This window comes from Ornithodoros turicata, chromosome 1, assembly GCF_037126465.1.
Source record: "Ornithodoros turicata isolate Travis chromosome 1, ASM3712646v1, whole genome shotgun sequence".
NCBI classification, from domain to species: Eukaryota; Metazoa; Arthropoda; class Arachnida; order Ixodida; family Argasidae; genus Ornithodoros; species Ornithodoros turicata.
Window position 1 is genome coordinate 78,544,465 of NC_088201.1, and position 60,948 is coordinate 78,605,412.

Consider the following 60,948-nt stretch of genomic DNA (forward strand, 5'->3'; position numbering starts at 1 on the left):
GGCAGTAGATCGTAGGTTGAGCAACTTTATCTGTTTTCTTGTGATAAATAGCTTTTTGATGTTAACATGTACAGGGTGATTCATTAGCTACATCAAAACATGTCAAGTGTGACGCGTCTTCATATGTTCATACTTTCATACATCCCCAGACTCCTATCAAATGGTGCAGCAGTTAAGAAAAATAACCCGCAGGCTTGAATCATCAAAGCAAGGCGCAACTCCAGAGGCCAAAAAGGTTATTTTTATTATTTTTTTTCTGACTTCTGTTGGTATTGTTTTTGTTTGCTCAGCTCCAGTACAGTTTTTGCTGTTACCAACAGTTCCGGATGCAAACTTGCTGGACTGCTCACTAGAGAGTTGTGGTACATATCACGCTTCTGGAGAAAACACACATAGTGTTATGACATATGATTGAGAGAATGTCATCAACCTGCATTTGCTCCTGTGGCTTTGTCTCACAGGAGAATTATTCACATTGGCATGCCGTGTAAGCGTTAGGGATACAAAGCGGAAGTGAAGCTGCGTGCGACATCTAACACCATTGTTTTCTGTTTGTGTTTTACGATACTGTGAACCTGCAACCTCAGGACATTGGAAGGTATGGTGATTGCTGCATGCAAAATGGTAAATGAAAATAAAGCATTCACTAGTCCGTAGTGTTTGTTCACGGGCTTGACAGTGTCATTTCAGCATGATTAAAACTTGGGCGCACTGGTGCATGCTACTAAAAATTATGGAAAACCTCTGTGTGAGGGTACTAAAAAAAGACTAAGGGACAACGCAGCAACAGCACTGTGGTCGTTTTAGTGGTTTTTATAATGTTTAGCGTCATTTCATTTCTCTCTTCACTGGTCACTGCATGCAAAAACTGCTAATTGTAGTCGTAAAACTGGTAGTTGATAATAGAGTGGAGATAAAGTATTCAAGAGCATAAGGCCTTACATAAAAATCAATAAAAACAACAAAACTTTGAACGATCAGGACCAACACCGGGCACCAACTATGCAGAGCACAGGTGGATCATCAGATAGTGCTTTTATGGCCTTTTAGTGTCCGTTGAAGGGGGGTTTCACAGACTGCACAATGGTGCAACAGCCCACCAGATTATTACCTGGTGGACAACAGGACAGTGTCTATATTCCCATGATAACTGATGGGATGTGCTTTAATTGGGAAGTTTTTTGAGGCTATGTCAATGCTTTCATCGACAACTTTCCCTCCCTACTCCCTTATCTGTGCTTTTCAAATCCAATATGTTTGTGAGCCATTGTTATTGTTGTTTTTTATTGCCTCTGCAGGTGAACATAAGCAGTAGTGTCATGGTAGAGAAAGTGGTCCTGGACCGGCTGCGCTCCCATTGCCGGGGAGCACCCACCAAGTTTGCGAGAAGTCTGCTGAAGAATGTGTTTTCAGAAGATGAGCTCCGAGGGAAGTCCCTGTTCGGAAAGGGCTCTATGCAAATACGGACGGGCCTACTAAGGAGGCACTTGACCCAGTGCGGGTCAGTGCAATCATTGGTATATGTACACACTTGATAGTTAAAATTCATTGTACACCACTTCCTGCATAGAAGCCACCTGAAATGAGTTTCCTTATTGAAAGTTGCTACTATCAGAACAATATAACTGGTTTTGCGATGAGCCAGGTGGAAAGCACAATATATGTTCTACAGTGGGGTGCCCTAATATTTGCTTTCGAAGGAGTGCAAGATAAACAAGAGAATACATAAAAATGAAAAATTTCATTATTGACCGCTTTCACGTCAGATTAGACAAATCAGTCACATGACCCTCCCCTATTTTTGTTCTTAATATTTGGAGATGTGGTACTGTGATACTGTTGCAAACGATGGTGGCAGAGTTGATATTCTAGAGCAAATATTCTCCGCGTAAAAGCATTGGAGAAAATCAGACTGTTAAGTCGATTTCACGCCTGCCATTTTTTATTTATAAAATTACAAAAACTCTCTCGAGGTATTGTCATGGGCACTCGTTTTCCTGACCATTCCATGTGCATGGAAATAAGACTACTGTCTGTAAAATTGTACATGTGTAATTTCTGTACCTCTTCTAAGCAATCATACTCTCAATACCTGACATTGCACTGTGTAACCTCGACATCAACCATTTAGTGACCTGCATTTATGCAATGATTAGTGACGTATCTTTTATTTTGCAGGTTATGTCTCCGGGAAGTTCGACACAACTGTGATACAGATAAAAAATAGCCTCTCATCTATGGTGTCGAGAGAAATAAAATAGTGTTCCAAACATCATTCTTGATCCCCGAGTATTACTGTGGGCCGGTATAAGCATTGATTTATTCAGTCCTTTTGGTGATACTCATTTTTGGTTTACATGCACATACCGAGGTCTATCTGGGCCAATAATGGAAATATTGACTACACCCAACAAGCTTATGGGTTTGAATCAGGAACACCCAAGAAACACATCAGAAACTCTAAGAACACACACCAGGAACCAATCAGACTCTCCATGGTAATTCCAAGGAAACACATTAGAAACTCGCAAGAAAAGTACTCATCAGGAACCCATCAGAAACGCGGTGGCCAATTTTGATCAGAAACACATCAGAAACTCGTTACAAAATTCAATAGAAGTTCTGATGAGTCTGATGTCAAAATACAGTGACTTCTCATTTTTGTAAGGGAAGGGAAGTGAAGGGAAGCCAAGGAGATCCACCTTAGGAGATGCAAGCTGAACTTTGCCGGGATTAATAGTCAACCCCGCGTCCCTCATCCGATTTAGCACATTACCCAAGTGAACTAGATGCTCATCGAACGACTTAGAAAATACCACTACGTCGTCCATGTAAGCCATGGCATAATTGAACTTCGCGCCACGCAGTACGACCTCCATTAGCCTCTGGAAACTAGTGGGCGAGTTGGACAATCCAAAAGGGAGTCTGGTAAATTCAAACAAGCCCCTATGACACGTGATTGCCGTCTTTTGGATATCCTCCTCCCCTAGAGGAATCGGCAGAAGGCCCCCGCTACAGTCCAAAATCGTGAACACGCTGGCATTCCCCAACGCGTACATGATCGACTCGATGGACGGAAAAGGATAAGCATCTCTGACCGTTACGGCGTTCAACTGGCGATAATCCACGCACAGCCTTGCCGTTCCATCTTTTTTAGGTGCCAGCACTACCGAGAAAGCCCAGGGGCTCTGGGACCGCTTTACCGCACTTGTCGCAATCATCTCATACAGCGCCGCGTCAAGGAGATCCCTCTTACGCGTTCTAAAGGGCCTGGGGTTACACCCCCAGGGCCTCGCCGTACCAGTATCAATCCGATGTTCTAGGACATCGGTCTTTCCTGGCTGCTCCGTAAACATTTCGGAAAAGGGTAGTAAAGCGTCCAAAAGCCTGGCGCGCTCAACTCCTCTGCCCCCGAAAGACGCTACCACCCGCTAGATATCCTGTGGAATTCGCCCCACAGTTTGTACAAGCTTAGTTTCTGCCGAGTGGGTGTCCACACGGCTGGTTAAATGGCCAGTCGGTGAAGGGGAGGCGAAACGAATCAGTGGGCTTAGTGGTCCCCCGCACCGATATCCGTTTGCCTTTAAATCGAGACTCAGTCCCTCTCAGACAATGAAATCTCGTCCCAAAATAACTGGGACTGACAGCCCCTGACAGGTAAATGAACCTTTGTCTGCACCGTCCCCCGCTAAAGCGTATTGTAAGTCTCACTGCGCCTGTAGCACTAGTTTACTAGTTTCACAGAGTTTCTAGTTTTAATAGTTTCAGTTAAACAGAGCTTCATCACATAGCACGCTCCTAGCCAACCATCATCCCGAATGACAACGTCCTCAAAAAACAGATGGTGGTGATCACGGGCTTCCCGACACCAGGTAAGTACTTAAGTACCAGGCACTTAAAAATGAAGGGGGAGGGATAATGGCAGGATCGGCTCGCCGTTGTTGGTCACATACAACTGGGCGTCGTCACGACTATACCCAAAAAAGAAAAGAAGAAAAGACGGACGGAGGATGGCGATGCGTAGAGGGTGCGCGAGTTGGTTGGGGAGAGGAAAGTGTTAGAGAGGTCGTTGAGCAAGACCCGCCTCCTGCAGAAAGGGAACAAGGTTTCTTGCTTTAGCGGAATGTTCGGCATAGGAACCACCAGGGTAGAGGATGTCCGCTAGCGTGCCAGAGAACGAACTGAAAAATGATCTTCACCATGTAGCACGCTCTTAGTCAATCACAGTCCCGAATGACATCGTTCTGCACCCTGCCTGATTGGTTAAAAATGGGAGGCGTACACTTATGGAGTTAGGTTAAACGTGTTAAAAAGGCATAAGCCCCGCGTCCTCCACAGATCAGGAATGGTAAAGGTATCATCCTGTGCAATAGCTGTCCTTCAATATATTACGTATGTGGCGCAGTCAAGCTGCCGCGGTAACCAACAGATGGCGTCATGAATATCAAAGTATTATGGTGCCTGAATACTAGCTCCCTCTGGGAGGGAGCAAGTATTGAGGCACCTTACAAACTGTGCCGGGCCATATTAGGTTGGCTTCGAATAGGGTGCGTGAGAATAGAGGACCCAAAAATAATGCCCCTCCTCCTTCTAGAATGCATGCATATAATGATACTCCGAAGATTTATTTGCACCACGAATAGACCTCTACCCGAGAAACATCATCATGACGTTGGTAGACAGGCTGAAACCGAAACAAATCAGAAGGGGAGGTCTGGGTTCCACGAATGGGCACTTGTTCGCTGCCTCCTACTGAAAGAAAAGTAGGATCGAAGGTCGCGCCCCATTCAGGGACCGTCGTAATCCCCTCAAAGTCGTGACTTTCGGGCACAACCTTGTTCGCCCATATCTTCGAGCGTAGGTCAAGTCTACCAAATTGGTGGCGCTGTCGAACACTATGACGTCATTTGTTTACATACAGGGAGAGGTCTATTACTCAAAACAATTAAAAATACATTTTTCAGAGTGACGTCATTAATAGGAGGGGGACTTCGCAGAAGCCTGCACATGCGTGGTGTGAAGTGAACAAAAAAGAGAACGAAAGAAAAATTTGAGGGCGATTAATGTAACTAACGCGCGTTGCCTCTTATTACTATTACTATTCACCTTCTAATTAACGTTCTAATTAACTAATTGCTACTACTAATTTACTACTACTATCACTATTATCATTTACATAATACTATTACATATTACTACCCATTGCATATACATTCACACTATCTATCTACTATCTATATCCTACCTCATATCCTCTTACACTGCTGTACACGGACACCACGCTCACCCCGCTACGACGCCGGCTTTTCATCAAAATGGGGCTTCTAATGCTAACGCATTAATAAACATTCATTGTATCATTATGAAAAATAGAACGTCATTATGGACCCGCATTCCTGCATGATTGTGTAAACAAAATCGCACCACCCTCCAAGGGCGCATTTGAGTTCCGTCTGTCGGTCGACTCTGGGTCAAGCGCACGACGAGGGAGGTACGTCTCACTATATTGTCTTCAAGATGAGGAGGTAACAGTTGTTCTCATTTTCAGTTCATTCAGTGTGCGTAGAAACTGAGAAGTCATGTCATCTGTTTTCGAAAAGCTGGATAAACCCGGTGATGGGGACATTCAGAACATCAGCATTGTTCCGGAGAATGAAGAGCTGGACGTGTTGGACTTACGCACGCCGTGTATGCGGAACTCCTGATGGAAAACTATAAACGCGTAAAGGTACCCAGTCGTTTTAACCGATTCACAGATGAAGAGTTGCAAGAAATGCGTGAATTACTGGATCTGAGAACTGGAGAAGAGACTCATGGATGGATCGCCCGAAATCATCTTTACTCATGCGAAGGGACACGTCCCAACGAGACCAGCGAAAGTCTGCGTGTCCCATATGTAATCATCAGTTAAATAAATATATTTCCTGTTTTAAGAGAAAAAAATGCAGTGCGGTGTGCTGGATAAGGAAGCTATATAGATAAGACTCTAGCATGTATTTATTTGTTCAGAATACTTCTGACATTAAAAATGTCATAGAAGGAGTGGCATACAAGGTAAGAAGTAATACAGTGAACAACTGAACAGTGAGATTACATAGTTCTGGCTGAATATGAATAGGAAGGTTATAAAAAGACTAAGATATTGCTCATTCATCGACTAAGCGAGTATAGTTTGTGGAGAGGATACCACGCTTTCGTAAAGCAATTTTATATCATATCCGAAACGTTCTGCACAATCAAACAAGTCAGAGCATTATGGAAAGTAGAAACCGCTTCCCAAATGACAGCGCGTGCAATACCATATAGCTTGTTTCGGCTTGCTCAAACAAGTTCTAGCATTTGTGCGTTGTGGTGAAGTGTGGGACACGTATAATGGTGCAGATTTGTAAGAAACACTGAAGAGATTCAATGGGGGGATGATAAGAGATCCCAGAAAAGCCATGAGCACCGACTTGACAACTGCAAAAGTGCGAAACCCAGCAAATAAATACGCGTATTTTCCAACTGTGTGCCGTGTGAGATTGATCAGTGCGTATGCAAACTCATGCTGGCAGATTTACAATGCCTAAACAACTTTTTAAATGGACACGGAGAAGAGAGTGATTTTAGTGACATTTTGAGAGCTATTCCCGTGCGGAGTACTCATAAAATAAGACAGTTTGTGAGATACAAGTTGAAACTGTTGGAACGACATAGAAACGGAGAACCCATCACCGAGACAATCATAAATGCCGGGTTTACCATCCCCGTGGTGCGTGACTACTGGAAAAAGAACCACACGAGCTTGGACATTACCGTCGTCGAGGGAAAGGAACGTGTTTTCTCCACATTAGAAGACGTCCTCGCTAAAGTGTTGTGAATAAAGGACACCGTGTTTACCACAAACATTTTTTTCATCATCTTTATTGATTTTAGCAGCGAGAAGGGAAGCATATGTTTGTGACACAAAAGTTCGCCCCGGCGTCGGGAAATTGGCGCCCCCATCGCCCGGCAGCAGCCGCAGTAGCCCCCTCCTGCACTGACGGTTGGGTCGCCGCAGGAGGGAGACCCCCACGTATGGCTGTGCGTGGCTGTCCCGTGTCTGGGGAAAGGGGGATCCTGGCGGTTGAGTGGACTCGGAGGTTGTTTTGGACCCTTCGGGGCCCCTCCGGGAAAGCAACACACCGCTTTGGCCCCTGCTTCCCATAGTCGGGTGGTCCTGGAAGGCCCGGCCAGGATTATGCAGCTAGTCGCCATCTCCCTTTTCATCACTTTCTCTTCTTGGTCTCCTTCTTTCTCTCCTTTTCCTCTTTTCACCTTCTTTGGCGGCAAGGGTCAACCTTGGGCAGTCTTTCCCTCTCCAGAAGCTGCACTAGGGTATAGTGCAGGGGAAGTGTTAACGTGCAGAGCACGTTCCCGTTGTTGGGGTCGGTGGTGGCCGACACGCCACCTGCACTGAAGCACCCACTTTCTTTTATGGACTCAACACAACCCAAAAAACATGATCGGGGCCCCAAGAGGCACCGCACCGAGGCACATCAACAGCACTCACTTCAATTTTTCTCCTCTGAACCGTGGTATGCAAAGTTCCTTGTTCTGCATGCAGAGGATGGAACAAAGCCACTGTCTAAGATATCTCCTTTCCTAATAGCAAAGGAACTAGAAAAGATCATTGGGAAAACATACAATGTTAAAAAGTTGCCAACAGGAGACTTACAAATCGAAGTCAGCAATAGACAGCAAAGCTTGGCACTCCTTTCTCTCAGCAGAATTGGAGACGTGGGAGTCAGTGTTACGAAACACCGGACCCTGAATGTTTTGAAAGGGGTAATATCTGAGGAACAACTCCTTGACTGTTCGGACACTGAGATCCAAGAAGGGCTTAAAGATGAGGGTGTAACAGCAGCCAGGCGAATTGTCATGCGTCGTGATGGTAGGGAAATCCCAACCAAGCATGTAGTCCTTTCCTTTCAGCTACACAGACTTCCTTCCACCGTAAAGGCAGGATATATCAACTGCCACGTCCAACCGTTTGTTCCAAACCCACGACGCTGCTTCAAATGCCAGCGTTTTGGGCACGGATCACAGGCTTGCCGTGGGAAGACCACTTGCCCAAAGTGCGCCGGTACCGAGCAAGACCATGTTGTTGAAGCCTGTCAAAAGGAGCTCTACTGTGCAAACTGCAAGGGCAACCACCCCGCCTACTCTCGATCCTGCCCTCGATGGAAGGAAGAAAAGGACATACTTAGAATAAAAGTAACACAAGACATTTCGTACAAAGACGCGAAGACACAGTATGAATTTGCAAACAAGGGCGGTTATGCCGCAGTGGCGCGCAGGGGAGTGGTGCCACTGACAAAATCCGTAGAGACTCAGACTTCTGAGCCTCTACCCCACACTCCCCAAACAAAAGAGAAGCCAGTGGAGAGTTCTTCTCCAGTGGCTCCGGCTGCTTCTGTAGCCAGTCACCAACAGGCCGCGACGGCCTCGAAGGAGGTTGTCGGTGCCCCCTCAGTTTGGGACGGTGTCCCAAGGGAATCATCTCAAACTACGAATCTGAGTATGGAGGTTGACGACGATGACTGCTCGTCGCAGAAGTCAACGTCGAGCCTCCCCAACAGTTCTTCTGAAATGAAAGAACAAAGACAACGTAGAACTGGCAGAGGAAGGGGATGTAACTCGAAGGAAAAGGCAAAGCAACCACCCCCAAGAGTACAGCCCCCCTGAACATACACACAGACAATGCAGATACACTCTCTTCTTCTGTTGCTCAGCATCTTAAATATGGGACAAGTTATCCTTCAGTGGAACTGCCGGGGCCTTTTCCCAAACATTGATGACGTGCACGATCTTTTAGAGAAATACAGGGCAGTGTGTATTTGTTTACAGGAAACATACCTGCATGAACACAACCTAAATCCTTTTCGCAGACACACCATTGTCAGGAAGGATCGTGCAGACAGTACACGTGCATCTGGAGGTGTGGCTGTGGTTTTACCACATTCAATACCCACAAAGCATGTTCCACTTGTTACGGACCTCGAGGCAGTAGCAGTTCAAGTATGCCTCGACAGGGTCCTCACAATATGTTCGCTCTACCTGTCACCATCAGTTGTACTAGAACAGAGAGCTTTGGAGAACTTAATTGATCAACTTCCTCAGCCATTTATGATCCTTGGTGACCTGAATGCACACAACCCCTTGTGGGGTAGTGCAAGAGTGGATAGGCGAGGAAAAATGTTGGAGAGGGTGCTCTTTTCAAGGCCTATTTGTCTACTGAACACAGGCTTACCCACATATGTACATTCTTCGACTCAAAGTTTTTCTTGCTTAGATATTTCACTGTGCAGTCCCTCTCTCTTTCACTCTCTTGACTGGACAGTTGAACAAAACCCGCATGGAAGTGATCACTTCCCCGTGGTTTTAAAATTCCGTGGTCACACAAACTCGCTGATGACACGACCACCACGATGGAAACATTCCGAGGCAGACTGGAACTTGTTCCAAACTGAGGCCAGTCTTACGCCTTCGTCCTTTGAACGCATGTCTGTTGAAGAGGCAAATAACACTATTACCAACATAATCGTACACGCTGCTGAGCAGTCCATTCCTCAGACATCTGGCCGTCTTCCCAGGCGTCCCAAACCCTGGTGGACAGATGAATGCGCAAAGGCACGCAAAGCACAGAACAGAGCGTGGGGTATCTTTAGAAGGTACCCCACTGGGACAAACCTCCTTCTTTTCAAAAGAGCTCGTGCTAGGGCACGTTGGACACGGCGACAAGCCAAAAAACAGTCTTGGAGCACTTTTGTGTCATCTTTAAACACAAACACCCCATCTAAAGTAGTATGGGACAGGCTTAAGAAAATTAAAGGTGACTATACTAGTTTTTCTATCCCTTTGCTTCAAGTGAATGGGGCAGTCTGTCAGAGTGCGGACGAGCAAGCTAATGTCCTTGGCGAGCATTTTTGCAACGTGTCGAGCTCGTCCCACTACAGTAGTGACTTCTTAAAGCTTAAAGAACGTGCTGAGAAGCAGCACATCCCTTGTAGATCAGGCGACAAGTGTGCTTATAACAAGCCATTTACAATGACAGAACTGTTGAGGGCCTTGTCTGCTCGAAAAAACACAGCACCAGGACCAGACAGAATCACCTATTCAATGCTAGTGCACTTGCCACGCGACTCTCTATCCAGTCTTCTTGACTTCTTTAATCTAGTCTGGCGAGAAGGTCAGCTTCCTTCCCAGTGGAAAATGGCAACCATCATCCCTCTCCTAAAGCCAGGAAAAGATGAATCGGATCCATCGAGTTACAGGCCAATCGCACTGACCAGTTGCCTGGGTAAAACATTTGAGCGGATGATAAATGGTCGTCTTATGTACTTCCTCGAAGAAAATCAGTGCTTAGACAGGTATCAGTGTGGCTTTAGGGCTGCACGATCAACATCAGATCACCTGTTGAGGCTGGAAACCACAATAAGAGAAGCCTTTATCAGGAGACAACACTGTGTGTCATTGTTTTTCGATCTAGAAAAGGCTTACGACACAGCGTGGCGGTATGGCATACTTAGAGACTTGCATGTTCTAGGAATTCGTGGTCGTCTGTTTCGCTGTATCGCCAATTTTCTTGAAGGACGGACATTCAGGGTTCAGTTAGGCACTACAATCTCTCAAGCATTCACACAAGAGAATGGTGTTTCCCAAGGAGCTGTTCTCAGTGTCACCCTATTCATAATCAAAGTGAACTCTCTTGTCCGTGTCCTACCTCCATCCATTTCATATTCACTTTATGTAGATGACTTGCAGATATCTTGCTCTTCTTCCAGTCTTTCTGTCTGTGAGCGTCAGCTACAACTTGCCGTTAACAAGCTGTGCAAATGGGCATGCGAAAATGGATTTACATTTTCACCCAGCAAGACTGTTTGTGTACCTTTTTCACGACGCAGGGGCCTCTTTGCTGAGCCAGAACTTAAAATGAATGGTCAGGATATCACTGTTCAGGACGAGCATAAATTTCTTGGCGTTAACTTTGATAAAAAGCTAACCTTCTCTTCCCACGTGAAGAACTTGAAAGCAAAATGCTTAAAGTCTCTGAACATACTTAAAATTGTATCCCACAGATCATGGGGTGCAGACCGTCAAACCCTTCACCGTATATATAGCAGCACTGTTCGTGCCAAGTTAGATTACGGGTGTTTCGTTTACGGATCGGCACGCCCATCCGTCTTGAAGGCTCTAGACGCTGTGCACCACCTCGGGTTAAGGCTAGTGCTTGGGGCTTTCAGAACCACTCCAGTCCAGTCTCTTTACGTACAGTCAAACGAGTGGTCTCTGGAAACACGCCGTTTTTATCTTGGAGCTTCATATAGCGTGAGAATTAGGGGGCACTCTCAACATCCTGCTTTGGCCTGCATAAAAGGAACTCGCTTTAAGCAGCTTTTTGAGAACAAGCCCCATGCGGTAGCCCCATTCAGCATGCGACTCCAACATGATGTTGAGAACTATGCTTTCACCTGTTTTACCTTACCTTCAGTAGACTGTAGCAAGATGGTTCCCCCTTGGCAACAACCCGTTGCGTGTGATGTAACTCTTCTACAGTACAACAAACAGGAAACCCCTGCAGCAGAAATCATGCATGAATTTGAAGACCTGAAAGAAAGCTTTGGTGATCATGTTGAGATTTACACGGATGCATCGAAATCCAGCGTTGGGGTGTCATGCGCCATGATATCTGGCACATGCACAAAGTCACACAATTTAAGTACTGTTTTATCGATCTTTAGTGGTGAGATGTACGCTATTATTGTAGCACTCAATCACATTCTTCAGGAACACGTTGTGACGTCAGTGATATACTCAGACTCCCTCAGCTCTCTGCGTGCAATCAGTAGTCTTGCAACACACAAGAACCTACTGGTCAGGCGGGCACGGTACCTAATGAGTCTCATACAAGGAAAAGGGTACAGCTTGAGGCTATGCTGGGTGCCAAGCCACGTCGGCATTCGCGGAAATGAGAAAGCTGATCGTGCAGCTGCAGCTGCCCAAGGAAATGATATCACACCTTTTGAAATTCTGTCTAGTGACCTGATGCTGCAACTCAAGAAAGACATCAACAAGAAATGGCAGGGTTTCTGGGCAACACAAACACACAACAAACTTCATACAGTCAAACCTCATGTTGGCGCATGTGTTCAACGTTTTCCAAAGCGACATCATGAGGTCCTATGGAGTCGACTGAGGCTAGGGCACACCTTTCTCACTCATGCACATCTTTTACGGGGAGAGGAAGCACCCGTGTGCACAAGGTGCGGAGCTGACCTTTCCGTTTTACACCTGCTCATCACTTGCCCTTTGTTTGAGAAACATCGTAAGCAGTGTTTCCCTTTCTTTTATGACCACTATTTGCCTCTTCACCCATCACTTTTGCTGGGTGATGACGCTCTCGTTCCCTTTGAAAATGTTTTAAATTTTTTTAGAGAGGTGAATGTAATCAACCAGTTGTGAAGTTTTAGTTTACCAGTTTTACCTTCCAATTTACACAGAAGTGTAGTTACACAACTGTCCTTTTAATTAAATCACTATGCTCTTAACATAACCCATTCATGTATCATCATCGTATTTGGCGCACTATGATCTCAGTTGTCGCTGCGCCATTAAACTTACAATCAAATCAAATCAAATCAAACAAAAGTTCGCACGAAATAAACGTGGAAATGGAGCAACCACTACTTTTATTATATAAAACAAATCCCCCTCGCGAACGCGAACTACGTGCGGTAAGCATATTGCCCCCATTGAGTAGATTGAAGGTATCTAATGACAGCGCGCAGTTTATATTTCTAAGGATTGAGTGAAACAGTACAGCGCTCTCGGCAAATAAACGTTTATTTGCATCAAAAGTCTATGGATGATCTCAATGTGCGTAAACAATGAAGATTTCGCGCTGTCACTAGATACCTTCTATCTACTCAATGGGGCCCACAGTGGGGAAGCCCCCAATGGGGGAAGCCACAAAACGATCCTAAGCTTGTTCCCAGGGGTGGGCTTCACCTAACGCACGCGTGCAACCGGGTAAAGCCAAGTTTACTCGTGTAGAGTGTGTTTTGAGATGTGTACATCGTACCCTGAACACGTTTTTTTTTTGGCAACTGTGTCATGTGAACAGCGGGAGGCAGCGGCATGTAAGCTGTTCAGCCTTCGAACGCTGGCTCTCTAGAAGTATGAACCAGTTGGATAGAAATGAGTCACCAATGCAATAGACTTCTTCTTCACACTCACGACGCAGCTGTCCATCTTTGCAAAGAGGGTAATCACAAGCGGCGCCGTCTCTTGTATGTGTAGGGAACCTTCTTCGGCGCCGTCAGAGCATGCGAAAAAGTTTCATTGTGAACCAGTGAGCAGCCGGATGAAGGGATGGGCCGATAGCAGTTGGAGCCTACCAGCCCCAGGCTAAATCTATCTTATGGTAAAAGTTTCAATATCCCACAGTTACTTATATTATCTCATCTAGAGATTAGAGGGAGTGACCAATAGCAGTTGAGTCTAGCGATGAGTGGAAGTGACCAATTGCAGTTGGAGCCTGTTAGGGAGCTCTAGACATAAGTGACCAATGAGAGTCTTGTAGTGAGATGGGCCAATGAGCAGACCACTTGCAGTTAGATGAACCGATAGCAGTTGGTGTCTATCGAGGGAGCTGAGTGACCAATGAGCGCAAGAGACGACCAGGACTAATGATCTCTCTGATGCAGCTGAACCAAATAAAGGTTGAAATCAACAATAGTCGTGTGTCTTGTCTGAAGCCGCTGCATTGTGGTTTAGGAGCGGCAGGCTAGCCAATCACTGTTCAGTAGGCTTAGCGTGGACCAATCAGGGCCAGACATCGGTAGGTTTCGGTGTGAAGGGACAATAAGTAGGCTTAGCCTGGTTCGGCTTAGAAGTCAGTAGGCTTAGAATGGACCAATCAGCATGAACTAGGCAGAGCTGGTGAAGAGTTGCGCCATCTGGTGTCAGTGAGCTTAAAACGGCCAGCGAGGGCCAATCGGTAGCGGCCAATTAGAGCGTTTAGAAAGTCTGGTAGAGTGGTCAGTAGGCTTAGCGTGGACCCGGCTTAGAAGTCAGTTGGCTTAGAATGGACCGATCAACGCGATGTGGGTGGAGCCAGTAAAGAGTTGCGCCACGAGGTAAGTAGCATGGACCAATCAGGGCCAGCCACAGCAGAACCAAGCCGTGTCCTATGACGCAGCTGGACCAATAGCATAATTTCTATTAAATGTGTAGGGAACCTTCTTCGGCGCCGTCAAAGCATGCGCAGAAACGTTGTGAACCAATGAGCAGCAGGGTGGAGGCATGCGGTTAGCACGGGCCAACAGCAGTTGGAGCCTACCAGCGTATGACCCCCGCTAAACTTATCTTATGGTAAAAGTTACAATCTCCCACAGTTAAATTTATCTCATCTAGAGATGAGTGTGAGTGACCAATGAGTGGCTTGCAGTTCAATGGACCAATAGCAGTGGGTGAGTGGCCACTTGTTGTTAGATGGACCAATCGGAGTTGGAGCCTATGAGGGAGCTGGGTGAGCGGCCACTTGCAGTCAGATGGATTAACGAGCAGACCACTTGCAGTTATATGAGCCAATAACAGTTGGAATCTACCGAGGGAGCTGAGTGAGCAATGAGCGCGAGAGATGACCGCATAGAATTATGGACCAATGATCTCTCTGATGCAGCTGAACCAACCCACAGCTGGACTAGGAGGCTGTTATACCAAATAAAGGTTGCAATCAACAATTGTCGTGTGTCTTGTCTGAAGCTGCTGCCTGGCTTAGGAGCGACAAATTCAGGTTAGCCAATCACCGTTCAGTAGGCTTAGCGTGGACCAATCAGGGCCAGCCATTGGTAGGCTTAGAATGGACCAATCGTTGTGAAGGGCCAATCAGCGTGAAGTGGGTGGAGCCAGTAAAGAGTTGTGCCATCTGGTGTCAGTGGGCTTAGAACGGGCCAGCGAGGGCTAATCGGTAGGCTTACATTGGGGACGGCCAATCAGGTCTGGAAAGTCTGGGAGGGTGATCAGTAGGCTTCGGCTTAGATCTCTGAATCCGTAAGCTTAGAATGGACCAATCAGCATGAAGTGGGCGGAAAGTTCCACGCCACAAGGTAAGTTTGAACATCTGAGATAAAGCCGCAGCGGGGCCGCTGCCATCTTGCGGGCGCGAATAAAGGCTATGTTCAGCGAGCCAATCGGTGGGCTTAGAATGGGCCAATCGGTGGCGGCGGCCAATCAGAGAGCTTAGAAAGTCTGGGAGAGTGATCAGTAGGCTTAGAATGGACCAATCAGCGGAGCTCAGCGATCGGCGTGCACCAATCAGCGTGAAGTGGGCGGAGCCAAGTAATTAGCATAAAGGGGCGGAGCTACGGTCAGCCAATCAGCAATCAGTGGGCTTAGCATGGGCCAATGAGCGTGAAGTGGGCGGAGCGAAGCCAACTAATTAGCATGAAGGAGCGGAGCTACGGTCAACCAATCAACGATCAGTTGGCCTGGCATGAGCCAATCAACGTGAAGTGAGCGGAGCTAATGGCGGCGAGGGAGGAGGAGTGTCGTTGGGAGGAACCCGAGAGGTCTGCCTACCTGATTAGGCGGCATGTTTCTCGGGAAGGGAAAGGTGGTGGAGAGGAGGAGAGGAAAGGGTGAAGTGGAAGACCGAGCGGAATCCGCTCGGGGGGAGGATAGCTGCGTCCATGGGCCGACTTCAGGGGAACAGTGCCGGCATACGCCTATTACACATCTGAGGGAAACCCAGGAAAAACCCCAGACGGCACAGCCGGCCCGCGGATTCGAACCGCGTACCTCCCAGTCTCCAAGCGCACGCGTTACCGCTGCGCCACCGGAGCTGGTAGCTAATGGCGGCCAATCAGATGGCTTTGGAATTGGTTTGTGTTGGCTTAGAACTGAATTTTGGCTTAGAATTGGATTCGAATTGGATTGGAATTGGATTAGAGAAAACTCTCGGCTATAGGACATATATTTATACTACTGACACTTGTTATTAGCACATTTTAACACCTTCCTTCTTATTGTTCTCCAACCTACAAACCAATGCTGTTGAAGTTCTTGTGCTGATACCAAAATCATTGATTGCAGACTACATGGTGTGTCAGCTGTATCAAATACGCATCACTCACTCACCACTGTTGTAGGCTAGCCCTCTATTACCAAGCGATTTGTGTGCATCATTCATGATGTTGAAATCACAGGCTACATACGGTATCACAAATAGCTGAAGCTTGTACTCCAAGCATAATATGAGTGTATACAATGGAAAAATAGCTTCCCCCGCACGTTGGTATACCCGATACATAATTTTGATTCCATAGTGCACTGTGATATGCAATAGTTCTGTTGTGAAAGAGGCTAAGCCAAAAACTATGTGACATATGTGTTGCTAAATTAGTCACAGATGGGTAACACTCTTTGTGGCGCATCTAACATAACCTTGTCATCTCTCTACGTGGTGCAGCGTAGTTACCATTACAGTAGTACATACAGGAAGCATTGAGAAAGGTTGCATGAATGGAAATGGCTGAAACCATCTAGTATACTGCTTTGCAAGAAGCTTATATTATTTTCCTGCAGCCAGTGAATTTCCAGTATTTTCAATTCTGTCATGCACATACACACAGCTTTGCATTATCATTCTGACAGAAACACACGATTAATATCATTGTAGTAATTCACAGGATAGCCACAGTTGCTTCGCAGCGCTAACATGGAATTAAAAAAATCACAGGACCATGTCAGTTACTGTTGCCTAGTTACTGTCGCCGGGCTTACATGCTGCCTAGCATTGGAAAGGAGAACTAGCAAGTATTGGCTGACCTCTTTCAACACTTAAAAAGAAGAAGAACTAGCACAAAACGTGCTCCTATGACAGGTGTGTACCATCGGCACAAGACACCTGATTAAGAGGGCGTTTCTATTCACTTATGTTAATTTTAGACTTCTGGTGGGCACTCAAGCTTGTAGGTGAAGCCAAGGAAAGAAGATTGAGCAGTTCGATGACATATGGTGTAGCATGTCGGAACCTAAGAATTCGTAAATATTTAAATTGAGATTCACTCTGAACGTCATTGTAGTGGTGATTATGGCGTTCTTAAGTAATATGGCGTAACAGCAGAGGATCACTGACGGCACATCCAGAGATGGTATAGAGAGCGGAGTCCCCAATGCGGAAAAGCTGAGCTTGGCCGAACGAGAAGATGGACAACACATATACAGCTTCCCATCATGGGATCTATCCACCAGCTTTCGTGTTTTACCTATTATGCAGTGGAGTTGTTTCGCTGCACTTGGAGCATAGGGTGTTATGGAGTGCGTCAATCCAGCAGGATTGACGCGTCCATCCAATCCAATCCTGCGTCAATCCAGCGGAATTTCTTCCGATGCCTCATCCCGAAGAATTCAGTCGTATTGAAACCTCTACCCTTGTGTTGCAAATGCCAATGCCTGTGTCGAGAACACGAAAGGCAGCATCCAAGACCATCGATTGGCACCTTTGTGTCACGAGGTATTGTATTGCTGTTCGTTTCATTAATAAGTGCGCAAATCCACACATATCCAACTTTCTCATGGGCCATAATTACCACGCGGTTTTGTCTAAATATGGTTAATGACTCTTCGTAGGTCAAGGGCAGAAATTGTGAGGAAGAGGAATAAAAAGGAAGAAGGTGAAGTTGGTGAAGTTACGGATAACGAGCACTGCTCCGAGGACGAAAAAGAAGGTGAAGTTACGGTTCACGAGTACCCATTGGTTCGTTGGAACATTGAATCAGTAAAGAGCGAAGAGATGGCAGAGAAAAAGGAAGAGACTAGTCAGATTGACGACCAAGTGTGCCGAGTATGTTTCTCATCAGCCGAGCATGAACCACTTTACGCACCGTGCCACTGCAAAGGTACGTCTTGATATCCGCCAGTTGACAGTGCTTGGTGAGTGTGGTTTCCACTGTTGTGGTTGCCCTCTATACGCTTGTTCAGCGGTAGCACGTATACGTCGAATCAGCTGAACCGCATTAAAATTGTTATGCCCTGAGGCTCCCTGATTCTGTACTGTAAAGCCTCAATTTTCCGCGTCGTGTACTAAAATATTCGTGCGTTATAAGGGCAAGCGAAAATTTCGGTATCGCATATTTTATTTCTACAGCTGGTTACGCAGGCGGCCAGTGAGCATGACCCCCATGAGGCTGCTATTACTTTTTCAAGCTATTGCTTAACCTAACACGATAAAATTATGCTTCTTATAGAAATCTATTTTGAAAATGTAGCACGCATGGTATTTTTCCTCAACGTCATTTTTCGATGCTGCTTGCTCTTTCTCGCTCCGTGCTAACTCTGGTGTGTACGAGCATGCAAGAACAGACAACGTAAGTTTGAATTGCAATCGAGTAGTCGACGATCTACCTTTTCCTTCGTTATTCCTCGGCAGGCTCCATCGGACTCATCCACAAGAGCTGCCTGGAGAGGTGGTTGAAGGTTCGAAGCACGAGGACATGCAATGTGTGCGGTTTCGAGTTTAAAGTTGTCAAGAAGAACATGGTAGGCCATACACTGGAAGCAGTGTCTGATTTTCTCACTGAATTCTAGCGCGGTCTCATTGGAATAGAAACACCAAGTCAAAAAGCAGTAGGATGCTTTAGAATACACAAATGCAGATTAGTCATAACCCTGACCATAGAGATTGAACAGAGAATGAACGTGCAATTTACCCTGTACAATACCTTGATTTGCCTCTGGTGCGAGAAAAACATTGCTGTTGCCGAGATACAATATAGTGCCATAAAACAAAAACAGTGTTACCATTGTGGTCAGAGGTGAATGTGACAACCTTCTGTCGTTTCTACACCAGCCTCTACGGATGTTCTTCGCCGAGACTGAACACCGCGAACACCTGATCCTGATGGCTATTCACCTGATCTGCCTCGTGGGAGACGTCATGGTGCTGACGTTCGGCTGGTTGTTTGGAACGGAGTTCATACATGGTCGTAGCTGGTTCATCCATGTGCTCGTCTTGTCCGCCTTACTTCTGCAGAGCTCCTTCTGGGCCATCGTTGCCTTTGCGCGGTTTGGGTGAGTAGTTATTTGAGCGAACGAAGGTCTCCTTCAACATGTTGAGTTCATTAACTTTAGATGGATACACGATCCAACACACACGCGTATATGGACGGCACGACCTAAAGCACATGCTGTCTCATTCCGAGTTGTGTGCATGGATATGAAGTTGTCTGATTGCGGTGCTGTTGTGATTACACCCACAGCAGCTCGTATATAGGTCTATGGAAAGGTATCTGATTTAAAAAGCGAAGAATCATTGGTCGAGCTCTCTTCGCGAAAACGAAGCGAAGACATGTGAGGGCTTAAAGGAGAAATGAGGTTAATTTTAGCATTGCTCGAAACCCTGTTTCATCTGTCGAGCTCTCCATCAAGAGTCACCATGCAAAATATTCTCACTGTGCGCTGTATCGTCAGTGCGCAATCAAATTTATAAATGCAGTCGGAGAAAGCCGCGGACGGCCGACACGATCCTCATGTGACGTCGAAAAGCCCCCGTGCCTTTCTTCTTTTTCGTCTTTCTTCTCGGCTCACGCGCTGCTCATACCCGCTTGAGCCGCACCGGTCTACGTTACGAGCCACATGCCAGGGGAGCACGTTACGTCACGACGTTCCTTCATTCTTCGATACGCTCTTTCGTAGACAGTGAAAGCTGTGCCAAAGAGACCTCGCGCGCGCGATGCAGGTGACCTGCGCCCGTCGGCCTTTCGGAGCAGCTCATTTTATTCGTCGCAGAACACGCCGCAGACCCCCCTCCCCCAAAAAAAAAAGAAAAAGGGGAAAGGAAAACGAAAAAGAACTGGGTGTCACCTCGGTGCTCCTTTCAGTTCAAGTCTCGCGGATTATGCATCGCCGGTTCAGTCAAGTTACTTCACACGTATCAATCAATCAGCCTTTGCCGTACATCATCTCGCTGACATGGACACTGGTGCTTTCTACTAGTTTACCGACGCCGAGATTTGTAGCCACGGTTGAATGGGAGCGGTGGGGCACACACATACCAATGCCCACTATGTAACTATGTTAATTGTTAAATTGAGTAGAAAATCATATTTTGCAGTCTGCGCATGTAACATACATAGCTGTCATCAGTGACTGTTATTGCACTCGTTCCACGTGCAATAACCATAACAGGCAGCGTAATGTTCTAGCAACCTCTTGCAGCACCCCTGGCAACAGGACTCATGACTCGTTCCCCGTCCTTTGTCAGCGGTTCCACTGTCGCCTCTCAGTCTCATTACGCCGATTGTCCTGCTAAGTTGATTGCGCCAGCTGTGTCTGGTATACCTTTACTGCAAGTGCGTTGAGCGCGCCGGCGTTCGCCTGCCACAGGCTTCTGGATACTCACGCGAGATATTTGTCTTTGCATGCTCTTTCGTGAACTCCCGCGGCTCGATGATCCATTTTCCATTTCTACACTCTAAACCAGGTAACGCATATGTAACGGTTAAGTACCGCTTGGCCAAGAGGTACATTTTTAAAAAAAATTACCTCTTAAATTTAAGAGGTACACGCGCCCTCACATGCGGTACATGCAACGGATAGCGCGCAGCGATTTAGGCCTACCCATCGGGGTGGTTCCCCTCCTCTACGATATATTAACAGCCTCAGGATGCTACGCTGTACGATAAATATCACAAACAAATACCTTTACTCGAAAATTACATCCATCTCAGGGGTGATGCTTGTCCATTGCGAGCGTGCATTGGAATCTTCGGTTCCACATTTAGTATTATTATGTTTACTGAAACGTGGTGTAAAAGTCGGGAAGAATTATGTATTTTAGAAGGGTATGATACGTTCTTTAAGAACCGCACACAAAAAAGGGGCGGTGGCGTTTGTATTTTGGCAAAAAAGGAATTTGTTTGCCAAGTTATAGAATTTTCTGTGACATGTCCTGATTTTGAAGTTTTGACGATACGCTCAAGAAACCGAATTTTTATAGTATGTTATCGCCCGCCATCGGGTGATCCTGTGAATTTTCTTTCACTTTTAGAACGTCTTCTTTCGTTTGTTGTAGAACAGCGTTGTACCTGTTATTTGGGTGGTGATATTAACATTTACGTGTTTAAAGACTCCGCGCTTTGTGATGATTTTCAATTCCTGTTGAGTACACATAGCTTCGTTAACACAATTTCTCTCCATACGCGAGTAACCACAACTACCTCCACATTGCTGGATCTTTTTATTACAAATGGTGACACTTCTACTATGATGGCTGGGGTCATTAATGCACCTATAAGTGATCACCTTCCAATATTTCTATCACATAATGTGAGTGTACCAAGGCGTAGGGAGCAATATCTAGTTCAGTCGTTAGATGATGATAGTCTTGATTTTCGTGCTAGAATAATGAATTGTGACTGGAGCTTTGTTGCTCGTATGTGTCAGCCAGAGGAGGCATACAACGCTTTTTTAACAAGTTCCTGGAAATTTATCAAGAATGTTTTCCGGTGGCTATTAAGACACTACATAAAAAATATAGAAAGCCCTGGATGACCCCCGGAATCATCAAAATTGTTAGACGACGAGATAAAATGTACAAGGCGTTCTTAAAATACAGAAACCAGGAGCGCTTACTTCAGTACAAGAAGCTTAGGAATTACGCAACCTCTGCAATTAGTCGGGAGAAAAAGAGTTACTACACCAGTCTATTTTCCTCAATTTCCAAAAACAGCTTGTGGAAAAATGTTAATGTACTCCTGGGCAAAAACCCGCGGTCCAGTGGCATTGACAGTGTGACACATGGAGGCTCCACATTAATTGGGTGTGACATGGCGGAATGCTTTAACTCGCACTTTGTTAATCAATTTGAAATGTGTCAAGATCCAACACTGGCTACAGCTTTTGTCACTTACCAGTGCCCCCAATCACTTTTCTTTTTCCCTGTTGACGAAAACGAGATTGTTGCAGCCATACTTTCTATGAAAAATAGCAAAAGCCTGGGTGCTTTTGATATGCAGATTGCTCCTATAGAAAAATGTCGCGAATAACATATCGTCCCTGTTGGCACATCTCTTTAACAAGTGTATCTCCCTTGGAGTTTTCCCAGCTCAAATGAAGATTGGAAAGGTTTGTCTTATTTACAAAGGTGTCGACTCACAGAAGATAACTAACTATCGACCGACCTCCATACTGCCAGTGTTTGCAAAAATATTTGAAAAAGTCATCTATGCACGTATTATCAGTTTTTTTTACCATAATTCTATATTAACATCAGCTGAATATGGCTTCCGCAGATCAAAATTTACCGAGCTTGCTCTTTTAAAAATAAAATAAACTATACTGGAGGGATTTGAACATAAGTTACTCACGTTAGGCATCTTTTTGGACTACTCGAAGGCATTTGACTCGATCGACCATAGGATTTTGATGCAAAAGCTTAGTCGTTATGGAGTGCGTGGCATCGCTCTGTCATTGCTCGTGTCTCATCTCAATAATAGATTTCAGTATGTCGCTGTTAGCGGCTCTTGTTCATCATGGCTACCTGTCCGGTGTGGCGTACCACAGGGAAGCATGCTGGGACCTCTATTATTTATACTATATACCAATGACATTGTTAATTTATGCTCTGATACGCAGTTTATGATGTATGCTGACGATACCAGCTTGCTTTTCCGTGGTGCGGATGCTAATGAAGTTGTTGAAAACGCGAACTCGCTGTTGCTCAAAATTTCGAGTTGGTCCAAGACAAACTGTTTGAAACTAAATCCTAACTAAACGAAAGGTGTCTTTTTTCGACCTAGAAATAAAGTTGTAGCTGTCACGCGTGAGATTCATTTAGATGACGAAAAAATTCCTCTGGTCGATACAGTGAAAATCTTGACTGTATATTTCACTGCCACCTTGCACTGGAACACGCATATCCAACACGCTCGGTCAAAGATAGCCCCAGTGCTGGGTCTAATGTACAGATGCAAAGGTGTTTTACCTAAGGAGGTGTTACGTATGATATATTATGCACACATTGATTCACATATAAACTACTGTCTGCTGCGGTATGGTACTGTCTGCTAAAATATTAACGGTTCAAAAAAAGTTCTTACGCATATTAGAAAATCTATCATACAATCACACCACTCGTGGACTTTTCGAGAAATATGATACCTCAAATTCACAATATGTATAATTACAAACTTGGTTTGACTTACAGGAGGGCGGTTAAGGCGAGCTTGAGGGAATTCTTAGACATTGCGAACATACGACCCGCCTATCGCACTTACAATTATGGAAATCCCTCTACGTATAGATTTTCACAAATTAGGACGTCATATGGGTTCCAGAAAGTGCAATATAACTTGGTGAGATTATTAAATAGTAGCACAGATGATATCACGAGAATAAATAATGGGGAGTTACTGGCGCAGTTCTGCAGACTGGAATGACTTTATTTGGGAGTGTATGAGTTTTTGTTCTTGAGCTTGGCTTGGATTCTTATGTATGTATGTGTTTTTTGCTACTGCCGAGACAGCATCATTATGTATTATAGAGTGTCTGTGTTTTGCTGCTGGCGGGGGGTGAGGACTCTGCCAAGTCGTCTTAGACTTTTTTCCTCGCCCGCCCTTCACTCAGTGATAAATAAATAATAATAATAATAATTATTATTATTGTCATGATGCACAAACGCCTAACACACGGGGCACAACGTATATGAATGAACGCTGACCACTGCATCTCTCCTTCACCATTGCAGCTGCTCATGCAGCTGTGGTCACGCTTCTTTATCTCTTCCACACCTTTGGATTGCTGTTCTTCCCCAATTTCCGTTTCTTCCGCAGAACGTAACACCAACCACAGATGATGACTGACTCACCCATTTACGACATCGCCTGGACGTAACCTATAGGAGAAAATACAATGTAAAAATATCCAAGAACCGAAATAGCTGGCCTGAAAAACATGCATACTTGCTTGTGTAATCCAGGTGTAAAGTGCAATCTAGGCTTCTCTAATTCATGCATCAACGTTCGTGCATGAAGCGCAGAGTTCGTTGTCTTCGTCCCTCAGTCGTTGTGTCCAGCCTGCCGGTGATCAGGACCACTGGGAATCAGAGCGAAGATGAACGAAAATGCGTTGTGCGGACGAATAATTACTTCATAGGTATAATACGCACCTTAGTTACTCAAAACTTGAAAGCGTCGAACGAGTTTCTTCAAAGACCGAGCAGACTCGTCCTCGCTCCCCGACGTTTCAAAACAAACTGATTTGCCAGCGGTTGCAAGAAACGCATTCTTCCCAAACGTGCGATCCCTCACGGTCACGGGTTCTAGTTATTGCACTTCTTTGATAGAATGATCGTGCTGATCCATTATGGCACTGCTGCATAAGGGAATTTATTGACTGGTATTCGGAATCACACGAAATATTTTTGCAGCGCATGGAGATCGTGGGAAGGCGTTCGTACTCATGCGCCGGAAACACGCGGTATACATGAGGTACAGCTGCTATAGACCGCGCTTCAAAGGTACCTAGCCGGTACGGATGGGTCTCGGAGCCCTTGTACCGTTTGAAATTCGCAGTGGTCGCGAACTGTACCTGCTGGATGAGGACTGTACCTCATGTGTACCGCTTGGCCCAGGTGCGGGTCCTCTTTCATGCGGTACATACCGGGTGCCGGAATTAGAGCGTAGGCCGCTCCTACTTTCCAAGGAAACACTGCTTGCTGCGGCTTTCGTGTTGTTGGGGTGATCAAATGTCCATTACGAAACCCTTCCGCTGTCGCGTCTCACATAAGTCAAAACCGATATTACCAATTTTCTGACGGCATGCTTGCATTAGTTTCTGTTGACCAGTGCACTGTATTTGTATTTCTGTTTATTTTGCTCGCACGTGGCTTGCCTGGCAGGGAAGGGCTTATGGTGATCACCTTTTATGATCGAATCGGAAGCGCTGCTCCGAGTCAAGCTCCTTTTTCAAGCTCCCTTCAAGCTCCGCGCAACCTTTTTGGTTCCCTTCTTATTTAGACACACACACATCACAGCTAAGGTTCCTGATCGCTCCACGAGCGTAGGTCTCCACGTACCTTTCGACGCGAAATATTATGTATTTTGTATATTATTTGTTATGTCCTGATTTAATGACACCTTATCCGGGACAAATAGTGTTATGTTGTTTATTCTGAATGACGAATAAGTAAACCGTGCAATATGGCTTCTGAATGTTTCAGAAAGTGTTGAATGTTTCGTAAGGGATTTTTGCTGTTGTCAGAGGTATTTGGAGGCGGCAATTTACGATTTACTGCCAATAATATGAGCATATGTAAATGTTGGGACGGCAAATGCAGTCGGTATTCAAATTGCACAAGTAAAATATCCAGCTCGCTGAATTCTGAGAATCGCAAAGACAAACTGCCTATAGTGACATGCTGCAAACCTAAGATACCTAAACACTGAGTGCATATATTGTAGAATTTCGCCTATGCTGTATGCAGGGTATGCGTGGAACCCATTGTACGATGGCGCAGGCGCACAGGCGCGATTCAGGTCGTTATAAACGCTGACGATGGACCGCCGCCTGTTGTCTCACAAGCCCCTGCCTCACCTTCGCAACAAGACAACGTTACAAGAATAGGGCCAAGGGCATCGTCAGAAGGGTGAGATTATCGGTCACTCCTTTGAGTGAGAAACGTAATATCTACTCTTAAGTTGCTGATGTGCACACTAGCTCAACCCGATTTCAATCTCACTTACTACTTACTAGCAACCTCGAGCAATGAGATGAACAAGAATTTTAGCCCGTTCCGTCAAGCTAGAAACAATCATGGATAGGTTTTGTAGATTTCCTACGAATTGCACGTGTCTAAGTAAACAGCTCGTTTTTACGCCTCCCGTATGTTTTGCACGAGCAAGGCGAATGCATGCAACGGTCGTTAGAACGTACACACGTACATATCTGTTATACTATTGGTAAGAACATCCATCAATTGTTCTCAAGCTGCTACACTGAAGCATGCCCATAGAATCTGAAGTTATAGCTTCAAAGTTCAATTCACGATTAGAAACTTACTTTTACATGAGGCATTAATTGGGTGATGCAGTTGTACTGCCAGTGAGAAGGCCATCCTTTGAGTTGCAAGAGTTTCTACAAGCGACCATAGGCCCTTTGCGTCTTATGTTCTTGCTTTTACTTCGACTTGCTTTTGGTACATTACAATCCGTAACAAAACTATGCAGGGTGTTCAAAATCGTAACGTAACGTATTACGAATGGAATGTTACGTGTTACATGTTATTACGAATGTTAATTCGAGAGAAATCGAATTTTCTGAATTGAACTCTGAAATCTCCCAATTCAACCCTACGGTTTTTTGCCAGAACCGGAATTCGCATGTCGGGTTTACAACATTCCACAACAATATACACTACCTATTTCCAGGATAAACGTAGCTGAAAAAAAAAAGATAGAAAGAAAGCGAACACCGCAGTTTTGTGTTGTTCCCCGTCACACACTTCCCCGTCAAGTTAATGCAAGATGCGTCGGAGGAGGACGGCGACTCACCTCCTTCCTGTCCCCTTCTCACTCTTGTTCTAGATTAACCTCACCATGCTGTTATCAGCAGTAAGTGTGAAAGAGGAAAGGTGAAGGGGAATGTCCATGGTCTCCTCGCATCACTTCTTTTAAGGGCGCCTCACACTAGACGAACAAAACACGAAGCAGCAGCAAAGCACGAGCAAAACGAACGAAAGCAAAACTGCTGGCGAACAATGTTTCCAGTGCACGTTCGCCGAACATCCTCGCACACTGCAGAAGGAGACAAAAAACATCGGAGGACAGCAAATGTTTTGCCAGTGTGATTGAAATCGCGAACAAAAACATGCACGAAGAACATGTGCGCCGAACAAAAAGCTGTGTTTCGGACATTGCTCGATTTTCGAGATGGAAAACACGGCTGTCCAGAGTACAGCGTTGCGAACCCAAGGGAATTTTCTTAATATCAATAGAATTTGAAGTTGCATCGACCAAAAAAATACTAATAATAATAGTAATAAAATAAAATTCTTGCTCAAAATCTAGGGAGTTGTATATCGTCGAATATACATGTGTAGGAGCTATGACATTTTTTTAAGACGAAAAGAACGTAACTTACTAAAATAAGTACCTGCCATCCCATTTGCGCGTCCAATTGTTTCACTCTCCCTTCCGCTCTCCCAGAGAGCGCAGTTGGAGTAGTCACGAGGCGCTTCCGAAAAAAAAAAAAGTCAAGTTGGAAGTAGAGATTTAGATTTCCACGTACGATGAGTCCTCCCACATTTGTGTGGCGACATACCGCACGTGCCGCAGCATAGGACCTCGGGAAGGACTTCCGCAAGAAGTATTAATTGTTTCAGCGAAGTTTGTGGACAGCCTTATTAATAACCCTTTTTCGTTTAATTTGTGGGTCGAGCTCGTAGAGAAATTAAATATGGCAGATCTATTGCCACTGTCGTCTCCAGGAGAAAACTTCGGTCATGTCATGTCATGTCATGTGGTATGTGGTGTATGTGCATGTTCAACGGAGTCACTCTCTCAGAAGAGCTGTTTCAGACAATTTATTTGTACCTGTTTTTGTGGCTGCAGCTTGTAACTTGTCTTGCAGCAAAGCCTCCACCGCTCACTACACCTCCATTGAAGAAATGTGGCTTGAATGTGCTTGAATGCGGTTGCATCAGATGAACATTTGCAACTAACTTTGATAAGTGGCTTGTTGTCGTCATCCTCTTCTCTCTCTCTTATCCTTGTCAATCTCATCGCTCATACCTGTAGATAGATTTTAACTACCACACACTCTCTCTCACATCATCTTTCCCATAATCATCTCCGACACGCTCACCATGGTTTTGGCGCTCTATGGCCTTTGTTGCCTTTGTGCCATTAAACACATCAATCAATCAATCAATCAATTGATAAGTGGCCAGAGAGCCTCCTGTGCCGTCTCAGTTTCGTGCGATGTCCTCTGGTCTGTTTCACCTTAGTATGAAGATTGTACATTGATAACATGGTAGCAAAGTAGTTGTACTCGACCTACCTGAAGCGAGATACCTGAACGTGATGGGCAGCCTTTCTTTGGGTTCAGTGACGAGACGGAAGGGCGTGACCTGCGTCAACAGTATCACGGAATGAAAAAGCTCCTCACATGTGTGCCCAGGTTCATCGCCAATAGTTATCAGGGTCTTCTCGAGGTTCTCACAGCATCCCTGCACCACACGGCAATCATGACCTGACCCACAATCTTCGTTGTCGTTGTTTCTCGTCGTTGTCGTCCCTGGTTTCTGATTTGTACATCGCAAGTGCTGCCAAAATGTCACCATCGTCGTTGCCCATGATCAGCCAGACAGCACAGCAGTATCGCCGCATCGCCAAAGCGTCGTCCATGATGGATTGTTTTCCTAGCGCGTTTTCACGAGAGCTCGTGCAGTGTGCGTGCATTGGGAAGCACGGGCAGAACATGAAATGTTTTGCAAAGCAATGTTCGCCAGCACTGTTGTTGCTCTCTGTTTTTTGTTTTCCCAGTGTGAGAAGGCCCCGAACAAATGCAAAACATCTGCGAGCACGTGCTTTTCATCGCGTGTTCTGCTGTTGTTCGCCTAGAGTGAGTAGGCTATTAGAGATCTGAGCTCGGCCGACAATCTAGTCGTAGTATTATTAGTATTATGTATTATTTTTTTGTTATTTAGTGTTAGCGCCGCGAAGCAAGTGTGGCTATGAGCGGCGTACAGACATGGACAGATGGAGAAATGACAGCAAGAAGGAGTGGGGGACAGGGGGTTAGTATGCGTCCTGCACTCTTAAAAATGAACTTCACCGCATAGCAGGCTCCTAGCCAACCACAATCTCGAATGATATCGTTATCTGCCCCGATTTGTTGAAAACAGGAGGCGTACGCCTTTTTGTGACACTTATGCTGTTCATAATTGTCACAAAAAAGGCGTACGCCTCCCGTTTTCAACAAATCAGGCGAGAGGACGATGTCATTCGAGATGATGGTTGGCTAGGAGCGTGCTATGCGGTGAAGTTCATTTTTAAGAGTGTGGGCCGACTTCAGGGGGAACTGTGCCGACATTCGTCTGCAAAGTCTTCGGAAAACCCAGGGAACTTCCCGTTTTCATACTGATTTGTGGGAAGTGTTATGTATTTGTATTATAATACAAAATATGAGTATTACTGTCCACCCGTGGTGATAGCTAACAACCACAGCAACAACAACAAGAACTTCATTTTAAGACGATGAATGGGAAGTTACATCGCCAGATGCGATACTCTACCCCATTGCTGCACTCTTAAACATGAACTTCACCACATAGCACGCTCCTCGCCAACCATTATCCCGAATGACAACGTTTTCGCCCTAGATTTGTTGAGAACGGGAGGCGGAGCCTATTTTGTGTTCATTATGCACGGCACAGAATAGGCTCAAAGTTTCAACAAATCAGGAGCGAGAACGTTGTCATTCGGGACGATGGTTGGCCAGGAGCGTGCTATGTGGTGAAGTTCATTTCTTAGAGTGTGGTAGTGATGTGGGAAATGAAATAATGAGCCCCTTCACAACAAGGATCGAAATCTGGTTGTGTCCAGAAGGGTCAAAAGACCTTTGAGCGCAGTGTGTTGGAGGGCTGGATTCCTTCAGGGACCAAGCAAATTTGATAGGGAGAAGGGACGAGAGTCCTGCTCACTAAGAGACCCGGAGACTACGGTTCGGGAAGGTTGGTAGTGTAGGAAATGGAGAAGAATGTGCTCCAGGTCCTCTAGAGCACCGCAGTGACAACATCTGGGAGAGTCAACTTGTCGCAAGCGGTAACACCTCTGAGTCGCATTGAGTCGCATTCGATGAATTAAGGCAGCATCTTGACGAGAGGTGTTTCCTGCCATGCAGAAAGCGAGCGACGGATCGACTCTGCTCAGCCCTGTTCCTGTGTGAGGTATTCCCTGCGATTTCTGGCTGATCTTCCTGATCTTCCTGAGGAATGTTTGCACAATTCTCCCTGAAGTCGGTCCAGGGCGTTTACTAATCATCCTCTCCCCCTCTCCTTCGTGCTGTCCTGTATCCATCTGTAGACGTCTGTACGCCGCTCATGGCCACAGTTGCTTCGTGGCGCAAAAAAGACATGTCGCGGATAAAATAAACATACTGTATATCTTAAGTATTTGAATGGTACGAATTCACAAGTTCTTCTGCGACAGCATGAATGTATTTCTTCGTTACCGTATTGCAGGAGGCAACAACATTTCGGAGAATGTTTCAAAAATCGTAGATTCTAAACCCAGCGCGACCAAACGCAAAAATGAAATGTAAAGAATAAACCTTCGAAATGCCATGAATAGCTCGTGATTAGTAGTGCTGCATTAGGGTTCTTTATTTTCGGGTTTTATGATTTTTTTTTCATCCGTGAGCGTGAAAATCGTGCGACATGTTCACGCAGAAATTCGAAGAAAATCAGGTGTTTCCACCCCGTATTTTATCTGTCATTGGAGATTTTCGAGTGAGACCCAAGTCGTGTGATTGAAGCCACCATTTTGATAACGAGTTCGGAAAGTAGAATTTGTACTATTCTATTGTCGCAACACGCAAGCTTTGTCATTGTACAATATCTCAGATGCTACATATGTACGCGCCATTATTGAGTGAGAACAAGTCACCAGACAAGAAGCACTTGGACCTGGGGCGTTGAATGGCCAGCGAAATTCCCACACTGTGCCCCCCCCCCCCCCCTCCATGAGAGTACCTCTTTAGGTTCGGTTGGGCGGGATTACAGAAGGACAACGCAGGTCTCCCTCCGGCCTGTTTTAGCTGATACCACGACTCGCCCCTTTGAGGCCTTACCGCGGCATCGCATCGACATCTTTTTCAGTAACATTACTGGGATAGTAATGAAAAAGATCAAAGAGAGCACTAAGTAAGCAAGACCACGAACCCCGGGACGATCCGTGTGTATCCCATACGTTCACGCCATAGCCCATAACATAAAGAACGTCGCCAGTAGATATGGTGTTCCCTTTGTCTTCTCGGCGCCCATCACGTTGAATTCCTTGTGCGCCAAGGTCAACCGTCCGAAGAAAAAACAAGTGTGTGCCACCCAACATAGAAACCCACATGTAGAATGCCAGCAACGTGTGGCCTACGAAATCCCACTGCAGAGCGGACGCGTTTATATAGAACAAGCCGGAAGATGTAATATAATGTCAAGACTTCAGGAACATCGTGCATCCATTAAGAGAACACCATCCGGGCCCCTCGCTTTGCACTGCCGTGACTGTGGGTGCAAACCAGACCTCACGCGAACACACGTGCTATACGTACACAATGAGCAGCTTACGAGGGAGATAATAGAGGCCTTTTTCATTGCTAAACACAAGGATGATCAATGCGTAAGCGCTCCGTCACTAAACCTCTCCCCCGCGGAGACAAGTTATCTCGGGAACACGTTGGAGTTCAATCCGAAGATGTCAGTTTGTTAGGAACAAGCTTTCCCCTTTTTTTCGTGTATATAAACATGTTTCGATTAGTAAAGACTGTTAGTTGAGAGTTAGCAGTCGTCCTGTCTTCGTTCTTTTTCCGCGTCCTTGTGCTGCTTAGTCACGATGAACGTACACCAACTACTCCGCCTCCACACACACCATCGCACCTCTGGGATTCCCGGTACATACCGGGATGTACCGGAATTTCTGTGAGCGTGTTCGGGGTGCAGATACCGTGAAAAACCACGTGTAATCTGAAAACTAAAAACCATAAAGTAGTACACTAATACCCTCACTCATATTTTTCGCTCACGCACTAGGTGTAGTACGTTGCTTCCAGTAGCAATCGGGTATAGAGTACAGCTGGGTGTGGTGAAACATTGCATTCATAACGGCCAAAATAAAGTGTCGTTGCTTTCCAACTGTACGCTGATGGTTCCCACACCTAACTTGCGACATGAGAGAGCTGTGCAATTAATTTGTGCACTTTCGTTTTTATAGCGTATCTAGGCAAGAGACGAAAGAGGAGGATAAGGAGGCAAGACAGGTTCCCTCTGGCGGAGCTACCTCTGCTGTCGTCCACAAGATCCGGAGGAGTGCCAGCAGTTCCTTTTGACAGTTCACTAGTAACTGACTAGGTACTATATCGTTCGGTGCTATTAAAGCACACGCTAATAAACTGAATTAATAATCGCTCAGCATATAGGTATAGGCATGTGTTCATGACTTGAGAGCATGCACTAATGTGTTCTAGGAACAGTGCCCGTTGCGAAAACTATTCACCGGTGCATGAAGATGAGTGTGACTGTACCCGTAATGTGCTGGAAGCAGGATGTTGGGCTTTTTTTAAATATAGGCTATGAAACAGGCGGCGTACAATTTTGAGACTGCACCGTGGCAGGTATCTGAAGCTAAAACACAATACTCTGTGTGGGACTCCGTGCGCGCGATAATACAGTGACCCTGTAGCAGTACGAGCTCATGAAATGTTTGCCATATATCAGAGGAGTGTATTTCTGCGCGCGCGAGGACTGATGAGCGGCTAATTTGTCTCTACAATCCCTGAACATCCTGCAGGAACCATAGTTTCACCTGACATCCACTCTGTACACCAGACGGAACACTGTGTAGGTACGTCTTTAACTCTTGTGGAGAGAATGAAGGAAGAAGATACAGTGGTACCTAAATGTGTGGAAACGTTGATCCTGCAGAGACTTCGGCTTACACGTCAATAGGGTACGAATTTGACAGAATTCAGAGGCTACGCTGAGACTCAAATCAAAGCTGAAACAAAAGCATTCGAACGAAGGGTAAGACTTGTGGCACCAGAACTTCCCACGAATACTACTTTGGCGTCCGGTGCGGTACGCTGTTCTCGATACCCCATCCCCTCTATTCTTTTCCGAATAAACATATCCCAGCCCCTCCACCATATACCGTGCGTTAGCGAAGTATGCTTTTGCGGTGACTACTAAACCTTTATTAATGGGCATTAATGCATATTTTCGGATATGCACTTACTTCACCTGGTTACCTAGATCACACTTACCGCACTCAGACCGCATAAATGAATTCAAACAGATATTCCACGCGGTCTTTTTGCGGTTAGCAGCACAGGTTGTGGAGTTTCCATTGCAGCATCAACAGGAATATGAAAGGATGATGATTCTGCGACTCAGGGTATTCGCGCAGCAACCTTCGCTTTCTCTGAAAGGTAGGACACTAGGAAGATGTGCTCTAACATCTGACACAGATGACGAACAGCTAAAGTAAACGAATCTTGCTTAGTTTTGTGCGGCTTTGGAGACATACCCGTTCTAGGTGTCGGTACCGTTTATATATAAGGAAGAAAGTTCTGTGGATGAGTGGGGTAGATGGGGCAGGATAGAGTGGAGTACAGACTGTGGTCCACAGATGACTTAGCTGTAGTCAGGCTTGTACGTATTTAAAGTATTGTATTTAAAATACTGTATTTTAAGTGTGTTTTTTTTGTATGTAGTGTCGTACTAGTTACTTTTTCGAATGGTTATCTTTCTATCAAATACTTTTTCCGGTGCTTTCTACTCAGTACTTTAATAACTTCGTGAATTGTCTTCGCACTGCTGCCAGCTTCTCGCAGCCTGTCACAGTTTTGTGTTCTCGCCTCTGAAACCCGCCAACACCCTCCCACACACGAGCTGCTCAACTTTTGGGACACTGGAAAAAGACACACGTTCGTGGAAATGCTGCCCCCCCCCCCGCATCATGCGTTGTGCGTGTTCTTTGACGCTTCTCATCTTTTCTTTTACAAAAGTGACCAATCAAGGTATATCTAAACAGGTAGCGCAACTCCCATAGGCCCCTGTGTCTTCAGAATGACGCCATGGTAGAGACGGTCAGCGCCACCCATCCGTTGCGCGGACTACTACGACTGTAAATAAATGATGTCAGAGGTGACGTCAGCAGTATGAATAATAAGTAGTGCATAAGTAGCCATGGCAGGTTTACGTTTCGCGCACTTTGTTTGCGTTGTATTCCCTTTTCATCACCCAGGCAACAATATCAGACGAGAACACAGAAAAATAAATCATATCAGGTTTAATGAAACATATCAATTCTAAATATATACAGTTATCACAGATTTTGACAACTCCAAACAGAAGGATGATGACCACACAGAAATTAGGATGGTTCACTTAAGGTCCATTTTTCACCTAGAGCTATACACGTAGTGATTACACGTTTGCATTCATTCAATGAGTGGTCATTATAGGTCCATTGCAACAAAACATGACATCGTTGGTGCACAGCTGATTCCTGCTAACACTCGCACTATCATGGCCGCTCGCGCCATGATTTTTTTTCGCGAAGCCAGCACCAAGGGAGGCATTGTATTCACCTGTTCACACGTGTTAATCTTGGTCTACAGCTCCGAGATGTGAACGTCGCTTCCCATTTAACCCAACAAGTGTACAAACTCCGTATTACAATGCATGAGCACACGGCACGGAGACATGCACGGAGAGATGCACGGATAAACACGCCCACTGCGACACATGCGGAGCAGGATGCGGAAATGTACTCGGGTGGTAGATGATTTAGTATATGTGCACGAGTGGGGCAACAGACAGTTTTTTTCCTATATTGAAATTCTGAATAACCTATTAGTGCACACACAAACCATACCCATGTTGTAAAGTTTTCTTGTTTACAATCGTACCTCTACTAACATCCAGGATCGCTCGCGTCTCATGATGGTGGTCTTGCCGAGGGGTCTGATTTGATATTTTCGCTTGTTTTCACTATCAGTTTAGATATACCTTGGACTAATCCTCCCTGAGCGTGGATTTTTTTTTTCATTCCTCCCCTTAGCAAACAGCTGCAACGACCCGGAGACGATAGTCGTAAAAAGAGTGAGAGGCAAATATTTGTCGGTCAGTGACAGCGCTATGGCATGGGCGAGCGAAGTGTGACAACCTCCTTGTCAAATTTGGCTTTGACTCTGTCAGGTAGGGTTCAGTTAGACAGGGTCTTCCGAGCCGTCTATATTGCTATATTGTAGCATGGAGCCTACCAAGCAGCCGTCTCTGCTTCCTCTGCGATATCTGTGACCGTATTTCGAATGGGATTAACTGACACTGAAATCAACATTTTCGTGCGCCACAAACTGTGCTTGCCAAAGAAAATGAGTCTACGGATGGAAAGATGTCGAATTCCAGCTTGAGGAAGCACGTGAAGGTATTGTCGAAATTCGAGCTTATAGTCGTTCACCAAGACTGGTCCTTTAAGCTTTGTGCACGCTATGAATTTTTCACGGCAGCAAGACGTGCTAATTGGTATGCTTCGTGTTTAAGCCGAGGCAAGTGTTCGAGCTCTTTCACCACCACCACCACCACCTCCACAAGTGTTCGGATAAACGGAAATTGCATACTGCATCTTTTTTTTATTCAATTTTTTTTCTTAACGAATTTTACGTTTAAGTCTCGGAACGACACTCACGGGTCCTCTGAACAACCGATAATGCTCAAGTATCTTAAATGTACCTTAAATATTTTTTGGAGGATTTGGTACTCTATTTGAAATACTTTTGTTTTGAAGTATTTTCAGTTGTATTTTATTTACAGTCAGCTCATATTATTTGGTAACTTGTTTTAAATTCTTTTGTGTAGTATTTTGTACATGTCTGGCTGTTGTTTAGCCCTGACCAATCCTCCTTGATGAATGCCAGAGAGGGAGGAGGAAGAAGTAGAAGACCGTGTTAAAACCGTGTTAGAAAACGAATCATCGTCCCACTGGTTGCACGTCGAACGACGCGAAGAGAATCTTCCAAACTTTTCTTCCGAAGCAAGGGCTACCCAGAAGGTACAGTGGATGTAGTTCGTTACCGGGACCACTGCGTTTTTGTAACCAAAGAAAATAACTAGGTAAATGATATGTTTTTACCTGAAGCAGGAGCAAATTAGGAACAAAATTAAACAGGAATGACCCTCGTATATTGCGTGAAACGTATAAACATTAAATGTTATCGCCCGTTTCTTGATGGCGATCCGCCATCTTTACTGAGGACCCTCTGACCTAACCCGATGCACAGTCTCGACGGCCGCACCGCCCGGTGCGTGCCTGGGAGGGGGGGGGGGGCGCCCCCGCCCCCCAGGTTCAGACCTGGTCAGGTATTGAGGTTCAGACGACTACTCATTTGACTATCGATAGTTCTGCTCAGAACTATGGATATATTGAGCTATCGGTAGTAAGCTGGACACGGTCGAAACCCGCTTGTTGCAAAAATGTAAAAGTCACTGCTCCCATTTATGATATCAATCTAATGAAATACCTTTACTTATAGTCGCACAGCACTTGATATTTTGAAATAGTTTGGGGCCGCTAGCATGAAAAAAAAAAGATTACATAAAACAGTCGCAGAAACGCAGTCGGGAACCTGAGCAGTCGGGAAGCAGAAAAGGAGATTTTGTGGATTGTTGTGGGCTATACGTATGGTTAATATTATTCAGAACTGTCGCATACGCTGTCAAACTATCAGTAGTTTAAGTTACTGTCACGTTAATACGCCCCCCAGAAATGCCCCCTTAAAACAAGCGCAAATGTTTAAATACTCCGATATTCATATTTCATGAACTTCACAATTCATTTCCCATGATTTTTTTTCTTCTTCTTGTTTTTTCTGAGAGGTAACAACTAATCAAGAGCGAAACGCCATCGTTGGACTGGATGCGAAAAAACGAGAGTTCAGGAGCTCTTATTTCCTATGGAAATGTATTCGACTCTTAAGTTGTGAGTGACTGAACTATCCATTCTTCGCAGGAGCGAAACGTAAATTCAAACGATTTCGTTTTTAAAAGGAACAAAATGGATCATGAGTGGATTTTTCAATTCGTAGTTATAGCAAACTATTGAGAATTTGCAGTAGCAAAACGCGAATCCACAAAGTGTCGTTTCAAAAGAAACCTGCTCAACTTTTTAATTTGCTGTGAACAAACTATTGATATTTTCCAGGAGCGAAAAGCGAATTGAGAGGGTTTCGTTAACAAATGAAACATGTTAACATTTGAAATTAGCAGTGAGCGGACTCTTGATAGTTTGTAGGAGCGAGACCCAATTCAGTAGGTTTTACATTCAAAAGGAACATGCTGAAATTATAAATTGGACTGAATAAACTATGGATAGTACTGCAAAAGCGAAATGCAAATTCAGAAAGTTTTGGTTTAAAAAAAAAAAAACCTGCTCCGATTTTAAATTCGGAGTGAAGAAACTGTTCACAGTTTGCAGGAGCAAGACGGAAATTTTGTTTCGTATTGAGCGTACTATTGATATTTGCAGAAGCGAAACCTGAATTCAAAAGGTTTCGTCTTCAAAAGAAACACGCTAAAAACACGCTAAGTTTTAGTGCACAAACTATTGGTCGTTTGCAGGAGCAAATTTCGCAGAAAGTTCGATTTTTAAAAGCAAGAAGCTAAAATTTTAAATTGGTGGGAGTGAATAACGTACTAATAGTTTGCAAGAGCGAAAGCTTGGTTCAAGCGACGTGAAGCTAAGTGAAGTGCATGTCCTGATACTATCGATAGTTCGAAAACTATCGCGATACTATCGGAATTCTGGTTCACTCGATAGTTGTACAATTGATAGTCAAAAACTATCGATAGTATCGCATGTTTTGATAGTATCGCCCATCACTAAAATTGGCATCGCGAAGCAAGATGGCGGCTGCTTCCAGAACGTGGAAAGTGGAGTCGTCGAGTTCTAGTGAACGTTACAATGGGATTGCCACGTATGTTGACTGTTTCGAACAATGTGTATGATCTGCGGGAAGTTGTTGGATGCAACGACGTACTGAATTGGGCACTGTTTAACACGCTTCAACGTCCAATCTTGGCGTGCTGCTTGGGAATTTGTGCAACACGGGTAGGCACGATTTTCTGTATTTTCAGTCAATATGGGGTGTGCACGGGCAATATGGGGCCCATGTTGCCAGGATTTTCCCAATATAGGCTCAAACTGGGCAATATGGGGCCCATATTGCCCAATTTCAGCCAATACGGGGGAAATCTTTGCGAAACGGGCCCATATTGGGCCCGTATCGCCAATGACCAGCCAATATGGGCCCAATATTGTGTGCTGGTTGGGATTCTTTGCTTGACTAACTTCGTGAAGGTTGGAAGGAGGGGTAGGGCTGTACAAAATGTATCGCAGCTGTGTGGATTAAATTCAGAAATAACTTTTGCAGACGAAATGCAAGATCAATACTACGGCAACCTCGGTAAGTCCATACTGCATTAATTGGGACTGTCATATCCGTCCCGATCTATTCCGAAACTATTGCGTCATTTCACTGTTCGTTGATCACCGACAATAACGCCGAAAATTCGGCCGAATCAGTGCAGTAGTTTCTGTGCAATTTTACGGCAAGAGCAGACGCCAGATGTTGAGAGTATGGCGGAATTCCCTCTCTGGAAATCGGAGGAAACGTCACACGGACAAGTCCAATCAGGAAGCGCGCCTTGGCTACCGGTGAGGCAGGCGGGCGTCTGCAATTAGCGGAGACATGTGACTGGGTTGTGGAATATCGGAATGTCGTTTCTGGGGCAGTGCAGGACGTCTTGTGCAGCCTGGAAGGTAACATCGTGCTCAACACGACATGGTCGCGTCAGAACTCACACTCGTAAGCGGCATCACGCGTATTTACACAGGAGTTTTCAGTTTTCACTTAGCATATTGGGACGCGAACGCAAAACAAATTAGCTCGCAGACAGCACTGCGCTGCCATTGGTGTGCCTTGCTACATCATCGCAATGTTAATATCTGTTCTTACCCTGTACAGCAGCTGTGTAAATGCATTAACACTAGCACCATGCGATTTTAATACATTCATAGGAAGAGAGTCAGTCTGATAAAGAGCAATTTTCATCCGCATTGACGTCTTCTGAAGTATTCTGACAAGTGTGATGGTGCTTGTTGACGTAAGTGATTCAGAAAGACAATTCTGAGTTTCTTGGTATAAATGACCCAGAAAAGGTTTGAGTTGGAGAGCGATGCAATCCTACTTTCTGACGATTATCTTATATGCAACGTTATAAATATGAGTGAAATGGGGAAAATAATTGGGAAAATGCCGCGTGAGTGGAGAAGTAGGATATAGAGAATAAATAAATAAATATAAGGTTCTGAAGGGGCTTTGTCGCGTGCATGGCGATTTAACGACAGTAAACTAAAAAAAAAAATTAGACCAGCTGCCGTCGAACCCTGCGGGTTCAATTCGTGGAACGATGTTCACGCATTGTTCAGTTTTCCTTCCATGTCACCATTCTGGACTGATGCCGGGTTTCATATTCCATTCTTAATTCAAGAACCGTCTGTATGTCCATATATGTCCGCAACACCTCATTTCGCAGTCAGAGAATCACTGGCACTACAAGTCCCGTCATTATCTGAACTGGTGTAATCTGTAATATTTTCTCACAATTCTAGACGGACGTCCAAACCTGCAGCCAGTTACTCCTGCAGGTGAGCTGTTTCTCAGGTGTTATATTAAACCCATCACGTTCAGTCTACCGCTGCTGTGCCATTTCCTGAATGTTGTTCCCAGCTGTGTATGTTAGTAGTGTGCGGCATGTTTTCGTAGCTCCTAATCGAGTGGCTGAGACTAATTAGCTAATGTTAAAAATGTCGGTGTAACTGGCAATTTGTCTTTGGGGAAGTTTTTTTCTTTAAAACTTCTTACACGTTAGGTAGGACACTCTGTTCATATGCCGCAAGTTTAGTGCGCAAAACGTTCGCTAAAAATAAAATATTCCGGACGGAATGGGCGACGGGAAGCGGCAGATGGCACAGTGCACGGTTATTGCGCGTATTCATCACCTCTGCGTCAGTGTGTTTTTTTTTAGAGAGAGAAATAAGAGCGACTTAATCGCGTAAAATGCGAATGAAATACGGAACCGGCATTTGAGCCACCACACAGAGTGTAGGGTGTCTACCAACCTGGAACGAACGAACGAACGAACGAACGAACCCTTGTCTTCGATAGCTGGCGTCAGCAGCTGGTTTCCCTGGGTTGTTTGAATTTGTTAATTTCTGGGCGTTTGAGACTTACGTGTCTGTGTCGTCCCTAACTGGGGTCTGCCTCGGCCATTTCTGGTTGTTTACGCGGTCTCAATAATACTCAATAAATGATCTGTTTATCTTATGAGGGATATGTATCAAAACATAGCTGCAGGCACTAAGTTCCATTTTGCTTTGGTCAGGGAATACGCTTGAAATAGTCGGGGACGTTGAAGGTTGCAATTTTGTAGACACCATGGAGCGTGTTAATCTTGACGTGTAGCTATTGTCGGCAACGTGAGGGCTCAGCACTCACGAAACAAACGAGATGCAAAGCGCGCCTGTTGTTCATGGAGCACTTATCGAACTTGTAAACTTCTTCTAATTGCCGGAGCCGTGCAAGCGGAAACGAAACAAACCAGGTTGTGAAACCCTGCTCCATTACATTGGATGAAATGATGACGTACCACTTGATGTACCACTAGAATGCGGCCAATAAAATTGGGTTCTGACTAACGATACCCCACCTTCCTCATCTCGGCAACCCATCTTGATGACACTTTACAGAACAGTGACTGCTCGTGAGTGATTGTTTCAAGTAACGTTGTGGTGGATGAGGCAATTAAACATAGAGGGAGAAGCACAACACAAGCCTCACAACCCCAAGCTGCATACTTCAATTGAATGATGGCAGTTGAAGAAAAGGCGGTGGGTTTGGAACCTACATCCTCTGACTGCCTGTCAGTGATTCTACCAATCGCTTTTTAATCTACCAATTACACCATGCTACCCACTCTTCAATGTGCCGAGTCACGCAAGGAAGCACACAGACTCGCCCTCCTCGACACAACGCTGTCTCAACGCTGCCGACATTGATATTCACAGAGAGGCAAACGAGCCGAGGAGAGCTCAATCTAGAGACAAACATAACACATACAGTCTGCGCGTTGACTGATATTCATATTGGTTCCGCACAATGTTCCGCACGGTTACTCGCCATATCTCAAGGGTGACCTGCTGAACACTTGTGATATTCATTGGCGTTACTGCAGCCGGACGAAAGTGTCCACGCGGTTCATTTGTCGCCAGCTCTAATACGCCAAACTGTTGACACAATTCGTACACTCCTGCTCGTGACATCCTTTGTTCTCCGGATTGTGCTTGCAATTTTCTCAAAATATCAGCTGCTTTGACGTTCTCACTCGCAAGAAATCACTGCTGTTTCCCAGCTGCAGAACATGATAGCTGCAACTACTGCGCATGCGCTGATTACGCGGTGATTACCAGGTGTGGGATACTGTAACAGGATAGCATTGCGTCTCGCGCAATTTGTCTATTTGTCTCGTACAAACGTCTCGGTCAACGTTGAACGACTCTTGTAACATTGCTATTGAGCGTCAGAGCACGCGATGTGGTATTGCAAGAGACAAGATGCCCTGCTTCGTCCTCATTGCGCTTCGCGGTGGTGGAGTAGGTTTCAGGGAAGGATCTGCCAACTTCCTCCAAGGTTCCGTGCACGAAGGAGTGCAAGAGGGCAGGAAAATACGATGGTGGTATTAGAGAGGGAACAGTCTTCGTTTCTACCCCCTTCCTGGCTAGCCCCGAAGAGAATATGAGGGCTTAGCTCAGCACGCTTTCATTAGGAAGCTCTCGGACCCACTTCAACCCCGGAATATTTAGCGAAATTACCTCGTGACGGCTGCCCAGACTTGTACAGTAATACTGAGGGCTGGAACCAGAGACACGAAAGAACAAAGGAAATGTTCACTGACACAGCAACTGTTTATTATGAACTGAACACTTATATCCAGGCTCGAAGAGCTCCCCAAAGAGCCCATAGTTTGAGATAATTCACACAACACTAGGCACACGACCAATGAGAGTGCAACGTTGTAGAAATTATGCATAGCCAATCGGCCAATCAGGAGCCGCAACCTTTGGCTGACCTTTCGGCCGGTTCTGGCTACCACCGACTTCTACTGGATTTCACGCCTGCCCCCCTTACCCGCTATTCAAAATAACTGAAGCTCTTTTGGCTAAAATAAACATTTATTTGAGCACAAAGCACTGATTGAAACATCTGATACGTGGGTGCACTGTGAATACAAAGTCCACTGCGTTGTTGACACACTGTAACCAAGTTCGAACTTGAAGCAAAAGGAACACACCGTTCATTTCTTAATACCGAGCTTGTCTCATGAGTGCTTACTATTTTATGATGAGCATCATCTTTCGCTGCTTGCAGAGCGGAAAGCGCTTCTGTTGTACGTAATCCTGTCTGTTGTGAGCCCTGGAAATCCGATGGCGCCCGAACGTGTTCTTCACTTTCCATCGCCAATCCCCCCGTGGCAATCTCCCAAGATTCTAACAACAACCGTTTCCGTTTGTTACCTTCTGTACGCTACACAGCAGTGTCACTGAAAATAGGCTGACCTCTATTACAATGCCGAATGTGGCCAACAACTTCACTGGAAACATGAATCTTTTCGGTGCTAAGCATGTGTTGTCTCAGAGGGTCATTGATGCAGCGACCCGCTTGACCAACGTAACAAAAACCACATTCCAAAGGAACTGAGTCTACGATGTTCTACTTACAGCACACAAGATGGTTTTTATGGGTGACCAGACAACCGTTCTTCACAGAACTAAAAGACGACAACCTGCTCAGTTGAAAGCGTTTGAAAATACAATTTTAATTCCAAGGTTTCTCGCGACAGCCACTATATTATGAGAGATGGAATGAAAATAGGGAATGACGACCGGAGATCGGGGATTTAGGAGATTGCCACGAGGGGTAACTGTGTGAGTGATCCCTCGCTCATACCCATTTTCCCCCTTCGGAGGTTTTTGGGAACATAAGCGTTCAGTTAATAAAGAACAGTTGCTGTGTCTGCGAAAATCAAATTTCTTTTGTTCTTCCGTGTCTCCAGTTCCAGCCCGCCTAAGTATGCACCAGCTTGTCTACGCTCTTCCACTTCTGTTGTACTATAACTTGAGTAAAGTATTTAAGTTACGTAGCTTAAATCCTTTTGCGAGTAATTTGGTATCTTGCAAATACTTGCAAAAGTCAGCATTAAGTAATCTAACTGAAATGTTTTTTTCAGTCACTTCTACTCATTTTTCAAGCTACTTTGAAGACACTTCTCTTTGCATGACATGGAGGTCGAGCGAAATATTCTCTTTTTGTTTCGGTAAAATGCGCGTTGTGGTTTAGCGTCTGACACATTCGGGACAACCACGTCCCTCTTAGGAAGGGGTAGCGTGCAGCGTCTGGGGTTTGAAAGAATGCATGAGGCCATGTGTTGTCCTGAAGGGTATGAGGGTAAACCATTGAGACCCCTATCAGGCAGGATGGAAGACCCGTGCCGAAAGCTGTAGCGAGAGAGGGCACGTAAAATATTAACACTTCTTTTCGATGTTAAAGCAACGATAAGAAGACAAACTACAGTAAATTCTGTCGTTCTTGTGAGAGCACCTGTTCAGTACTATATTGCGTTTAAAATGGGGATAATGTGTTAAGAAAACACCGTAGCAGGCTATCGGATTGTAATTTGGAAAAGCAGTTGCTCCTGTAAGCTAATAAAGGCTTTCGGTAATGCCATTTTCAACTTAACGCTCTTCGTATTTCGTTGATATAGAGGATTCCAACTCTGGCGTCAAAGTATCTTGAGAGTAACGAGTTACTCTTAAGAATATTTAATACACTCTTTAATAGGTTTCAAGATTGGTTCTTTGGTACTGTACTCAGTTACTTTTTTGCAGGGTACTCAGAAACCTAATTTAAATTGTTTTTGTGAGTACAAGCCTGCTGCTGCCTGCGATTGCGTGAAGTTCTGTTTTGATAATCGCGAGGGACATGAGCGGGGTAGAGGATAACCTGAGACTATACCCTGTCCATGAGATGACTGTGCTCTGACTCCATTTCAGGAGCCGCCGCGCACAAAGTTTAAGACTGGTGGCATCTTCATTTGTGCACGATTAGAAATGAAGTACGGTAGCTAAATGCCACTAACAATACATTTACGATACCTCGTGACGTACGATATTATGACGCGTCAATGAGTTCTACGAAGGTGAGGTTGCTTGAAGTTATCTTTTCTTCTTTCCTCTTCAGATGTATACGAGGCGCAACAATACGTTGGTGGTGGAGCAGGTAAGTACACATATATGAAAGTCTAACATTCGCTCAGGGTTTGGCTAAGGCTATAAACACAGTGACTGTCACTGCTTTACAATGGGGCTCATTGGCTTTCTCGTGTTTTATATTTCTACGTTTTTATATGACTTTCACATTATTCCACGTCAATTCCATGCCATACTTCCTTTATCTAAAAATAACAGTGAGCGATATCATTAATTCAAACTTTTAAAGGCGTACGAAGGAGCAAAACTGTATCCTCACGGATGCCATTGACTTGACGTCAAGAGAAAAGGGACGCGATTCGTCCGTTGCGTCGTGCATCATTTGTGAGTGAAACAAAGAGCAATTGAAGATTTTACGCCTCCCCATTTCACAAGAAGGCCGACAGTGTGGAGCGGGTCTCCTTAAACGATTTGCCTAAATATCGGGAGAGATCATTTGAGGAGAGCAATCTGAGGTCTGTGTAGCTTTGTGTGTACCCTGCGTACCAGAGTTACAGGTGTAACCCTACGAATCCTCTGCGATGGGACATCGACACTACACCGTGCATGGTCTGAAACAAATTGGAGGTCACAACGTCTCCTTTCCGTTGGCGTTCTTGCTGACGCCGTCAAAGGCAGGAGACGCGTATGAACAGCTCTTAAGGTAAGTCAAAATGCAACTTTGATTTATTATCAGTTTTATTATTATTATCTCTTGTGAAGGGCAGCCACATTGATACACTTATAGGAGCATCGCCAATAGGTTGTTGCAATTAAATTCATTACGAGAAATTATAGTGCTGTCGAGAAATCATATAAGTGTTACAATTTGCTATGACCAATCAGTGATGCTAGTCATTAACCATACGCCCCTATTCCAGGTGCTCGTTCGTGTGTGTCGTCAGCACGGACAGCATCTTGAGCCAGCTGTCATCATAATGGACTTCGAGACAGTGGCAATATCAGCTCTTCGACGCGTTTTTACCACCTCCACTCTTCATGGATGCCTCTTCCATCTATGCCAGAACATCTTCAGGAGGGTGCTAAAGGAAGGTCTGCAACCTGTATACGTAACAGACAAGAACTTCGCAAGCGCTGTGCGCAACTGAGCGCACTCTACTTCTTGCCTCCTAATCGCATACGGAGGGTATGTTGAACCTTCCTTTCGAGAACTTATTCAGTCTCCGGTCTTGCACGGCTTTCCCATTCCATAACTTTTCTTTGTCCTTTCTTCAAGGGATTTCAGCACATCAAGTTCCGTTTTCCAAAACAGGCGTCCCACCTTCTCAAACCGTTTGAGAGGAATTATATCACGGGAAGGGCACGCAGCCTAAGTAATGGCATGGCTATGCGTACCCTTGCACGCTTTCCTCCTGAGTTGTGGTCTGTGGATGCTCTCATGGAAGCAGAACAATCAGGAGGAAATAACAGCATCGACGGGTGGCACAGTCGATTCCGGAAAATCATCATACTCACGGCTTTGGAAATTCCTGGGTACCATCGCAGCCGAACAAAGGAGCACGGAAGACAGAATGGAAGCAATGCTACGAAGCCAACAACCACCTCCACAGAGGCGGTCTTCAAAACTTAGAACCGACAGATTGCAGGCCCTGCATCGTAATCGGCTTACCATGGCTATCACTGATTTCTTGAGAGCTGTCGCTCATCACCTGATGGATTAAACGTATTATTACGAACTGTTGTCAGTAAGCTGTCAAGTGTTCATGACAGTAAATGACTGTTGAACATTGCTCTATGAGTCGTTGCCAGTTAAACATGACGTACGATCATGAGGAACATGCCGCCAGCACAGGCAGGCAGACCGCTCGTCTACCCAACGTTACAAAACACCGAACAATCCGGAGGTCGAAAGTTCAAACTATCAGAAGGCCGAAAAGTCAGAAAACCGAATTATAGAAAGGCAAAAAACAAGTAACTCAAGATACGAAAGCTGTTCTTCCAGCTGCGAGGCAGCAAATAGGCGAGCTCAATACAGCAAATAAATCATATTCACGAAGATCTCGTAAATAACGTACTTTAGGCAACCGATTAAAAAAAGCGATCAAATGACCTCTGCCGTTTGTCAAATGTTCCGGAACGGAATGCATGGCGCTGGAAAACATTGTTGCTTAAAGCACCACATTCTGCGCCACGTTGTATCGTAAGTTCGCGATGGCTCTTCGACGTTCTGCATTGTTGTATCTCGAAGGAACTGCTGTTGGGGACTAATGGAAACCTTCAGTGTGACCAACACAGTAAACATAAACACTGCAAGTGTTCAGTAAGAGCAGAAATATAATGATGCGATGGTGATGGAATAGGTTGCTGTCTGCCAACCGCAAACCGCGTAACCCAGGAGTTTATGGAGGAAGGGCGCATCACGACATGCATCTTGTAAACAACAACTAGCAGGCACTACTAGGGACGACATCGAACTTCTCATTGCCAGAAGCGCTGCTGATGCATTCCTGACTAACGCTCACGCAAAACAATAACTGGGGTGAAAAGATTTCATCTCCAAGCATCCCGCAGAGTCGGCAAGCGTTGCATGTGCAAATTCAATTTCAAAATATTTTATTTCAACACTTGTTCGCTGCAGCTTTGCATAGGTAAAGGCTTGGGCTTAATAACGTATAGGCCCTCCGTTAGCCTCTATTACAAGGTGCATGCGCCGTGGCAGTGAGGCGAAGAGATGGTCCATGAGCCCAGCGTCTTCGCAGATGTTGTTCCATTCACTCTCTGCCGTCCACAGCTCGTCAGGGGACTGAAACCGGCGTCGCTTCTTCCTCAGACGGTATTTCATTATGCTCCATATGTTCTCGATGACATTGAGATCGGGGCTTTTAGCTGGCCACTCTAGCTGCCTGACGTCAAGTTCGTCCAGACTGTGTTGCACTATCCCAGCCATATGCACAATGGAGCGGTCGTGCAGGTAGAGAAACCAGCCATCCGGAAAGGGACCGTCGAGCGCTCAGGGCAACATCGGTTGCTGCAAGACGTCTCTGCAAGTTAGTGGCGAAAACGTATAATCTTGTAAGAGCATTATTTGAACCACTGTTAATTATCGATTAATGTCGACATGACTGGAGCCGAATTAGCTTTTTCCCCACTCAGCAGTTAGGGGGCTAGAATGAAAATGCCCCTAAACAGCCTCCTATCGTAAATTTTACATGCCATACTTTATGTATGTCTTCACTAATCGTGCCCTCAATGCAACGAGAAAGAAAAAAGTCAACAGAGACATCGTCTTTACCTATAAGCGGTAGCACTGAAACACCTGCGCACTCGAACGAGCGACCCCTGAACGTGGATGGAGACTGCTCCCAACACTACCACAGAGTATCGTCCGCTGTGGAAGAATCTGTCCACATAGGTTGGAACGAACCCAGAAAGAGCGTCGAAGCATTGCTTTATAGCTCAAACTACTAAGCATGCAAACATAATACTTTTCTTGTTGTTTTTCTGGAACAGCTCAATTACATGTGCCGAGAGGGATGCCAGACGCGATGCCGTTCATTGCAGCAGGACGAAAATGTGGCTTCATCCGTGAACCGCACATTAGCTTAATCCTGCACCGTCCAGTGCAGCTGCTGCTGCGCAAACAGCAGCCTGGCTTCTCCGTGCTGCTTTGTGAACGCGGGCGGTCTTGCGCTGCCACAAATGCCCTTCAGCCCCATTGTCAACCTTCTCTTTACGATACAGATGGAAGCCTCTAGATCCAGTTCCCACTTTGTCAGTGGTAGTGAGGAATGGGTCAACAGCGCTGGCGGCGATGATCATCTCGTCCCCCTTCCTGGTTGTGGATGCTGGTCGTTGTCCACGAGGGGCATCCCTTATGCGGCCTTCCTCCCTAAACGCTCGTATCACGCGGTTTGCAGTTGGCAGAGAGCAACCTATCAGCTGCGCTATTTGTCGTTGCGACAAAACAGCCTTTCGACGGATATTCGTGGTGGCATCCCAGGCGGTGAAGTGTGAACACCGAAAACAGGAAATGGCAGGACAGCATGTGTCACTGGTTCTATATATGCTGACACTTACCACGTTACTATCAGGTCACCTGTAATCGCAAAACGCGGAGACCTACTGTTTCATGCATACTGTTCCATCCATACTGTTATCGATGCGCATCCAGTGCTGATGCGGCATCATGTCCAGTTCCCTGAAGCAAGAGTTGCCGAAAACTCGCAGAAGCAATGTGTTTCTTCAGCTTCGTTTAGTGCACCTCATATTTATGTCTATAGGCACCGTTTTTAGCTGAAGCTCGCGTTAGAGATGCTCCAGGCATTATTCTGTAGCGAATGAGAATCGAGAATAGCAGATTTCCTCCTTTGCTGGTTACTGGTTAAGAAATTAAAGATGTTAACTAAATCATGTGGAGTAGCCGTCGTTCTTATGAGTGCTACCCTGTTTTTATTCATTTCTTCAAACAACAACAACGAGGATGAGTAGCTTGCTATACGTCTTACGTCAAAATAATTTATGGTAAACAAGATAATTATGCTAGAACGCCGCAAGAATGGAATTTTCCATGCGACATCACAATGTTGTTACTGCTCGCATTATGCACATATTCACTGTCCATTACCACTTACGAGTCCGTTATACGAGTGAAATTATCTTGTAGCGTTTGCACGCACAAAGCTTTTCCCGTGCAGTTAATAGCAAGGTCACGGCAGTTTTGAGGCAACGGGGGGGAGGGGGAGGGGGATGTCGCTTGACAGCGGTATCAGATGGCACGAGCTCACGTAATCACAACAAACAAGCTGAAGCGATGCGTCTCCTATCATCGCCCGTTCGAAGCGGAGCACCAGTTCTCAGACGGGAACCCCGTGACGCGGGTAGGACAGCCGTCAACGCTCTCCCCCTATAATTCCAGTTAAAGCTGCTAGGGTGGCGTCCCTCTTGCTCTGCAGGCCGGCACCGCGTTCGAGTTAAGATTGGACGAAGCTGTACCAGACATCAGCAGTATGCTTGATGCGTTTCACAACAAGTCTGTCTGTTTGAGGGTCCTTCATGGGACGCATGTCCTGGCATTCAATTGGAATATGCCTCCAATGACAAGGCTGGATTTTGGAGGCACAACAGGTGCCCTCTTATTCATGACGTTGCAGAGACACAGTGCTGATCGTGCAAATAATTGAATAACATGCTACGCGTCCGCAAAGCACGAAAGAATAGTAGTAACTGGTGCTCTTCAACTTTCTGAACTCTCGGGGCTCGTGATCAACAGGGGCATTGAATTTCTGACGTGCCGCAGTGTTGTTGAGAAGCCTGTCAATTTCTATTTATTGTCGCGATTCAGATTCTCTCTGAAACGAGTAAACAGAAAGTTCTGCAAAGGAAAAAAAAAAACTACTTGAAATGTGGAATACGCAGTGTTGGTATGAGGCAGAGCCTGAAGCATGGTAAAAGATAGAAAACCCTAGTCTTGGAAATCAGGTTTTAAAGGTAATAGTATCTAAAAATAAATAAGCAGATAAACCAAATAGGTCTGTGTGTAGACCATGTCTTTTCAAGTTATGGCGGTGCATGTGAAGACTGAGCTGTGTAGAAAATACAGATAAAGAACAATACATAGTAATGCATATTCCTACTCCCTCCTCTCCTTTCTATAAAACTGTTAAGTAGGCCAGTAAAATCCACTATAAGCAATAATTCACCCCACGAAGTCATAATTATTGCAGAAATTGAATTTAAAGTACGCCGCAGAAAGCGACCGTGCGCAACGTTGGTGAAGAATAGTGCAAGCCTGAGACCTTGCGCTGACGCTACACGGTCCGTGCTCGCTGACTGGTTCAGAGTGTCGTCTGCTAGTCAGCTGTTCAGGGCTCTGAAGAAGCATAGACGACCAGCGCCCCTACGTCATTCATTACGTAACGCCGCCGCGGAAAGCATGCTGGTGAGCACTGTCAGCTTGATCAGCATATCAGCAGACAATTTTCCGCTTCTTGCATGCCAGCGCAAAATATAACCTCCAACCAGTCTTCTCGTGACTCCCTCGTGACCCACTCCCGCAGGACAATGAAATCCCTCATGCCCACGGTCATTGTTTCAATTCCGAATTTCCCCCTAGGGAACATGTTTACAGAGAGACTACAAAAGAAGGCCCTCACGCACAAAAAGAAAAAGACAGGCGCTGACCCTGACTGACCGCGCAGATGTGATGCCGTCACAGGTCGTCCTTCTCATCCTTGTTACACCCCTGGGGGCGAGTCGAGAGTAGACAAGCGTGGCTGTGTTTGTGTACATTTTCGTCTGGTGAAAAAACTGCTTGCATCAAAACCTTTTGTGCTGTTCGGCAAACTGACGCATATACTTTCATCAGATGTCTTAAACTGAAAATATTCTGGATGGCCCCCTATACTCCTTTAAGCCACGTTTACTCGTATCTTTATACCACATGTAGCCATCTGAGCTTTATTATGTACCGTATAAACCTGTATACAGGGTGTCGAATGAGTAAGGGTCATAACATTTCTAAAAAAAAAAAATCTACGTGCGATAAAAATAGGAGACTTTGTGCACGACACTTGTGAAGGTTTTCGCCACCCAAACAGGTGTTTTATGTGTGTGTGCCTCATTAATTAGTCTAACTAGCTTAATTGAAGTCAAGAATTGGCCAAGGACAGGTAACATTTTTTTATTGGTTAATTAGAAAGCCCATGGCCTCAACACACCACTTCAGCCACAAATACAGGATCTTTCACAATGTTTCCACAAAAATTTGACACCCGGAAACACGTAACAACCGCACACAGAAAAAAAAAAATCATCAAGGCGCGCTCGTTCAAGTTCCCCCTTCTAAGGTATGGGGAGCAGTATAGTACAACACAGGAATCAGCACAGAACATCCGATGTCGGTGATTATCAGTAACTGATGGCTGCGAACAGGTGCGTTGGGTAGAGCCGCTATTTAACGCTCCCTTAACCTTCGTCGTCAATCTCAGAACTTGTAATCTATAAAGAAGCGCACTTTTATTGGGAGCACAAAATGGGGGTCCACCAAATGAGGATAAGCCAGCAAGCAGACTCAGTTTGTGGGACACACACAGCGAGGGTGAGACAAAAAAATGGCCGCATGTAGAAGGGAACTCCACCGGACGCAGGTGGATTTTGCGTTTTTGGCCCTTTCATACTGCATCTGAAGAACCAGCTACGATTTCTGTTTTTTCGTATTTCAGACCTCAGGGCTTTCACTCTGTAACTTTCTAATTCAGACAACGGGCCCGTCCTTATAAGGGAATTAACTATGAAAGTTCATTACCAACTTACTTCGTCAAACAATATTACGCTAAAGTGGGCTGTATTGCAAGTACGCAAATAAGAGACGAACGGTGCCAGTTGGGCGGGTGGGTTGGACCGTCGTATAGTCTTTGCTGTTACAAGTAAATTTACGCCCCCCATTTCCTTACCAAAAACATGGTTACCACAGAGAGTCGGACCGAAACGTTTATCGGTTCGGTTCGGTTTTAGGTTCGACTGTTAAGGTTCAGTTCCGGCTCAGCTCTGCAAGGCAATTATAATGGTTAGGATCGCTTTTTTCGAAACGGTTCGGTTCATGAACCGGTTCAGGGGTCACAGGTGGGAGTGAAGAAGAACAGGCAGCTCAAAGCACACTTCCGATGTGTGGTACACCCAGCTGGAAAAGCAATATTGGCGAAACACTGGGCCGACGTCTGCTTCCAACCTAATAGTTGTCGGGCCAAGCTTGCAAAAAAGCTTGGGCCAAGGTTGGGGATTGACAATGGCCTCACTCGGGCCAACTTAACCGGCACAAGCTCGGGCCAATGTAGAGTGCCGACCTGACAGATATAGGGCCGATGTCTGGCCAATAAAGAACCAAGCTTGGGTACTGTTGCGTAAACGTGGGCCCTACGATGGCCCATGGAACAACACCTGTACATGGGCCAACCACGGCCCGTTGCAAAAAATTGCATGGCCCAACTATTAAGCAGCGCGCTGCACCACACAGCTTAGGCTGCCCCCAAGGCGAAAAACAACGTTGGCAAAATGCCGGACCGACGTGTGCTTCCCACCTGAAAGTCGTTGGGCCGTCCCTGTAAAAAAGGATGGGCCAAGCTAGGCAATAGCTAGGCTCGCCTACTCGGCTTTGATTGGTGCATTATCGGCCAACAAGCTTGTTTCTTGATACGGATCTGTACCCTGACCAATGACTTGCCATGCATTGGCCAGCCTGCACTGTGTCAAGTTATGCCAAAGCAGTCCTGTGGCGTCGTCGTATTCGTACTCAATTGTCTAGCGGCGTAGGGTAACGGCGTAGGGGGAGAATCATAAAAGCTCGCAATATGCCCGAGGTCACTAGAATCACACAGTCAATCACAGTCATCAATAAAGAAAAAGAAACTGCATTTCTTTCCTGAGGAAGAACAGCAGATACTATACACAGGTTTGTCTCGCGAGCTTCCACAAATTCGAGAGTCCTGCTCGCGTGTGAGTCAAAATAAAGTGTGAAGTGTCTACGTTTAATCTGACATGTACACAAAAACACTGAAATGAGGAATTGTTTGTCGTATTAGCTCACCATGAAGATAATGTCTGTTTCTTACTGCTTTTGGGTTTGAGACAATCTCTCGGCCAATCGAAAGTTGAACTTATGAAGTGCTACACCATTCCGCGTTTCCCTCTCCCCAAGGCAACATACCTAGATTGAACGAAGCTTGGCAAGAGCTTGGCTGGCCAACCGAGTCGTGCTTGGCAAGTGCTTTGCCAACTCGTTTCTTGGTACATATCTGAGCCAAACCTCGCTCTGCCTATCACTATGCAACATTGCGCCAACGTTCACTGGCCGAAAGAGTCGGTGGCCAACTGTCATCCGACCTTTTGCCAACCGTCAACGCGTCTTTTCTTTCTTTTTTGTTTCGAGTAGCAGCTGTATTCCGAAGGCAACATACCAAGATTGGACCAAGCTTTGCAAGATCTCGGCTGGACAACCTAGCCGTGTTTGGCAAGTGCTTGGGCAACGAGCTCGTTTCTTGGTCCAGATCTGCCCCCTTGCCGACGGCTTGCCAAACCTCGCTGTGCCTGTCACTATGCAACATTGCGGCAACGTTGGCTGGCCGAAAGAGTCGTTGGCCAACTGTCATCCGACGTTTTGCCAACCGTCAAAGCGTCTTTTCTTTCTTTTTGTTTCGAGTAGCAGCTGCATTGTTTTCGGGTTTGTTTGCCCAGCGTAGTGCCGACATTGGCCCGTCTTTATTATGCCGAACTCTCAATAGACCGAGCGCAACACCTCGCACAACGTTCTCGGCCCAACGTCGTTCAGCAACCACCACAGTGAGCGGCATCAGACCGACTTTGGTCCGAGGTGCAGTGGCCGACTTAGTCGCCTGCCGACCAAAAACCGACGACTGGCCGATGGTTGGCAGTCGGCAATTTCCACTTGGGACAGTGCTTCAGGTGGACAGGAAGGTGTGAACGGTCGTTCAAGATCTTGAAAGATTTTGCGCGATATGAAAAACAGGATTAGTAGTAGTTACAACAGGAGCATAACCATGAATTACAACGAAAGAAGGAAGTCACTGAAAAGGCTAGCCAGCTGTAGAACTCGAACCAACATCTTTTGTGGATTGCACATCCCGATGATTGCACAGCTGAACCCACATTTGTTGTTCTTAGGGACTTGATGCTTGTAGGTTGTCATTTCTTCTGTGTTTCAGCCTCAGAACATAAATTTCCATCATAAATTAGAAGTTTGGGTTGAATGCCCATGCACGTCGCTCATGTCGCGTGGTTAACTATACCCACCGAGTTGTTCGCAGAATCTCAGCAGGAATATAACATTCAACCAAGCCTGCCACCTTAGCCTTTCATTCATTTCAAGTCATTTAAGTGATTGAAATTATTGATTACCAGTCAGTAGACGCGAATACACGTTAAGCACCGAACGAGTGCTAGTCAGTGCTACGTACGTGCTACGAGTGCTACGTACGAGTGTACGAGTGGTAGTCATGCTGGCTCAATTGTCCCATTTCAGCTCCCAGGCACTTGTAGCGTTTACAATTAAGTTGGTTTGGAACGGATAGATTCTGCCCGGCTCTTTATGTAGAAGGCGTGTTATCGTGTTATTACTGACCGCCACCGTGCTACCATTTCGCCTTAGAGTGAAGTGTCTGTCGAACAATGAAAGCACGGGGAAGAGCAACTGCAAACAGAGAGGTCGACCCATTTTAGACCCATTGGCGATTATTGAATACGATGTCTGTATGGTTGTTCTTACATCTTTTATTTCAAATGCACACACACACACACACACACACACACAAAGCATCTTGGTATGTTTTTGTTTTGTTTTGTTGTTGTTTTTTTCATCTTGACCAGCATGAGGGTGGCTGGTCCTTTACTTTTTAAGGGGCTTATGTAAGCTCACGCACTCTATGTGTCAGCGATCAGTTCTGCAGTTAGGGTGAACACCCTGTATAGCTGAGGCTGATTAGTATACTGTTATAATATATGTCACTTCATGAATGCTACCCAAACTGTTATTGATCTCTAATCCTTATAAATATAGTCGTGTGTATGTCATAACCGTTTTAAGTTAGCTGCTTTCTTGTTCTTATTTTGCGACTCTAGAAAATCCAGAGCATTCCTGCAGGGACTTTTTCGGCAAGCAACAGGAAGGCTACGAAGCTGATGAAAGAAGAAAAAAAAAGTACATGACGAAAAAAAGTAGTCTCTATTTTCATGCAGAACAAGCAAAGTTCCGCCCTTAGTTCCGCATGAACCGTTATTTGAACTGGTTACCGTTTTTTTAAGGTTCAGTTCCGGTTCCGCTCCAAGATGGCGTCGACTGTTTCAGTTCAGTTCCGGTTCGGCCAAAAATAGCGGTTAATAACGGTTTTCGGTTCGGGTTCGGTTCTACTCTCTGGGTTACCACGAATATATGAAAATTTTGGCCAGCTTCTCGTGTAGCACTCTGTATATTACTGTGACATTCGCATCTAGTAGAGTAAACATAATATTGCAATGTTGCACGTTTTCGCTTAAAACAGTGTACGGGGCGTAGCCTTACAGTTATAATTAAAAATTGGGGAGGCTATTCTCTAAGATGCACTTGTTCACATTAACAGGCTTCGCCACTCAGTTTACTCCATGTATCCAGTTGAATAATCCAGGTGCCACATAAGTTCTGCCCCAAGTGCCTTCTGAATGAATCCACATATTATTTCACATTTCATTGAACAAATGATTATGTCGGAGTGAGTTAACGGATTAATACACGTAAATACGTGACATGACATTCCTGGATTAATTTAGCTGGCAGACCGCCCAAATGAGTGGTGAAACCTGCAATGAAAGTTCTCAACACTGTCCTTCTCATCTGTAACGTTCAAACTACATAAAACAACATTCTCTTTACAGATATGCCGCAGAAGCAGTACTCGGTCATCCCAGCCGTCACACCAGGTATGGCATGGGAGTACTTCGTTGGGAGGGTGTAGATTATTGGAGATCAGTAGCGAACAGAGCCGGGATAGAAGACGCGCAGAAATCACCACGAAACCATGCACAACCAGACTGTTGCTGTGAATGTGAAGCGGAAGGTGTTCTACTTGTGTGTGTGTGTGTGTGTTTTTTAGTGGAATTTTGAGCCCTTCACCGTCGGGCGAGCTCGGGCAGCACCGCTACACGGCAGCCACGACGCTTGATACTTAGACATTGCCGTGAAATAGTTTCGTAAAAGTAAGTACAACCATAATAACCAAAGAGGAAAATATTGATACTCACCTGTCGCATAGGCCAATAGGTTTACTGAGAGGCGCCTTAGGAAGCTTAGGGCCGTATTCCCAAACCACCCGCTACTTCGCCCTAAGGGCGCCCGTAGCCCAGGGACCCTTGAGGGCGAACATCCCCTCAGGGCAGCATGCGTTTCTCAAACGTAAACGTGCACGCGCTCAGCGAAGGGCTGGCCATCAGGAGGCTCAAAGGGGATTCGGCCCGATTCCTCGTAGAACGAAGCAGAAGCGTATGCGCACGACCGCGCTTCATTTCCGCTTCCGACGGCTGTCGTCTGCTATTTTGGTATCTGCTGGCGTTTGTCTTGCAAACTTCATGTCAGTATTGTGTTCAGATGTTGTATAACTGTTGGGTATTGCGAATATGAATTGTACCCATCTCATCATCGTCTCTTTATGTGTGTATGTGTGTTGCGCTAAAATGGCAAGATTGTAGCAATCACTGGATGGGCGGACAAAGGAAGCCACGATTGTCCATGCCCCTCCTGATGTTGAGACGTTGGTATAATGCACAGACGACTTCGATAAGCAGTATCTTTCTTTGAATTCATATTCGTCGTACCACTCAAGATGGTTTTTCCCATTCCCGAATTCGTCGTACTGTCGGCATAAAACCATTATCGAATCGCTCGACGCGATCCATGAATGAAATCGCACATGTCCTCCCATGTTTGTTTCGAGGCGAGCGTCCCTCAGGGAGCGTACAGGGAGCTCGCGGGCTTGCTTGGCTGGCGCGCGCCTTTAGGGCGCCCCTTGCAGATACGGGCGCTTTGGGAAACGAAATTCTCCTCCCTAGGGGCAGGCGCTTACATAGGGAGCCCTCAGGGTTGTTTGGGAATACGGGGGTTAGTGTCTCCTCCTCGTAAGTCACTTGATGTGTCTCTCATTTAAAGGCAGTAGTTCGAAGGGTAGAGTTGACAATTTAGTAACACAGAGGAAGACTCCCAGTAAACCAAATATGTCCTAAGGATATCCTGGGGAATAAGTGATTTTGACAGTTGGATATTCCAGGGATGTTCGTTAGCGTCCGTTTACGTCCGTGAGACGTCCAGGGGAACAGACTTTCTTCCTCATTTTGCGATCCGGGGGCGTCCCATGAATGTCTGGGTTGGGTATCTGGACGTGAATGGGACGTTTACCGATTCGTATCAAGTTAGTTTGTATACTCAGTTATTTTGCATCAATATTCAGTTGTATGTTCAGTTATCTGTGCTTGTTTTAGTGACAGTTTCGAAGAAATAATCTACATCTCTTACTTGGTGAACGGTATGGAACCGCTGTATACAGCACTTATCGGCAACATGGTCTCAGTCGCTTTTGCGCCAAAAACCTCCAATTATCATCATCATCAACTTATCGGCAACACCACGTGACCTGCGTATCATATTCAGGGTGGAGGAGACAGCTTGGACAAGGACATAAACATATGATCATCGAGTACGCGCACTACCTATGGAGGCATATGGTAGCCTCTTTTGAGAGTTGCAGGTGAGGGTGATGTAGGGGGAAAGTGCGGTCAGCCTGTTCTGCAGTGGCTGCTCGGTGCACCCAGGGGAGGGAGAAGAGGGGTGGGTGAAAGAGAGCTAGGGAAGGGAGGTGATGGTGGCACATGAGAGGGACGGGTATGCTAACCCTCTTGCTCTAGGATCTGGTGGGTAGTCCTCTAGGACTACCCACCACAAAAACATGCGACCACCCCTCAGTAGTCTTAATGGGGATGCTCCCTGTACCACGGTAACCGCCAGGATTATTGGCGAGTTACCCCATCTGGACAGTTGTTGGAGTACGTTCTTGGAGTAAGTGTAGAGTGGGGTGAGCTACACTTGTAGCGGTGAAGACGTCTTTGGAATTCATTCGCTCGTCTGCCAACCACGCGGGAGTATAACCGCTGATACTTCTGCGTCCCTTCGTCTAATGTTCTAATGTTCATCTTGTGTTCTAATTCAAACTATCTTCTATAATGCGATTACTCTGCAAATAAAGTTGCAAAACCAAAATGTCTCTTTGCTTACGTCATTCAAGTAAGCATCACGTGTCCCAGATATGTGCGCAAAATATCGCGCCCTTGGGCAATTCTTTTTACGTCCTCCAGATGTCCCTGGGACATACAATGTCAGACGATGTTCAACGCCACATTGTGGACATCCAGATAACGTCTGGTGAACCTCTTGGACATATGTGACGTGTGCGACTTTTCCCGGATGTCCCTAGGATATTTCTGGTTTACTGGGCGGGATATGCACTGATACATGGGTGCTGTGCCTGGTTCAGCACCTGGTTCATAATCGCCAACTAGACATGCACTGTTCTGTGTTCTGTTCTGAATTCGGAGGGAATCTATATTCCATATCAATCCAGACCAAGTGTGGTTCATTTGAAAAAAAAAAAAGAACGAACAAAAACTGCTTGATTCGGAGGGCTTACGTTGCTTCGACATAAATTCGTCAATATAAATTCTGTCGAAGCCAAGGGTGTCCATTCCCGGAGTGACTTCTTTTGGCGCATAACCCATCGTGCTTTTCTGCTCGTCTCTATGGAGCCTTGCGTCTTTTCGTTCCGTTTTCCTCCGTTTAGCTATTTGGTACGGACGTTCTACAGCATTTCTGCTATTCGAAAACGAAATATAATTTTTCGTTGGGCATGCTGGCGGTTTTATAAAGGTCGGGTTCTGGGGCCGCCGGCAGTTACAGTTGGCATCCACCTTCTACTCTTTGAGTTCTTGCGGTGGTTTGTGTGCATTTGTTTTCACATCCCCCCTCCCAATAGCGCGCCCTGTCGTATGCAACACATTGACTGCATCAGATATGTGAAACCCCATAAAATTTATTGTTCCACATACATCATTTAAATTTTGCAAGCATGCTTGCCAGACTTTCTTGGACACGGAGAGGATCTGTCTTTTGGCACGCATAACCTCCAAAAATAAGACGCGTGGCTGTATAATGTGGAGTGAACAAGGTCGGTAAAGAGGCGCCATATTTAGTCACGACACTGCAGCTGAACCACAAGAGATTATCCAAAGTGTGAAATAGTTGCGTGCACGTCGCAATGTAGCGGAACAGACAACTATGTCGTGCACATACCAATTACGGCATCAACGCTTGTCCGGTCATGGGGCGGCTTAGCTGGCTTGTCCTTATGCGCGTTACATTTTCCACCAAGCAGGGTCCCTTCTATCAGCTCCTCACGGTGAAAAAGCGCTCTCATGAGGGATATGACAAGTGTGTGGCGTTTAAAAAATAATTATAAAAAAGAAATGGCGTAAAGCAAAACAGGGGAGTACGATATCACTCGGAATCATGGTTTGCTGGGAGCGTTGTTACGTGGTGAAGTTGTGTTTTAACAGTGTGCGTCGGGATTTGTAACACACGTGTTGGCGCGAGAAGCGCCCCTCGGTAGAATTCCACTGTATGTTGGATTGTCGACCACGTTTTAGTGGACGTTGTACCATAACTGGGAATTCTTGTGACTCACGGATACATCTCACTAAAATCACCAGTACATTTTTAAGAGAATTCGGCCTTCCAACAGCACCCCCTAAAAACACACTGTCATACCTGAGATATCCGAAGGTTTCCACACAGGGACGGACACGATGTCCGCCGGAAGGCGAAACCGATCCTCTCAGGGGATCCCACGGGTGTCAAATTATAGGACTAATACATGTCTTTAAGGTATGCTTAGGACTGCCCCAAGGATATCATGAGCCGAGTTAGGACAGTGGGAAGACACATCAGTGACATAATCTAGCTTCGTTTCATTGAACCTTATTTGTTTCGTCAGAGGCTGCACTCTGTCTTGACAACTTTTGATTCACTCTGCATTATTTTGATAAACTGTCGCAATAAAGTCTAGTTGTTCGTTTCTCGTAGTTTCCAAAGAGACAATGAGCGCGCCGGTTTAAAAAAAAAGGCAGAGAGAAATTTAAAAGATGCAGAAACAATCTTTTTGGGAGCACTAAGTCAGTTAAACCCACTTAGAAAGGTACTGGAATTCCCTTCCGAAGAGAAAACAGATACTATTTATGCACTGATACTACAATTACGTGACGCTCCGTAAATTTGAGAGCCCTGCTCGCCTCGGACACAAAACGAAGGGTGAGCTGTCTGAGCTCACTTCGATTATGCAAATAAACATTACGAAAGCAAGGAATTGCTTGAAGTATTAACTCTAGATCAATACGAAGTCTATGTTTCTTACTGCTTTTGGTTTGAGACGTTCGAGTAGTACCTTTGATAGTCAAAAACAGTCAGACGGAATCTCGCGTTTCTCTCTTTTCCGCGATCAATGCTCCATGTATCATGTAAACAGTCACCTTTTTGGAAGAAGATAAATTTTACGCAGGACCGCCCCTTGTTTCTGGCAAATGCCAGTCAGCCCCAAGGATCGGCCCAAAAAACAAAACAAATGTTTCACTCAATATTTGAGGATTCTTAGTAGGTAAACTGAACAAAATATTTCTAATCTCGCTAGCTACCTACAGGGACGGGCTCAGGACGTACCTGAATTACTCTTCACAGACAATCCACGAGTGTCATCCTCAGGACGTTCTGAATACATATCGAAGGACGAGGACACGATGACACTGTAGGGAGATCCTGAGGGCGGACCGTTTGTGTCCCTGCGGCCCAGAATTAATCCCGAAAACGCCCCTATTGCGCAGCTGAGTTTCATCGTACCTGACTCCAATGTGACGCTTTGCAGAAGGCTCGAGTCGAGGAAACAGCTGCTGTGACTTTATTCTACGCATTACAAACTCATAATTGCTTCTACTTTGCAGATCCCTATCAAGAATATGAGATGGGAACACCAACTCCTATAAGCGTGGGTAAGCTTCTGTGGTCGTGTAAATACTCATATGCCAAAGGTTGGTAGATCAATTGTAGCGTTCTTCAGGAACACTTGGGTGAAAATGGAAGGTAATTTACAATGTCCAGTGTGCGGTGGCAGATGATGACTAAGAATGCCAATGTATGCTTGTAACTCTTTACCTGTTGAAGTGCAGACTCCGCACGAAAGCTAGTTTTTCAACTAGT

At 45.5% G+C, this 60,948-nt stretch overlaps 1 protein-coding gene and 2 long non-coding RNA genes across 3 annotated transcripts in view; all 3 read left to right on the top strand.

Moving 5' to 3' along the window:
- The window catches only part of LOC135401308 (uncharacterized), a 2,339-nt gene extending 129 nt beyond the window's left edge, over positions 1–2,210 (top strand). Inside the window, exons 2-3 of the long non-coding RNA XR_010424779.1 lie at positions 1,299–1,501; positions 2,179–2,210. This is a non-coding gene — a long non-coding RNA (uncharacterized LOC135401308). The remainder of the gene's footprint in view (positions 1–1,298; positions 1,502–2,178) is intronic.
- Positions 2,211–14,124: 11,914 nt separating this feature from the next.
- LOC135377477 (E3 ubiquitin-protein ligase MARCHF2-like) lies at positions 14,125–32,209 on the top strand. Its single transcript, XM_064609903.1, has 6 exons — positions 14,125–14,159; positions 17,656–17,924; positions 18,455–18,564; positions 18,875–19,095; positions 25,508–25,669; positions 32,010–32,209. Exons 1-6 carry the CDS (start codon positions 14,125–14,127, stop codon positions 32,122–32,124), a joined length of 912 nt encoding a protein of 303 aa, XP_064465973.1. The 3' UTR covers positions 32,125–32,209.
- Positions 32,210–39,463: 7,254 nt separating this feature from the next.
- Positions 39,464–60,740, top strand: LOC135401311 (uncharacterized). Its single transcript, XR_010424780.1, has 4 exons — positions 39,464–39,503; positions 44,152–44,190; positions 55,539–55,583; positions 60,693–60,740. It is a non-coding gene; the product is annotated as an uncharacterized LOC135401311 (long non-coding RNA).
- The last annotated feature ends 208 nt before the right edge of the window (positions 60,741–60,948 follow it).

Bases quoted from the DNA above. Each gene is read 5' to 3' on its own strand.
- LOC135377477 (XM_064609903.1), top strand. From the start codon at position 14,125: ATGTGGGTGGAGCCAGTAAAGAGTTGCGCCACGAG. The intron at 18,565-18,874 runs GTAGGCCATACA...TTTCTACACCAG, and splicing joins AAGTTGTCAAGAAGAACATG to CCTCTACGGATGTTCTTCGC. The intron at 19,096-25,507 runs GTGAGTAGTTAT...TGCTGTATGCAG, and splicing joins GTTGCCTTTGCGCGGTTTGG to GGTATGCGTGGAACCCATTG.